General features: G+C 43.8%; 1 protein-coding gene across 1 annotated transcript; it reads left to right on the top strand.

Moving 5' to 3' along the window:
* Nucleotides 1–23441: 23441 nt before the first annotated feature.
* SLC1A4 (solute carrier family 1 member 4) lies at nt 23442–65651 on the top strand. The gene is made up of 8 exons (XM_084623072.1): nt 23442–24027; nt 36727–36769; nt 38761–38823; nt 45295–45461; nt 49154–49387; nt 50075–50269; nt 51929–52063; nt 53823–65651. Exons 1-8 carry the CDS (start codon nt 23492–23494, stop codon nt 54055–54057), a joined length of 1608 nt encoding a protein of 535 aa, XP_084479198.1. The 5' UTR covers nt 23442–23491; the 3' UTR covers nt 54058–65651.
* Nucleotides 65652–72089: the final 6438 nt, after the last annotated feature.

The following is a 72089-nucleotide window of genomic DNA, read 5'->3' as shown; positions in this document are numbered from 1 at the left end:
CCTCTCAGGACAGGAGGCTAAACTGTTTTGGCATGAGGCCATAGGAGTAACAGAGACTGTGGGAATTCTCTCACCAGCCTCCATTGCTGGCTTATGATGAAAAGGTCTCAGTAGACTGTATCCCTGGCCCTAGAGAGAGAGAAGGGCTATGTGGAGGGTTGCAGTGAGCCTCTGAAGCTAGCATAAACTGCCTGGGAGCGTGGGACCCACAGGGACAAGCTTGGAGCTCTGCCACAAGTGATAAAGGACTAAATTCCAATAGAGTGCATTTGGATGGGGTATAAGACTCTGGCCAAACTTTTCTAAAGTCACTTTTCTATAGCCTATTTAAAATCATGAGGTCAGTTTGATCTCTTGCTGCTCTTATTTCTCATGTTGACTTGGTTATTATCTGAATACCTTCATCAGCTTCCTCTTCCTTTACGTATTCAATGTAAGGTCTTTCCCTCTAGACTGCCTTGAGTTCTGCTCTCAATTTTGGGTAGTCTCTAGTACCTACACCCTTACCACCTGCCAAATCTGAACATGGGTGCAGCCTTTGACCCCTATGGTCCCACTGTGGTGGGATTCTCCACCTTGCAAGGTCTGTTTTATTGACTCATTTTACATCTAAACTTATTTTTGGTATGTCCCAACATTCTAAATTCACCTTATTTCTCTGGGTAACGTTTGTATATGGCACTTGGCAACTTGTGAAAAGCTCCTATCTACATTTGCATGAGTAATAATTTTCACGTCTAAAGCACCTTTCATGCAAGGCTCTCAGAGCGCTTTAAAAATGTTAAGGCTCCTGTGAAGAAGCTAAGTGACATCCTTGCTGCCAGTATACAGATTAGAAAACTGACTCTCGACAGTTGAAAGTTATTTGTCTAGAATCACACAGTGGAACACAGACTTGCTGACTCCAAGACCTTTGCCTTAACCACCCAGAGCAAGATTGCACAATTTCCCCCAACCCCTTTTTGGATGATTTGCTTCATGGAGGGAACAAGGGTTAAGCAGGCCCTGCTCACAGGACTGCTTGTTACCATCAGTCCTTGTGCAGGTCATGCAAGGAGATGGATGTTTCTCTCCCTCTCACCATTGCCACTGCCTGTAGAAGGTTGAGCACAATCCAGCGCCAATGAATAAATACAACTCCCCCCTCTATTTTCATTTTAAAAGCAAAGCAAAACAAAACCAAAGACAAGAGATGGAGAAAATCCATCCCATCGGAGATGCTGTCTCCTGGTCAGTCCCAGACAAGAATCACAGCTTTTTAAAAAAGCTGTCTCAGAAAGGGAAAAGTGATAAGAATGAGGCAGGCCAAATCACGTGACCTAAAGAAGAAAATCTGGAGTGAGAGGACATAAGCCCTGGTCTACCCTAGGAAATTAGGTTGGAGTAACTACATCGCTCAAGGGTGTGAAAAATCCACACCTCCAAACAACACAGTTACACCGACCTAGAATCATAGAATATTAGGGTTGGAAGAGACCTCGGGAGGTCATCTAGTCCAATCCCCTACTCAAAGCAGGACCAACACCAGCTAAATCATCCCAGGCAGGGCTTTGTCAAGCCGGGCCTTAAAAACCCCTAAGGATGGAGATTCCACCACTTTCCTAGCTAACCCATTCCAGTGCTTCACCACCCTCCTCGTGAAATAGTGTTTACAAATATCCAACCTAGACCTCCCCCACTGCAACTTGAGACCATTGCTTCTTAATCCCTGCTGTGTAGTAGTCTCCTGTGGACCGAGCTACCACCTCTTGTGTAGGTACTCCACCTCCCACAATGGACGAAGCCCTCTCGTCAGCACAGGTAGTGTCTTCCCAGAGTCACGACGGCAGTGCAGCTGCAGCATTTTAAGTGTAGACAAGCCCGTAGTGAGGCTACTGAACGAAAGGTTGGACTGCGACCATTAATTTGCCACAGAAGTACGTCCACACTGCATTTACTCCTCAGCCATTTTCCAGGGACGCACCTAGCTTTGGAATTCCAAACCTCTAGCTAGAATTCGTTGCCTGCCTTCATTCCCCTCTCCCCACTTGCCTCACTAGGACTCATTGGCAGGGTCCATGACTGCCTAGAGCAGAGGTGGCCAACCTGTGGCTCCAGAGCCACGTGGGCTCTTCAGAAGTTAATATGCGGCTCCTTGTATAGGCACCAACTCCGGGGCTGGAGCTACACGCGCCAACTTTCCAATGTGCCGGGGGGGGGTGCTCACTGCTCAACGCCTGGCTCTGCCACAGCCCCCACTCCACCCCTTCCTGCCCCCTCCCCTGAGCCTGCAGTGCCCTCGCTCCTCCCCCACAGAGCCTCCTGCACACCATGGAACAGCTGATCTGGAGGTGCAGGGAGAGAGGGAGGGGAGGTGCTGATCGGTGGGGCTGCTGGTGGGTGGGAAACGCTGGGAGTGAGTGGGGGAAGCGGATGGGGGGGCTGCTGATGTATGACTGGCTCTTTGGCAATGTAAATGGTAAATTCTGGCTCCTTCTCAGGCTCAGGTTGGTCACCCCTGGCCTAGAGCATGTGCAAACACATAGCTGTGTGATAAACTGTAAGAAATCCAGAGACTGTAAGTCCGTAACCGAGGTGCCAACCCTTCTTTCCCCAAGTGATAGCGTTAGATGGTACAGCTGCTGTGTTGATATTGATGTTTTATTGCAACTTACTATTGCTCTCTGCATAAGCCTTCATAACATGTGTAAACACCTACTGTTTGACAGACATGCAGAGGTGAAGGCCTGAAATTCTAACTTCTCTCCACCTCTTAAAATGTTCTGTTCACCATTTGGTTTTCTCCGTCTTCTTTATTGGCCAATAGAAACATGCACCCCTCTGTTATATTCAGCAAATGTTCTTCTCTGTTTTTACTGGAACTAAATATTTTTCTGTATTCTTTCTCTTTTATAGTATTGGGCCTTTCCCCAAATTCCAGGAGCAAGTACTTTGTTTTCTTTGGTTTTCTGCAGCTCAGCATGGCTATTTAATGTTCTTTCAGCTTGAGGAGTTGCTCAAGAAAGAGAGCCCAGGACCCTGGGCTCTTTTTCCAAGACGTTGTTTTTCCATGTCTCTCCTCTCCTCTGCTTTCAAAGACTCAGTTTTATTCTTTCTTCCTCTAGATTCTTCTAGTGGTTCTAATAACTTTTTACATCTGTGTCTATTTTAGTGGCCAGTTTTAGATTCTGGATTTGCACTACTGTTACCTGCTTCATTCGTTTTAATACTGTGTTGATTAGGCTCATTGTCAGTGCTGCTAGCTCTTGCAATTTTACTGGGTGTCTCGTGATATTTACTGTGTGTCTTGCAGCCTCAGCTCCAGGAGGCTTCCGAGTAGGTGAGAAATTCAGCTTCCATTTAAAATATAAGTACAAGTCGAGCCCTCGGGGTTGTAGAGGAAAAACTTGAAAATGTGAACTGACTGACCCTCAGAGGCTCAAAACTCAGAAAGCTGATAAGATACTGTCCTCCCCCCGCTTTTTGTAAATCTTATGATTTTAAAACTAATCTAATTGTTTCAGGGAGACCAGACTGATAATTTTTATACTCTTGGGGCAGGAAATACGGGTGTCGATCACTGTATAGCCATGGCCTCATGGCCCTATGGCCATGATGACCTTCTGTAGCCAACCTTAATGGGGGTTCTACTCCTGAGTCCTGCTCCCCTTGTGTGCCAGTTCAAGAGCAGCTCCACGGGCGAGAGGAAGTGTCCTATTCGATCTAGTGGCAGTTCTTCCTCACCATGCAGCTTATCAGAGCGGAGAGGGACGTGGCTGACAGAGGAGCTGCTAAGGCAGCAGAGGAGAGAAGGGAGATGGACAATGGGGGGGGAGGAAGGAAGGAAATAGGAATGGGGAAGGACAGGAGAGGAGGAAGGAACACGACATTTCCCAGGGATACCCAGGGTTGTGAGGCCCTTTGCTGTCACCTGCCCCTCACATGAGGGAGCCTTGTCTGTGCCCACTGCGGGTCAGCTTCCCTGACTCCACCAGCTTAACAATAGGCACATTCCAACCCCGAGCATCCCCCCTGGAGTGCCCAGCCCCAGTTCCACTGGAGACTCCCAGTGTTTACCCCTACGCTGTTCCCAAAGCAGCAGGGCTCCCCAGCTACGCCTCAGGACCGCCACTGTGCCTAACTCAGAGCACTTAGTGAACATAAGTGTGAATTTATTTAACAAAGAACAGAGATTTGACTAACAGGGGGAAAAAATAAAGGAGCCATTGTACATGAATAAAATGTTTCCTTAGGAAGGCCATTTTCATTTAAAAAAAAAACAAAAACAAAACCCTTATTCCACTAGGTGGAAGCCATAACATAATCGGAATCCATAACCATTCACTGTGCCATTTTGCTGCTCCAGCCCTGGTGAGCGTGCCCCTCCGGGTCATGGGTGACTTTTAATGAAGTTTATGGCAGGCTCATGTCAGAAGCACAGGTAAATAGTTAAACAATAGCCCTTCCCCATATCACCACAGGAAGCCGTTTAGGAACGGGGTGGGGGTGAGGGGAAGTTTTCACTCCCAAATTGCGGAATCTCTCACGTGGGGCCCTAGTCCCCTATCAGCCACTTAAACTACTTGCCGGCTCATGCTGAGCAGAGTAAAGGCACATTAATGGCCGCATGGTCTGGCAATCCGGAATGTGGGGCTTGGGGTGGGTCTACATGCCCTTTTTCTTTTTCGTGTAAGAGCACTTTTAATGAGAACTTCCCCCGTGCCCCCTAGGCAACCCTATGTGATATCAGTCTCCTAAGGGTAGCAGAGACGGAAAGGAAGGAGATGCTGCAAGCATTTGGGTATAGACCTGGTCCTTATGCTGTGTACGCAATGATGCCAGCAGAATTAATTCAGGAGTTGCATGGGAAAGTGTCCTACCATGGTGGAAGATATAAGACTGCCCTGCCCAGAAACCTTCTGTAAAGGATTGCAGAGTGTCTCCATGAAAGGTTCCTAGAGATATCCATGGAGGATTCCTGGGCTATCCCAGGCCACGTAAACAGTCTTTTCTGGGGGCCACCCTCTGCATAGCTAGAGCGGCCTCTTGTAAGCAGAGAACCACAGCACCTCACTTTTTCTTCACAGTAAACATGCAATACCACCGAATGTGTGGGCCCACTAAAGTTTAACTGGACTTTCATTGTAACTGCATACTCACCAGAGGTGCCTTCCCCGGTATCACGGTCGGCCACCATGATGCCCTGTGACCCACAGGGGAGAATGGTTCCACCACTCGCCTGTCTCCCATTCTCCTCCCCCTCCTCTTCCTCATCCACCATATCATCCACCTCTGAGGTGTCCACATTGCTTGTGGGGGTGCCGGTAGCATCACCCCCGAGAATCGCATACAGCTCGTTGTAGAACCAGCATGTGTGGGGTTCAGCACCAGAACGACTGTTTGCCTCCCTGGCCTTCTGGTACGCTTGGTGAAGTTTTTATTTTCACACAGCACTGTTGTGTGTCCCTCGTGAAGCCCTTCTCCCCCATTCCACGAGTGATCTGCATAGATGTCAGCATTTCTTCTGCTGGATCGGAGCTCTGCCTGCACAGACTCTCTTATCCCCACGCAGCAGTGAGATCCACCACCTCCTGTGCAGACCACGCTGAAGTAGGAAAACTGAAAACAAAAGCCAGCAGGGAAGGAGTCATATGCCCTTTGGCATTAAAGTGCTTCCCCATTGCATCTCATTTTCTACTGTCTTTCCCACCCCAACGTCCCTCCCCCAACACACACATTTCAGCTAGGGCTGTCAAGTGATTAAAAAAATAAATCTTGATTAATTGCGTGATTAAGTGCACTGTTAAACAATAATAGAATACCATTTATTTAAATATTTTTGGATGTTTTCTACATTTTCAAATATACTGATTTCAGTTACAACACAGAATACAAAGTGCACAGTGCTCACTTTATATTTATTTTTATAACAAATATTTGCACTGTAAAAAGAAAACAGTTTTTTTCAGTTCACCTCATATAAGTACTGTAGTGCAATCTCTTTATCATGAAAGTTGATCTTACAAATGTAGAATTATGTACAAAAAATAATTGCATTCAAAAATAAAACAATGTAAAGCTTTAGAGCCTACACGTCCATTCAGTCCTATTTCTTGTTCAGTCAATCGCTCAGACAAACAAGTTTGTTTACATTGGCAGGAGATAAGGCTGCCCGCTTCTTGTTTACAATGCCACCTGAAAGTGAGAATAGCGTTCACAGGGCACTGTTGTAGACGGTGTTGCAAGATATTTACATGCCAGATACGCTAAAGATTCATATGTTCCTTCATGCTTCAACCACCATTCCAGAGGACATGCTTCCATGCTGATGACAGGTTCTGCTCGATAACAATCCAAAGCAGTGCAGATCGATGCATGTTAATTTTCATCATTCTAGTCAGATGCCACCAGCAGAAGGTTGATTTTCTTTTTTGATGGTATGGGTTCTGTAGTTTCCGCATCAGAGTGTTGCTCTTTTGACTTCTGAAAGCATGCACCACACCTTGTCCCTTTCAGATTTTGACAGGCACTTTAGATTCTTAAACCTTGGGTTGAGTGCTGTAGCTATCTTTTAGAAATTTTACATTGGTACCTTCTTTGCGTTTTGTCAAATCTGCAGTGAAAGTGTTCTTAAAACAAGCAACATGTGCTGAGTCATCATCCGAGACTGCTATAATATGAAATATATGGCAGAATGCGGGTAAAACAGCAGGAGCCATACTATTCTCCCCAAGGAGTTCAGTCAAAATTTAATTAACAAATTATTTTTTAACGAGTATCATCAACATGGATGCGTATCCTCTGGAATGGTGTCCGAAGCATGAAGGGGTATATGAATGTTTAGCATATCTGGCACGTAAATACCTGGCAACGTTGGCTACAAAAGTGCTATGTGAATGCCTGTTCTCACTTTCAGGTGACATTGTAAATAAGACACCGGCAGCATTATCTCCTGTAAAGGAAAACAAACTTGTTTCTCTTACCAATTGGCTGAATAAGAAGTAGAACTGAGTGGAATTGTAGGCTCTAACGTTTTTATTCTTTAGTTTTAGAGTGCACTTATGTAACAAAAAAAATGTACATTTGTAAATTGCACTTTCACGATAAAGAGATGGCATTATGGTACTTGTATGAGGTGAATTGAAAAATACTATTTCTTTTGTTTGCCATTTTTACAGTGCAAATATTTGTAATAAAAATAATATAAAATGAGTACTATACACTTTATATTCTGTGTTGTAATTTAAATCAATATATTTGAAAATGTAGAAAAACAACCAAAAATAGGTAATAAATTTCAATGGATATTTTATTGTTTAACAGTGCGATTAAAATAAGATTAATTGCAATTAATTTTTTTGAGTTAATTGCGTGAGTTAACTGCGATTAACTGACTGTCCTAATTTCAGCACAGCCAGCTTTCCTTAGCACTCCCCGCTTCCCCCATTTCATACAGAACCAGTTGCAATGTCAGCGCTTATCTAGAGCTCCCAGGCATGGCTTTGTCAATGGGGCCCCGCACAGCAGTCCAAGTTCCCCCTCTCCATAGACTCCTTTTTAAAGTATTTCAATAGGTGGGCCTGGCACAAGTACCCATCCAAAATCACCGCTGCCAAGAGGTTGAGAGGGGGTCTTTGCAAAGGGCTTAATAACCCTCTGGTTGGCAGCTTCAGGCATCCATCTGACGTTCTTTAGTTCGGCTTTCCTTAGCAACGAAAGGGCTTTTAGTGCTCTCTAATAATGGGGTCTTTTCCTGTGGCTCTCAGAAAGCTTTCAGCCTGCTCCAGCTGCTGTCTCTGCTGCCTCTCTTTATCCATCAGAAACAAAGTACAGCAGCCATGCTCTGCATTTCTTGTGCCTCTAATACAGTGGCTATTTCACCCTAAAAAGGGGGGCTGGCTTTGCAAGTGCCTACTTTCCTAAAGCTCCTTTGCAAGAAACGTGTTGTTCAAGATGGGCTTTTCTGCCTTGCCTGTCAACTGGCTACATTTGCGAGCCTATAACCGCTGCATTGTAGACATCTAGGTGCCCAAGGGGAAGCACATTCCTTGAGACCCTGATTCAGGGAAGCATCTAAATATGTACTGAAGTCCTATTGATTTAAGCACATGCTTCACTCCTCTACTGAATAAAGAAGCTTGCCTAAATCAGGATCTAAGAATCCCACAAACCTTACTCTCTTTCCCTCCCTCCCCATCCCTTTCCATACATAGTGACATGAATAATGTTCCTGGACTCATTCAATAAGTGTTAGTAGCACATCCATGGCACTGTTGTTTCAGCATTTAAATTCTACCAACGGCACTCAGAAGGGATTGTTCTCCCTTATTGCTTTTAGGGTTGATTATGGGCACACACACAAGTCTCTGTTTGAAAATGTGGGGCCTGATTTCCAGCTTCCTTTCCCCTCCACCCTCTCTGTTCCTCAGGCATAAATCTAAGGTCCTTAGCATGCCTGAGTGAGCAGAGCAAGAACTCTGCAAATTGTGAAAGATGGAGACTCTAGAAATGGAGCTGAAACCTTGAAAAACCAAACACACACACAATTACACACACACACAAGTTGTGCAGCACTGAAGCCAAGAGTAACTTGCAGCAATAAAGGGAAAACTCCCCTTCCAGATATACACAGTGTGTCGAATTCTGCTCTTGTTAACACAGATGTAAATCCACTAGCTTCAGTAGAGTTACTCCAGATTGACCCTGGTTAACTCAGAGCAGAATTTGACCCTATATGGAGTATATATAGCTGGAGGTCAGCTTTTGTGTCATTTCACACTGCTCTCTAGCAGCGATAGACCAGTTTCCTTCAATGGGCAATGATAACTGAGCATTGCCGGTCATTTAGGAACAACTCATTTCTGATTACATGTTTTAAAAAGCAAATCAATGCAGTTACAATTACTGTCATTGCAACTTTCCAAAATGATTGAAAGGTCAGGCCCACTGATAGCCAGCCACCCTTGTTTTCAACAGGAAGTGAGAAAAGTGCTCTGGAGAGAACGACGTTTCTTTCCCACTCACCCTCAGGATTTAGGGAGGTCTCTTCTCCCCGAACACTGCTTTGAACTCAGTCATGTTGAATTCAAGCAGTTCCAGTCGTAATCTCTCAGGGCTCTGGCAGGAGTTGCTTGGTGTTGAAGTGAGGGAATGGGGTCATGACAGTCTGATAAGTAATCTGGAGAAAAGCAGGCTCAACAGAACTACCATTAAGTGGATACATAATCGGTTAAACAACCGCAAACAAAGAGTAATTGTTAATGGAATGATGTCGGATTAGAGGGCGGTCTCAAGTGGGGTTCCACAGGGATCCGTTTTGGGTCCAGTGTTGTTTAACATCTTTATTAATGACCAGGATGTAGGAATAGAGAGCACGCTGATCAAGCTTGCAGATGACGCAGAGCTAGGTGGGGCTGCCAATACTTTGGGGGATAGAGCTAAAATTCAGAGGGATCTTGATAAATTGGAGAACTGGGCTATAGATAACAAAATGAAATTCAACAAAGACAAATGTAAGGTGCTACACTTAAAGAAGAAAAATCAAATACAAAATGGGGGGAAACTGGCTTGGCAGCTGCACTGCTGAGAAGGATCTGGGAGTTGTGGTGGATTATACCCTCAACATGAGTCAGGAATGCAGTACTGTTGCAAAAAAAGACAAATGCAATGTCAGGTTGCGTTAAGAGAGGCATAGCATGCAAGTCATGGGAGATGATAGTACTGCTCTGCTAGGTGCTGGTTAGACCTCAGCTGGAGCACTGTATCCAATTTTGGTCACCAGTGTATAGAAAGGATGTAGAGAAACTGGAAAGGATCCAGAGACAAAGATGATCAAAGGGATGGAATGCAAGCCATATGAGCAAAGGCTGAAGGAACTGGGTATGTTTAGTTTGGAAAAAGAGGAGATTAAGGCGGGGGAGGGGGGGAATGATAGCAGTCTTCAGATACTTGAAAGGCTGCCATAAAAAAGATGGAGAAAAGTTGTTCTCTCTTGCCACAGAGGGCAGGACAAGAAGCCATGGGTTCAAACTACAGCACAGCAGATTTGGATTAAATCTCAGGACAAACTTTCTAACTCTAACAACAGTAGGACAATGGAACAGATGCCTCGGGAGGTTGTGGAAACTTCTTCACTGCAGGTTTTCAAAAGGAGGCTGGAGAGCCATCTGTCTTGGACAGTTTAGATACAACAAATCCTGCATCTTGGCAGGGGATTAGACTAGATGACCCCTGTGGTCCCCTTGAACCCTAACATTCTATGGCTTTGCCTCCACTTCAGAACTTCATGCCCACCTTGGGGTGGTTGGCATCCCAGGGCGCATGAGCAGAGGGCAGTATCTATGCTTACCAGAGCCTGCAACCATTCCTGGCTACAGTAGAGGGTGGGAGAGGTATGATAGTGGGGAATACTCCTTTTATCCTTGTATACCCATGTCGGTACCAATTTAAAATTTGGCCCCAATCTAGGCCATTCAGTGAAATCCTTAACCAAATAGCATTTACCTGAAATAACAATATGCAATAGTGTGTAATTTAGTCCAGTGGGTCTCAGCCAGGGGTATGCATATTCCTAGGGTACTCAGAGGTCTTCTAGGGGCTACATCAACTCATCTAGGTATTTGCCTAGTTTTATAACAGGCTATCTAAAAATGCACTAGCAAAGTCAGTACTAACCATAATTTAACAGACAATGACTTGTTTATACTGCTCGATATACTAGACACTGAAATGTAAGTACAATATTTATATTCCAATCGATTGATTTTATAATTATATGGAAAAATGAGAAATAAGCAATTTTTCAGTAATGGTGTGCTGTGACATGTCTGTATTTTTATGTCTGATTTTGTAAGCAAGTAGTTTTTAAGTAAGGTGAAACTTGGGGTACACAAGACAAATCAGACTCCTGAAAGGGGTTCTGTAGTCTGGAAAGGTTGCAAACCAGTGCTCTAGTCTGTGTTGTTTCCCTCCTCCCCCATCCAAATCTACATACTGGTCATGGGCAGTGGGTACCCTACACTGTGCCTCCCCAAATAGCCAGGCATGGCCCAGCCCACATTCCACCTTCAGTCCCCACTCCTGCTTCCCACTCTGCATGTGGCTCCAGTCCCACAGTGTTCACCCCACCTAGGGCTGGGGCCGGGGCCAGGGCCACGCCGCCTGCCCTCCCAGCGCTCCTGGGGGCTGGTGGCTGCACTGCAGGGGGGTTCTGGGTTCTAAGTTACTTAGGCCTATTTGAATATATTACCCATTGACTTCAACAGCAGCAGGACTGGGCCCATAATCCTGACTGCTATAGCTGTGTGAAGAACGAATAGTGTTTAGTTCATCTTCTTCCCCTTATCACATCAACTGGGGTCAGGTCTTTGTCCAAATGCATCTGCCACCTTCATTTGTCTAAGGCAGCACTAAGGTCCACCTGCTTACCACCTTCTTTGCAATTCGTCCCTCACTTCCTCAGTGTTCCTTAGGGTCTCTTCCCTACCACTCTCTCTTGCCATGCTGCCCTCACCAGGTACCCTTGGTTTATCCTCTGCGTGTGTCCAAACCTGCCAAGTCGCACTCCCGGGAGTTTGTCAGCAAGTTTACATGGTTTGAAAATGAAAGTGGCAGTTTGTTTACTATGACCTAAACATTGCAGTGGAAAGCAAGGCAGAGTGACATTAACGCCCAGGTGACATTTTGTTGTAATTATCTATTGCCTTCCAATGGTTCATCGGTTACTTTGACATTGTGCTGCATTCATGTTACACCTGACTTTCGTATCAGTGTTTTGACTTTCCCCCATATTTAGCTCTGTTCCTGTGCCAAGGGAAGGCAATGAACAATTGTTTGCCCTTCTTCATCCATGCACACAGATTTTTGTATCTCCCATTAAAGTGATTCATCCTGCATATAACTTTCATTCCTTAAAAGACAATAAACAGTAAAAACACACTGGCATTGGGGCAATGTTTGTCATGTTTGGACAGAGACTAAGGACAGCAGTTGAGTCTTTATAGTGCTGAGCCACTTTATAAGCCTATACCCGAATGGAGCCAAGTTACCTGTGTTTGCACAAAGAGAGTTACTCCTTATTACAGAGGGAACCCTGGGCAAGGAAATAAAGGAAGAATCACTTTCTGTACCTCTACCAAGTGCTGGTGTGTGCCTACCTCTCTAAGGCAGGGATCAAGGATCTATCTGAAGTGGAGGTATGTGGGATCTTGCGCATTGAGCCAATTATCCATCCCTCCTGCAGTAAAGGCTGCTTACCAATCCCTTCTTCACAAATTGATGATACTGGCAGTGAGTCTGCCAAAACAAGGTCAATCATCAGTGATATGCATAGCTTGACTAAGATAAGCAGAAAAAGCCCCCAAGGCAACCCTTACCCCTACACACATGACGTACAGGCTGCCAAAGCTCCATGTCATAGATATAGCAATGCATCATAGCACATAATTGCAGCTGGGAAGTGGAACAAAACACACACGGACATGATTGGATGCCTGCATAACCCCGGAGTCCAGCTGTCTCTGTGATCTTCTGTCCGGTGGTCACATTGCTGGACCAACGTCTGGCAAGGGAGAAAGAGGAGTACTTAAGGGAGTACTACACAGGCCATCATGTGATGTAGGATGGGCTTTGTTCTACAGAATAAGCCTGGAGGTACTACATGTGTGGGTTGCTCCTAGGGATGCACGGTACACACGCCTGCTTTACCGCGTACCAGAGTCAGGGATAAAATATGTAAGAATAAATATTGTGTTTGCTACTTACTTCTACTAAGTCAATGGTTTTCAACCTTTTTTCATTTGTGGACTCCTAAAAAAATTTCCAATAGAGGTGCAGACCCTTTGGAATCTTAGACGTAGTCAGTGGACCCCCAGGGTGTTCACAGATCACAGGTTAAAAAACACTATTCTATGGTAACAACAAACTTCCACGGACCCCTTAGACATAGTCCGCGGACCCTTGGGTTGACCACAAATTGAAAACCACTGTACTAAGTCAACACTAAATAGTTTTAAAACAGTTCATACTATTGTTCTCCATAAGGTGGCTTTTTACTGAATGTTCTATTCATTTTATGCAAATCAGGCTGATACTACACTTTTCCAGGTTATATTTAGCTTGGGTATTAATTTGGATGCTTAGAGCCAGCTCCTTAGCTAGTGTAATTCAACATAACTCTGACTGTAACAGAGCGTAGCTGACATATGCCAGCTCAGGGTCTGCTAGTTTTTCCTTTTATGATAATGGCCCTCTTCTGTATTTGCTAAAGTGAGTCTAACTAAAAAACAAGAATATCAGATAAAGTACAACCTCTAGGAAACTAAATGCAATCGTAACATCCCGCCACTGGGAGTGCACATTATCAAACACTCATACAACCGAAGAAGAAATTGGCACTCTCCACTTTTGACACACACGCGAGCTCTTCATTCAAACTATTAAAACTCAAATGGTTCCAGCATCATTTGAAGTTGTTCCTCTGTATCTTTCTCTCTCCTCCCCTCTCCATCCAGAGCTTGAGGATGTCCTGCCATGCAGCTTAAGAGAGCTAACTACATTGCCTTTAAGACCAGCTTGTTTTGAAAAGACTAAGCCCAGCACTCGATACCCACCACATGCTGGATACCGCATACCCAGCATTATTGAGAGACTCACATCTCCTATCTCTTACTATGGTATGTTTCCCTGTTCGGGGGGGACTATACCTCCTGCTTGTTCCTCTTCCTTCCTTCCTTCTTCCTACTGTCCCCTTTCCTTGCCCCCCAAAGAACACTCCTTGAAGACCCCACAGAGGAGGACTCTGTTCCCTGCACTGGCTTTTCTACACAGGGGAACAGTCTTGTCTACTTTGCTTTTCAGTACTCTCCTAAAGCCTGATTCTCATTTACCCTAAGGCCCCTTTGCACCATTCTGGCAGTGTAAAAGGAAATTTAAGCTGCTTTGTGACTGTAATCTACACCCACCTCAAGTCCCCTTTACTGTGCCAAAGCACTGGAAAGGGGCCTTCTTGTAAATGAGAATCACACCCTTAGAGTTTTTATTGTGTCATTTTCTTCCTGGTAAAACTGCCTGGCTTTTGGGAATAAAGTTAAATATTCACCCTAGATCAACCAGCCCTGTCTGTCAAGTTTATATTGAGTTGGAGTTTGGGCAATCAAGTGATATTTGCAAAGCTACTGTGTGCTTTTGCCATCTGACAATGTGCAGGTGCATGCGTGTGTTTAATCAGAATTTTTTCCACTGCGTGTGAGAACATAAAATGACTGAAAAGAAGGTGGATCGACATGGACAGGATTACACTGGAGGGTCTTTTTAATCGTTAGTAGTAATTCTTTATGTAGTAGGACATTAGCAATATTCTTGGGACCTCACATTAGCAGGGGTTACAGGTCCTTGTTTTCATATAACTTGGAACCACCCTTATTCAAAGAGCCCAGATCACTGTGTGGGGGAGGATATACTCTACATAGAGTTTACAATGGGACCGGCACTGCAAGGGCTCTGGAAAAATGATTGCAGAGAGGTCCCTTTTGCAACAGTCCCCATTCTATCTAGGGAGATCCCCTTGGTAGGAACAATTCATGGTAGGAAACCATCCAAGTAGTTTGGCACCCTAGGCATAATATTGTCTTTTTGCCCAGGTATAGTCTGCACCTCAAGGAAGTGCTCTGTGTCTTCCACAGATCTCGCTAGGTCACCATGCTATGGCTTGGCTGGAGAGTTCAATTTGGAGATTATCCACAGACCATGCAAAAAGGGGTTATCTCCTCAGAAGAGTGTCACCCTGTGGGACGGCTCTTTCAGGATACTGTTCTCAACCATTCAAACTGTCTTTCCCCCAAAAAAAAATTGGAAAGGGGTCAACCTTCCAATAACTTCAGATTCCTAAAGGAATACTTGCTGACAGCAAGCTCACGACACAGACAGGTTTGTTCATAATAGAGGATCAGATCTGTAGCTGTGCCTCGGCAGTGCAGAGGGGCCAGAAAGAAGCCAGATCCACACACAGCTGTCAGTGTAGGAAAACTCCCAAATGGCACAATGGCATGGCTGTAGCAGTCCTCTCCCCAAGTATGTACAGCTGGCATAAAGCACCTTAGGGAGTTAGACAACCAGCATAGATCAGAGCAGACCCAAGACTGCTCTAACCTCTACCAGGGCGGGACAGATCTACCCTGAGAATCAGGGAGTCTGAAACAGCTGCCCGACAGCGCCCCCGTCGCTGAAGTTCAGCATAGCAGAGAATCTCAGGCATCTTTCTTTCAATCTCTGAATTGATCACATCAGAAATAGGATGAGAATGGAAAGGATTTTATGGACTCCCCTGTCCAGCCATGCTCTAACAGAGCTTAGCAAAGTGCCAGTTTTTGTATCAACAAATTAAAATATGGGAAAATCTAAATGATTGTGGGGAAATCACTCATGTATCTGTTCACTTTACTGATCTACAGCCAACTCCTGAGAGTTGAGGATACACCCACTTAGTACCTTGCAGGTGTGGATCTATAAACAAGATCTTCCTTTGCCCTCACTGCATGCCTAGGGCTGCATTTGGGAATTGCTATAGGTTGAATCCCCCCCCCCCCCCAGTTTCTCTTATGCATATAGTCTTGTCTACATACAAAACTTGCATTGACTTCTGGAATTGATTTTCAGTATGTTTGGACTCCACATATATAGTGATACTATATATCAATATACTTACACAACTGAACACACACAAGAAAGGAGCATATACCTGATTTATCTATATGTATTCTAGTTCTGATGGGAACGCTTCATCAAAAAGAAGCATATTTACAGCCTGCTTTAAAAATGATCCGATGTTGGCTTAGTCTGGTTTCCTCTGGCAGTTTGTTCCACAGTCAAGCTCCCTCACCTAAGACCATTTTATCTGACGCAATATTTCATGTTGAGTTTTGTAAGCTGCATCATCATAGAGAAGACCAACTATCTGGGAGCAGGATCATGATAAAGCATTCCCACCATAACTGGGGTTATAAGAAGCCCCCAAGAAGAACTTTATAGAATCTAGGGACTTAGAGCAACTGAAAGCTCCTTGAAGTCCTCTGTGGCCTTGAAACGTGAATCTTATTTACTTGGTCACATCTTAGATACTACACTAACAGGCTCTATAGAAAACCTTAAAATAGATTACCTCTTTGGGCTATATACATGTGTTAGTTTTACATGTAAGACGGTGACTCCATCACGTCAATATGTCAACACTAATAACAATAGTACTCTCTTCCCTGATACCATTGCTCTGAGGCTCTCAAAGCACATTCCAGACATTAGTTTAACCTTACACCCACCATGTGAAGATGTGAAGAAGGGAAGCACAGTGTTACTACTTCCATTTTAAAGATGAAAGGTAGAGAGAGAGTGGGAGATTCTCCCAAGGTTACTCAGGACAGCCATAGATGAGTTGGAAATTAAACCCAGGTCTCTATACCCACATTCCTTTACCTTAACCACAGAACCCTCCTCCTCTAAAACATGGCAAGTCAGAATGACAATAGAAGCTTGTCTATGACTGTAGCACAAAGGCACTGCTACCAATTTCTCCTCACTTCAGGCCCGTTAACCTCACAGTCCATAAGTAATTACAACAGCCCCCTCAAGGGCCCAAGGCCAGTTCAATCACTCCCTCAGCCCCCAGCCCTTCTTCCCAGAGCTAAGTCCCAATGCAAGGTGTCTCACAGGTTTTACCCAGCTGAAGCGTGGCCCTATGGTTCTGGCTTTCAGGGCCAAACCCTCCTCTCAGTCAGGGTCTCTAACAATAGCCTCCTGCTTACTGCAGCTCCTCTCTGTCACAGCTCCCTTAATGACAGGGTCTTCCCTACCAAAGTCTTTCACACTCCCTGCAGTCTTTCAACCATTTCCTGAGTGACCCCAGCTTCTTGGCAGGCCTCCTGTCTCTAACAGCCTCAACTACTCTCTGCAGCTTCCTCCTGACTTCTATATTAGAATCACCCGAGTCCTCTCAGGTGTGTGTAGCTCAAGGCAAGCCACCCTGGGTATAGCTACACAGGAATAAAAGACCTGTGGCATGGCTGTGGCTGGCCTGGGTCAGCGGACTCAGGCTCATGGGGTCTGGGCTGTGAGACTCAAAATTGCTGTGTAGACATTCAGGCTCAGGCTGGAGCCCAAGCTCAGAGACCCTCCACCTTCACATGGCCCCAGAGCTTGGGCTCCAGCCCGAGAACTGAACATCTACGCGGCAATTTTTCAGCCTGGAGCCCAAGTCAGCTGACTCAGGCCAGCCACGGGATTTTTAATCACTGTGTAGATGTACCACCTGTTACATTCACCCTAAGAACTGACGTAATTTGTTTAGAACACATCTGTGGGATCCATTCCATTGGATTTCCATTTCAAATGAGACATCTGTCTAGCATAGAAAGGATATATAAAGCATGTAAGTCATAGAATGGATAACGGCCAGTATTTTCAAAAGTGACTAGTTATTTTAGCAAAAAGAAAAGGAGTACTTGTGGCACCTTAGAGACTAACAAATTTATTTGAGCATAAGCTTTCGTGAGCTACAGCTCACTTCATCAGATGCATTCAGTGGAAAATAGAGTGGGGAGATTTATATACATAGAGAACATGAAACAATGGGTGTTACCATGCACACTGTAACCAGAGTGATCACTTAAGGTGAGCTATTACCGGTGGGGGTGGGGGACACCTTTTTGCGAATACAGACTAACATGGCTGCTACTCTGAAACTAGTTATTTTAGGTGCTTCAGTCCTTGGGTGCCCAGCTTGAAACATCTTAAAGGGGCCTAATATTCATATAGCAAGTGTTCAGCACTTTATAAAAATCAGCTGTCTTGGGTCTAGTTGTTTTTGCAAATTTTAGCCAATGTATACAACTTTTGCCTTGTCATATATCTTGCCCACAGACCTCCAAGTATATTTTAACTGGTAATATTTAATAACGCAACAATTGCTTTCTTTCTAAAAATTAGGTGTCTATTTTTTGCTAAACCACAGTGATTTGCCCAGGGTCACACAGGAAGTCTGTGGCACTGCAGGGAATTGCAGCTGGGTCTCCTAACACCTAAGGACAGGTTTCAGAGTAACAGCCGTCTTAGTCTGTCTTTGCAAAAAGAAAAGGAGTACTTGTGGCACTTTAGAGACTAACCAATTTATTTGAGCATAAGCTTTCGTGAGCTACAGCTCACTTCATCGGATACATACTGTGGAAACTGCAGTAGACATTATATACACACAGAGACCATGAAACAATACCCCCTCCCACCCCACTGTCCTGCTGGTAATAGCTTATCTAAAGTGATCATCAAGTTGGGCCATTTCCAGCACAAATCCAGGTTTTCTCACCCTCCGCCCCCCCCCCCACACACACACAAACTCACTCTCCTGCTGGTAATAGCCCATCCAAAGTGACCACTCTCTTCACAATAAGAAAATGAGTACTTGTGGCACCTTAGAGACTAACCAATTTATTTCAGCATGAGCTTTTGTGAGCTACAGCTCACTTCATCGGATGCATACCGTGGAAACTGCAGCAGACTTTATATACACACAGAGAATATGAAACAATACCTCCTCCCACCCCACTGTCCTGCTGGTAATAGCTTATCTAAAGTGATTGTCACTTTGGATGGGCTATCACCAGCAGGAGAGTGAATTTGTGTGGGGGGGTGGAGGGTGAGAAAACCTGGATTTGTGCTGGAAATGGCCCAACCTGATGATCACTTTAGATAAGCTATTACCAGCAGGACAGTGGGGTGGGAGGAGGTATTGTTTCATATTCTCTGTGTGTATATAAAGTCTGCTGCAGTTTCCACGGTATGCATCCGATGAAGTGAGCTGTAGCTCACGAAAGCTCATGCTCAAATAAATTGGTTAGTCTCTAAGGTGCCACAAGTACTCCTTTTCTTTTTGCGAATACAGACTAACATGGCTGTTACTCTGAAACCTCTCTTCACAATGTGTATGATAATCAAGGTGGGTCATTTCCAGCACCAATCCAGGTTCTCTCACTCCCTCACCCCCCTCCAAAAACCACACACACAAACTCACTCTCCTGCTGGTAATAGCTTATCAAAAGTGACCACTTTCCCTACAATGTGCATGATAATCAAGGTGGGCCATTTCCAGCACAAATCCAGGTTTTCTCACCCCCCCACCCCTATACACACACAAACTCACTCTCCTGCTGGTAATAGCTTATCAAAAGTGACCACTTTCCCTACAATGTGCATGATAATCAAGGTGGGCCATTTCCAGCACAAATCCAGGTTTTCTCACCCCCCCCACCCCTATACACACACAAACTCACTCTCCTGCTGGTAATAGCTTATCTAAAGTGACCACTCTCTTCACAATGTGTATGATAATCAAGGTGGGCCATTTCCAGCACAAATCCAGGTTTTCTCACCCCCCCACCCCTATACACACACAAACTCACTCTCCTGCTGGTAATAGCTTATCTAAAGTGACCACTCTCTTCACAATGTGTATGATAATCAAGGTGGGTCATTTCCAGCACAGATCCAGGCTTTCTCATTCCCCCCCCCCCCCCCGGGGGACACACACACACATAAACTCACTCTCCTGCTTCCGCTGATGTACACGGGCTGAAATTGTGGAATAGCAGCATCACTTGCCCCATAACCTCAGCTGTGCGGAACACAATGCCATCCACAGCCTCAAAAACAACTCTGACATCATAATCAAAAAGGCTGACAAAGGAGGTGCTGTTGTCATCATGAATAGGTCGGAATATGAACAAGAGGCTGCTCGGCAGCTCTCCAACACCACTTTCTACAAGCCATTACCCTATGATCCCACTGAGAGTTACCAAAAGCAACTACAGCATTTGCTCAAGAAACTTCCTGAAAAAGCACAAGATCAAATCCGCACAGACACACCCCTGGAACCCCGACCTGGGATATTCTATCTACTACCCAAGATCCATAAACCTGGAAATCCTGGGCACCCCATCATCTCAGGCATTGGCACCCTGACAGCAGGATTGTCTGGCTATGTAGACTCCCTCCTCAGGCCCTATGCTACCAGCACTCCCAGCTACCTTCGAGACACCACTGAATTCCTGAGGAAACTTCAATCCATCGGTGATCTTCCTGATAACACCATCCTGGCCACTATGGATGTAGAAGCCCTCTACACCAACATTCCACACAAAGATGGACTACAAGCCGTCAAGAACACTATCCCCGATAATGTCACGGCTAACCTGGTGGCTGAACTTTGTGACTTTGTCCTTACCCATAACTATTTTACATTTGGGGACAATGTATACCTTCAGATCAGCGGCACTGCTATGGGTACCCGCATGGCCCCACAGTATGTCAACATTTTTATGGCTGATTTAGAACAACGCTTCCTCAGCTCTCGTCCCCTAAAGCCCCTACTCTACTTGCGCTATATTGATGACATCTTCATCATCTGGACCCATGGAAAAGAAGCCCTTGAGGAATTCCATCATGATTTCAACAATTTCCATCCCACCATCAACCTCAGCCTGGTCCAGTCCACACAAGAGATCCAGTTCCTGGACACTACAGTGCTAATAAACAATGGTCACATAAACACCACCCTATACCGGAAACCTACTGACCACTATTCCTACCTACATGCCTCCAACTTTCACCCTGACCACACCACACGATCCATCGTCTACAGCCAAGCTCTGCGATACAACCGCATTTGCTCCAACCCCTCAGACAGAGACAAACACCTACAAGATCTCTATCAAGCTTTCTTACAACTACAATACCCACCTGCGGAAGTGAAGAAACAGATTGATAGAGCCAGAAGAGTTCCCAGAAGTCACCTACTACAGGACAGGCCTAACAAAGAAAATAACAGAACGCCACTAGCCGTCACCTTCAGCCCCCAACTAAAACCCCTCCAATGCATTATTAAGGATCTACAACCTATCCTGAAGGATGACCCAACACTCTCACAAATCTTGGGAGACAGGCCAGTCCTTGCCTACAGACAGTCCCGCAACCTGAAGCAAATACTCACCAACAACCACATACCACACAACAGAACCACTAGCCCAGGAACCTATCCTTGCAACAAAGCCCGTTGCCAACTGTGCCCACATATCTATTCAGGGGACACCATCACAGGGCCTAATAACATCAGCCACATTATCAGAGGCTCGTTCACCTGCACATCCACCAATGTGATATATGCCATCATGTGCCAGCAATGCCCCTCTGCCATTTACATTGGTCAAACTGGACAGTCTCTACGTAAAAGAATAAATGGACACAAATCAGATGTCAAGAATTATAACCTTCATAAACCAGTCGGAGAACACTTCAATCTCTCTGGTCACGCAATCACCGACATGAAGGTCGCTATCTTACAACAAAAAAACTTCAAATCCAGACTCCAGCGAGAAACTGCTGAATTGGAATTCATTTGCAAATTGGATACTATTAATTTAGGCTTAAATAGAGACTGGGAGTGGCTAAGTCATTATGCAAGGTAGCCTATTTCCCCTTGCTTTTTCCTACCCCCACGTTCTGGTTAAACTTGGATTTAAACTTGGAGAGCGGTCAGTTTGGATGACCAGCAGGAGAGTGAGTTTGTGTGTGTATGGGGGTGGGGGGGTGAGAAAACCTGGATTTATGCTGGAAATGGCCCACCTTGATTATCATGCACATTGTAGGAAGAGTGGTCACTTTGGATAAGCTATTACTAGCAGGAGATTGAGTTTGTGTGTGTGGTTTTTGGAGGGGGGTGAGGGGGTGAGAGAACCTGGATTTGTGCAGGAAATGGCCCACCTTGATTATCATACACATTGTGAAGAGAGTGGTCACTTTGGATGGGCTATTACCAGCAGGAGAGTGAGTTTGTGTGTGGGGGGCGGAGGGTGAGAAAACCTGGATTTGTGCTGGAAATGGCCCAATTTAATGATCACTTTAGATAAGCTATTACCAGCAGGAGAGTGAGTTTGTGTGTGTATAGGGGTGGGGGGGGGGGTGAGAAAACCTGGATTTGTGCTGGAAATGGCCCACCTTGATTATCATGCACATTGTAGGGAAAGTGGTCACTTTTGATAAGCTATTACCAGCAGGAGAGTGAGTTTGTGTGTGTGGTTTTTGGAGGGGGGTGAGGGAGTGAGAGAACCTGGATTTGTGCTGGAAATGACCCACCTTGATTATCATACACATTGTGAAGAGAGTGGTCACTTTGGATGGGCTATTACCAGCAGGAGAGTGAGTTTGTGTGTGGGGGGGGCGGAGGGTGAGAAAACCTGGATTTGTGCTGGAAATGGCCCAACTTGATGATCACTTTAGATAAGCTATTACCAGCAGGACAGTGGGGTGGGAGGGGGTATTGTTTCATGGTCTCTGTGTGTATATAATGTCTACTGCAGTTTCCACGGTATGTATCCGATGAAGTGAGCTGTAGCTCAAATAAATTGGTTAGTCTCTAAGGTGCCACAAGTACTCCTTTTCTTCTAACACCTAAGGTAGCACCCAGTCCACTGAACCATCCTTCCTTTCTTTGTCTTTGTATGGTAAGACAACTCCTAGAACAATGGGGCCCTGATCCTGAGTAGGCTTCCTGGGTGATGTTGCAATAAAAATAAAAATACTGCAGCAGAACCATTGTTCTAGACACGTTCACCATCATTTTTGTAAAGTCCAGTATAGGAGAACAAACTAAAAGGTGGGAAGGATAAACAAATTGTCCTTGATTCAGAGGAAAAGATATGCATGCTCAACTTCATTTCCATGAGTTTTAATTTCCCTTGGCTGGAGCACTTCTTTCCATCTGTTTCAATGGTCCTTTGGAGCCGTTTTCAGTCCGCGCAGTGAGGTTAGTGTTGGTAGCCTGGATGGAGATTGTAAATCTGTCTGCTTTGTACTGTTCTACTCCAAGCAGGCTGCCAGCAGTAGGAAATGTCATCCCTATTCGCTGGTGCCTGGGCCCACAATGATGATGGTTATTGGTTTCTGTCACTGTGTATGTTAAGGTAGAATTTAGACTAGCATCCCCAGACAGGATTTCGCTGGACTAATGTGCTGTACAAACACAATCAAACCTGAGCCCGGGCGCTGTCTAGACACACAGGGCAAGAAGCCAGCCCGGTGCAAGGGGCTGTGAGCGGGAGGCTGGCTCTGTGGCCTGATGCGCTGCTGGGAGCATCTCTCCCGGCGGCTGCCTGACCCTTTATGGGAAGAACCGGGAGGCCAAGGGGCGGAGGAGGGCGCTGGCCCTAAATAAACCTCAGCCGGGATTGCGACCTCCCCCCCCCCCCTTTGGCTCAGTTCCCCCCGGACAACCCGCCGGCTCCGAGCCGCTGTGACAGCCCCAGCAGCCGGGGGGGCCGGGCCCGGGGGAGGGGGCCCTCGGTGCTGGGGGGGCGGCGGCGGCCGGCGCGAGGGGCAGGGCCAGCCTTGCATCATCCCCGCCGGGCTGCAGCGGCGGCGCGGGCGCCTTGCCTAGCCGGGGCTGCAGCAGCGGGCAGCGGGCGGCCGGGCCGGCGGCATGGAGAGGCCGAGCGAGAGCTGGAACGGCCACGTGCGGAGCGGCGCCCTGGCCGGGCGGGAGGCGACGGCGGGCCGGGCGCTGCCCGCGGAGCCGGCCCGGCGGCGGGGCGGGGGCTGCGGCCGCTGCCTGAGGAAGCACTGCCTGGTCATCCTGACCGTGGCCGGCGTGCTGCTCGGGGTGGCCCTGGGCGCGGCCGTCCGCGGCGCCCGCCTGAGCCGGGCGCAGGTGGCCGCCCTGGCCTTCCCCGGGGAGCTGCTGCTCCGCATGCTGCGGATGGTCATCCTGCCGCTGGTGGTCTGCAGCCTGGTCTCCGGCGCCGCCAGCCTGGACACCCGCGCCCTGGGCAAGCTGGGGGGCATCGCCGTCGCCTACTTCATGGGCACCACCCTGGTGGCCTCCGCGCTGGCCGTAGCCTTGGCCTTCATCGTCCGACCCGGGGCCGGGGCCCAGGCGCTGAACACCAACGCCCTGGGGCTGGCCGACGCCCTGCCCACCAGCAAAGAGACGGTGGACTCCTTCCTGGACCTCGCCAGGTACCTGCCTGCCCCCCGTACCCGTGCTAAGGCGGGAGCTGGCCCCCCACCTGGGGGGGGGGGTGTCTGCTGCTGGAGCCGAGGAACCACCTGTTAGGGGATCAGCCCCAGCTCGACCCTGGCGCTGACCGTGGCTAGCACTAGACGCTTCAGAGGAAGGATGTGCAGTAACCTGCCCCCAGTAATGTGCAGTAACCTCTCCTAAGCCCCTTAATTAGAGGTTGGTTTATGCCCTGAAGCGGGAGGGTTTCTAGACTTTTTTTTTTTTTACTATTATAATTCTACCCATAGAAGTGTCTGATCCCACTTTGAATCCTGCTCAGCTCTTGGCCTCAGTCATATCTTGTAGTAGTGAGTTCCATTGGTTAGTTACGTGTTGTGTGAGAAAGTTATTTCCTTTGTTCAATTCTGAATTTGGCTCCTTTTGGTTTCATTGAAAGCCCCCGGGGTTCTTGGGTGAATACAAGGTGTGTAGACCATTCATTATTCTGCATGCTTTTATCATATCCCCTCTCATTCATAGATCTAAGGTCAGAAGGGGCCATTGTGATCATCTCTTTGGTCTCCTGCATAGCACAGGCAACAATGGGACTTCCCCAAAATAATTCCTAGAGCATATCTTTTAGAAAAACATCCAGTGTTGATTTAAAAATTGTCAATGAGGGAGAATCTACCAGGTAAATTGTTCCAATGATTACTTACTTTCACCATTAAAAATGTACGCCTTATTTTCAGTCTGAGTTTGTCCTGCTTCAACTTCCAGCCACTGGATCATGCTATATCTTTCTCTGCTAGATTGAACATCCCATTATTAAATATTTGTTCCCCGTGTAGGTACTTATAGACTGTAATTAAGTGACCCTTTAACTTGTGTTAAATTAAGTAGATTAAGCTCTTGGAGTCTGTCACTATAAGGCATGTTTTTTAATTCTTTAATCATTCTTGTGGTTCTTCTTTGAACCATCTCCAATATACCAACATCCTTCTTGAATTGTGGGTGCCAGAACTGGACACAGTATTCCAGCAGCTGTTGCATCAGTGCCAAACACAGAATTAAAATAGTCTCTCTACTCCTACTCAAGATTTCCCTGTCAAAGGCATCCCCTGATGAAGGCAAACAATCCCAGTCTTTTCAATCTCTCTTCATATAAAAGTTTTTCCTGCTCCCAAGTCATTCTTGCTGCATATCTCTGAACTCCCTCTAATTCTGCAGTATCCTTTTTGAGAAGGGGTGATGAAAACTGGTTGCAGTATTCCAGTTAAGGCTATCCCATTGACTTATACAGTGGCATGATTGTATTTAATATGTTTTGTATTATCCTCCACCCCACTCCTTTTTCATCCTGACATTTTGAAGGTTCCTTCCACCTATTGCAGAGAAAGGGAGCCAGCTGAAAAAATTACAGCCCCATGAGAACTTCCTTCAAAGGGAAAGCTCCCATTTCTAATTACGTAGCAGTTATTCTTATTTTGTCTTATTGCGTAGTAGGTGTTGTTATTTAATTTTAAATAGGTGCTGGGGCGGGGGTCAGAGTCTGCAGTAACACTTCTACAGTTCACTATTTTTAGTGTGCAGATGCTGGGAAAATCTGAATAAGAGAGATTTGTTTTTTTTAAAAGACACATTTCAGTGAAACACACAGTGCCAACGTTTTCATCATCAAAGGGAGAGATTCTTAATAATTTCATAATTATTTCCAACTGCAGTCTCTTATTCAATGATTAATCTTTGTTCAACTCTTTCAAAGTGTAACACACAATATATTAGTAGTATTCAGGACCTGATAGTGTCATCTTACTCACGCTGAGTAATACTTTACTCTGTGAGTAGTCCCATTGCGGTGGTTAATCAAAGAGGAAATTACTACATAATCTGAAAAAAGTGGCAGAATGAATGACAACCTGCAAGTTGGAGTGCAGTGTCTTCAAATAAAAATATACTGAGGGAAATTGTTATAGTATAATGGGTATGAATGTATGGAGATAAATTCCCTTTTATAAGAACTGATAGTCTCCTGTTCATATTTTGTCTATTTTTGGTCTGGGGAGAAGAGTTACAATATAAAAGCAAAGTGACCGAGCTCTTATGTTTAACAAACATGTTAGTTCAAAGGTTTAGTTGGTTTTTTTTTTTTTTAAATATACATTGTGTTATTGTTGAGGGCTATAGAATGCCCATTGAGATGAATTGGAATCGATGGGGTGGGGGAAACCAATCTAAGAAAAAGAAAAACAATTTTTTTTTAAATGTAGAAAGAATATACCTGTCACTGCTAAACTCTGAGAGTCTAGAAGACCATGATAATGACCCAAGCTGTATGCTGCGCATTCATAGGATGCTGGGCATGTGTGTGGTATTTTCTTGATCCTGGAGTTCTGAGTGTTCTGAATGCATACAGGATGGACGGGGGCCGAGCACTTCCAAGTGTGCTTGGTAGGATTTCTGAAGTTCCACCTAAACTTGGGAGCAGTAGACAGATTCCCCCAGCATCATCTAAACGCAAATGCTGAGTTTAAATGAAGTAGATAGAGCTCAGAGTCAGGGGTTTGATAAGGTGTATTGTGATGGTTCTCGGGCTTCCCAGGACTGTGAGTCATCTTGTTCCCTACCATCTGCCTCTTGCGAGAGAGAGTCTTCCCTGTGATAGCGGGGTGTTAGATTCCTAACCCCACCAGCCTTTTAGCCACTCACCCACTCTCCTCCAGGTTGTGCCAGTATCCTGTCTTTGCTCTGCAGGTAAACAAGAGGTGCACCACAATCCCCTTGAAGTGATCCCCTGTGATATCCAGCCCCTGACATGGGATACTCACGGAAATTGCTGCTCCCAATGGAGCAGTGTACCCCACTTTACCAGTTTTACCTTAAACTACTGCTTGCTGTATCACACACAGCACTTATGAGCACTTACAATAAAACAAAATAATGTATTTTTAAGGAAGAATAGAGGTTCCACTAGAAACAAGAGAGTGATGGAAACAAATGGTTACAATACAAAACAAAATCTTAAAATGCAAACTAGGGCCCTCCCTTATTAATAGTTACATTTTTCTATCTCATAAAGTAGGTTTCCCCCCCAAAGGTTTAGAGCTCGCTGGCTTCACAGGAACCAGGATCCAGTCTTTCATGAAACAACCCAACTCCATCAGATGTCTCCTCAGTGAAAGGATGCAGAGTGTCTTTCTCCACCCTGTGATGTATCCATCTTTTATCTTTAGTCACAGACTGGGTGACCCCCCAGAATGTTCCTTTCTACCCCTAAGTGGTTTTGATTGTTTGCCGTTGTCTTTGATGGTTTTCCATTGACTATTTTGAGATGGGCTAAGGGTAGACAATTGAACCTTACATTACATCACTGGCTGACCAAGGAGGGATAACAACTCTCTACCGCTTGAATGGGCCATCATCAGGCCATATTATCCTCTGGTGACTAACTTTTACTCCAATCCCATAGGCATAGTTTTCAATATAGTTCTGTTATTCCTTAAATATTATGTGTACAAAGATCTCACAATGATTGAGTATTGATAAGTTACAAGCTTTCAGTAGAGATCTCACGTGCTACCTTTTATGGGTAAATTCCATGAAAGCAGTGTATTAGGTGTAGTGAGTTTGTCAGGTCTGAGACAGGAGCTGCTTGTAAAGAACAGTGATCCCTTTGCCCAGTGAGTTTCTGTGTCACAGTTACCAATGGAATGTAATCCTCCATGCTAAAAAACAAAACAAAACAAAAACAACACTTGCTGGCTCAGTAAACAACACTAATGTGCACATTGGTGCCATTTCTAGAGAAAAAGCATTGACTGATTTTTTCCCCCATTTTGGTTTATACAAAGATAACTAAGTGCCTATCTTATATTCAAGGTGCCCATACATAGTTTAATCTAATGAAATATCCTAAGATAATGGACTACTCTTCCCATCCATATGAAGAAATACACACCAACCATAAAAACCTTCCCCAGCAGACAGAAAAACCCCTTCGTACCTCAGCCAACCTGTCCTCAAATGTCCTGGAGAAAAGAAGATCCATGCAGCATGTCCTGATGATTGACAGATCCAGCCTTTGGTGAATGAGGGAAGGGAACAAATTCCAAAGTCAAGAATCCCTTGAGGAGCATGCTCTGGCAGCAGTGCCCCAACTCTGGCCCTCTGCATTGATTTCAGTTGTGGCAATGTCCCACAGAAAGAGGAGCAGTCGGTCTCTCAAGTAATCAATCCCTAGCAATAAGCACCCCTCTAAAACACACTAGGGGGCCACTACGATAATGGGACAAAATCCAATTTGAAAATATCAGATGAAATGGATTGTTCCAACACACCATCGCCGCCCTCCCCCATGTATCACCTCCAACACACTGGCCCGCTCAACACAGAATCCCACCCTGAAACCTGGAAACACCATCCCTAGACTGTTGCTCTGTCCCCTCCCCAAGCACCATGTTTTGTTTTTGTTTTTGAAGAGCTTTGCACTGTGTCCAGAAGGTTAACAAATCCAGGCTCTGGCTGACCAGGGGCAGAGCAAGTTATGTGAGGGACTTGCATGGAAAACACCCCACTGGTTATTTCCCTCTTGCCCTAGTATTGCTTTTTAAAATGTTTCTGCTGATCTCAGCTGTGGCAGAATGCTACAGGAGAGGAGGTCTTTAAGCTGGCAAAGCGTCAAACCATTTAGGGCTTCACAGGTTCAAATCAAGACTGAACTGTGCCTGGAATCAAACTGGCAGCCAGTGCAAATCACTTTCACACTGAAAGCACACAACACTGATGCACTATGATTTTTTTTTTAGTATGAAACACTTCAGTTAAACCCAAGGACACGTGGCTTTGATTTTTTTGGCTGTTATCTGTGGTGTCTGGAAACGTCCTTTGAGATTCTGCTACGCAGTTCAGTTCAAATTGGGGCAACAGCAAATGCCAAAATATGTAGACTGGTCAAAAATCAATTAAAATGTTTTCAGTGGTATCAAGACAGTTCATAATTAGCTTGGGAAAAACAGGTGGCAATGACACACCTGAACATTAAGACGGGATAGTCTCTCTGAAAGATACACTCCAGCTCAACCCGAGGTTATGGGCTTGAGGCAGGAGTTAGTGGAAGAGTGAAATGGTATAGCCTGTTTTATGCAGGAGTTCAGACTAGAGGATCATAATGGTTCCTTCTGGCCTGACAAGCCATATATCTGTGAATTGGACTGTGAGGTGATTATTAGTGACATCATAAGTGGCACTCACACTCTTAGTGTACTTTTTAGGCACAACAAGGCTTGAAACCTAGTGTAAACCTTCCCCTAGGTGGAAATAGTGAATGGGAACTGGGACCCAGCCTGGAGAGTCAATATTTAACATAGATTCTCTGGAGATTAGAAAAGCTGTCTTTTACCAGGACATGCAGTTCTGGTTTTTTAAAAGTCTATTGCTTGGTGGCCAGAAGTAGTGCTTTGCATTGTTCCATGGGAGGCTGGGGTTTGGCTCTGTTCCCAGGCTTGGCCACTGATCACTCATTCACTAGGCCAGACCTCTGAAGTGGCGACACATATGAAAATGAAATATTTATTGAAGGACAAAACAAAAGAGAATATTTTCCTCCCAGTTGAGGTGAAACCAGATTTCAAAATCTCGGCGTTTTCTGCAGGGTGGAAATTCCAATTTTTGGCTAGCTCTAGTTGTAACACTCTTGGGAGGGAGTGAAAAATTATCATCCCCATGTTATAGATGGAGAAACTGAAACAGACTGGATCGAGACCCCCAGGAATCAGTATCAGAGCCAGGCTCAGAATGCAGGAGTACTTTTGCACTTAGTCCCATTCTCAGTTGAGCTTGCAGAGAATACTCTGCCTTTGGGTTTCAAGAGGGGGAACCTGCAGCCGTAAGGATTGAGATCCCCAGTCACTGACTGGAGTCACCCTGAACATGGACACTGGACTATAACCTCTGGATTATTTCTAAAAGGTGGCCTTAAATCAACAATCTAGTGGCACTAAATCTCACAGTCATGGATTAGCCCTGTAAATTGAGGGATGGATAGGCATGGGTTTCACAGATCCCAGTGGCTAGCCCTAAGCAACTGTGGTGGAGTAATGGGCCTTAGAAACAATCAGCGGACTGTTCTGTGATTAAATGAATCTGTTAAATCAATCTGTTTTTGAAAGAGTTATAAAAATGAGACTATCAGTAAATAGCAACAGTCTACTCTGAGACCAAAAGGGATAAAAGTCTTGCATTGTAATGACTATGATGTGGGATAGGGAATGGTGGGTTAGTAGTTACAATTATACAGTTGCTTGGGCTGTGTATTTTCAAGAAATGCTAAACACAGAGTGTCATGTATTGGCAACAGGCTATGTCCATTTCTGAAACCTCATAATTATTGCATACACGATGAAAAAGGGAATGTTGTAACTTAAACAGGAGTTGTAGAGTCTGCACTTGCTTTTTGCCGCACTCTGATTCAGAAACTAACATCCCCTACGTTATTGGTGGAACTGATTCTTTGGAATTATTAGGGAATGGAACAGTAGCTGTTTTTACAAGGTTGTGCATTTGTGAACAGGATAAAAGCTTCCGAATGAGTGTATATCTTTAACAGAGAAGACCCCAGTCTAATCTCCTCTAACCGTAGTTATCTCCTTATCTAGGTTCCTTTTAAAATGATTAAATTAAGTGGGGTGACAGTGCGTCTTGCATCAGGTACAGGGCGGGTATTTTGCAAGCTTCCTCACTCTGCTCTGCCAGTGCCCCAGACCCTGAGGCAGTGCTGTCCATTCATGCTGAATGATGCCCCCTGTGAGTGCTGGCTGTTTTTCTTTTTGCAAAACGTACACTGTGTTGTGACAAGTGGAGAGTTCTCTGCCCAGCTCGCAGCCATCCTCGCTGGCCTGGGCACTGAGGAGAGGCACAGTGGGAAGCACTCCTCCCCTTCAGAGCACAGAGGTGGTCTGCATTTGCTACCACCCCCCTGAGGCTAAAGTTGCTCCTATGTGTGAGGCAGTCCCCTTTCCTGGGGAGGGGAGGATCTGTAGCAGATCCTCTGAGTTAAACAGGAAATACATCTCTAACTCAGGCATGTTGAATGTACCGTATAAGTTATGTAACTCTCTTCCTTCCCAGCACTGACAGCATTCAGTTTTACCACCTATGTAAGGGTAGCAAGGAACGTACTATCACTGAACCACATGCTGGCGAGATAACCAGCATACTCAGTATCAGACAACCCCAGTGTTTGCTCAAGGGTGGCTGGTATAGTGATAACAGTCATGTGCTTTTGTAAAATATAACAGGTACTTCAGGGTTTGGGGTCTTTTTAGAGCAAACTAAACTTTTAATGTTACACATTCAAATAACCCATTAATCTAACCCTACTCCCCAAGCTCATCACACCCCTTATCCACAACTACTGTGGACCTTCTGGACCATTCCCCTGTGGTTCCCTTCCTGAGTTTGGATCGGCCCTGTTTCACAGGTTTCTAAGGGCTTTTCTGCCTGCGGAAATTGCTATTCTAGAATAAACTTCCTATGTGGACACTCTTAATTCCAGAAAGGAGGGTTGTCAACATTTGAAAATTAATTCAGATTAAGGAAGGGTGAGAATTTAAAGTTCAGGAGTATCTCCCCGTGTGGACACTCATATTCCAGAATAAGAGTGCCATGTTCCTGTTTAACATAATCCACTTCTGAAGAACAACTTTCCTATCTAGACAAGCTCTAATTGGAGCAGCATACTGTGGGAAGCTGTCTATCCTTCATAGCAGAAAGTAGGCTAGGAAAAGAGCACTAGATACGGGGGACCAGTAAATGTGAGTGTGTGTGTGTGTGTGTTTTTGTGGTGATCCTGGCAGTTATTTTTTTGTCTCATCACCTGAATTACTTCTATCCTCTCTCTCTTCCCCCCTATCCCCCCCCCCCCAAAAAAAAGTTATAGGGAAGCAATGGATCCTAGTGGATAGAGCACTGGTCTGTGACTCAGGAGACCTGGGTTCTGTTGCCGCCACTGGCCTGGGCAGGTGATCTTTGGCAAGTCACTTTCCTTTCACTGTGCCTCACGTTACCCCTCTGTAAAGTGGGGATAATGATACTGATCTCCTTTGTAAAGTGTAAAAGATCTGTGGTGCTCTATATAATTATTTATTACTTTGTTTCATAGTAACCCATGTAAATTCCAGGTGTACAATGGTGTATTGAGAAAAAATATTGTCCAATGGCTGTATCTGATTTTCATGTGCAATTACACATTTGCCTAAATGCCATCCTTCCTTTATGGTGGCACACATGAACAGGAAGTATGTTTGTGCTTCTCTGTGTGAATTTTCCATTTTGAATTGGGGACATAATGAACACAGACTCGTACTGACAGAACTGGGGCTGGCTTTCCAAGGTCTCTTAGTTTTGCTTCACTGCGCATGATAAACACTGCCTGGGATGTGAGCACATGATCAGCCCAAACAGCCAGTCAGTTGTGGGGTGACATTTTCCTATGGAACACATTAGATTGAACTATGTATTGTGCTTTATATGGGGGTGTTTGCACAGATTCATCCTCTGATGAAGTTGAAAGCCTGTGCACTTTCACACTGGCCTGTCTGTCATCAAAGGCTGATTTAATTCACATGATGACTTATCTTAATGAATTATGACTCTACTGTGTGTAAAATCGCATCTTAGTGTATAGCTGATTAAACCATTTATTTGATAATAGGCTTTTATGACTTAAAATGTTTTTTCCTAAATAGTAGATTGCACAACAAATAAGAATAACACATTAAATTAGATACTTCCATGAATCTATAGTCTAAAGTGACTTTATTATTTGAGCAAAACATCCAGTGTAATGGGGTTCCTTTTGATCTTTCTGTGTTAATTAATTTGGCCCATAATTATACCCTTGTGTAACCTAAAATGTTCTTTGCTGTCTTCAAGGTCAAAATCAGGTCGGGTGATTGGGGAAGTACAGTCACATTTCTGTGCACTGCATTTGCCAATGTTCAGAATGGCCTTGAAGCATTATCTAGCGGTTGGAGCCAAAAATGCCACTTGCTTTGCTGAATTGGGGCTTTCAGCCACACTAAGCCATCTACTAAAACCCAATGGGATTTAAGCACATGCTTAAATTTAAGTATGTGCTTAAGTACTAGGCCTAATGCTCTGATCCTACAAACCGTTACATGTGCACTTAACTTGATGCATGTGAGTTGTTCCATGGAGGTCAATGGCACAACTCACGTGCATCAAGTTAATCATGTGCATAACTGTTTGCAGTACTGGAGCCTGCTTGAATTTCTTTTTCTTTTTCTTCTTTTTCTTTTCTAATAGCTCAGCAAAACATTTATATTGTGAATTTCTATTAAATAAAATCATATTTCTCAGCTACAATGCGATCTGACTCAATAAGCCCCAAATTAGTCCTATCATGCTTTCAATGCTGCTGACAAAAGCAACAGGAAAAAAGGCTGTGAGTGTTAACAACCAATTGTGTTGTGAAAGTCTGTGTACTTCGTAGTATCATCAAGGCTGTGGGAAAGTCCATACAGTGTGACTGGATAAAGGAGCTATGAATAGGAGAACACCAAACAGTGTATCAGCTGAGTTGATAGCATATGTTAGGTTATGTCTACAGATACAGCTGTGCCGCTGTAAGTTCTCCCCTGTAGCTGCTCTGTGCTGACGGCCTGGGCGAGAGCTTGCCCATCGGCATAATTAAACCACCCCCAATGAATGGTGGTAACTATGTTCGTGGAAGAGCATCTCCCAGTGACATAGCACTGTCCATGCCCCTGCTTCTATTGGTGAAACTTACATTGGTCAAGGGTGTGGGTTTTTTTCACACCCAGACCGACAAAAGTGCTAGTGTAGACATACCCTTACCTTCAACTAGCTTCTCTTTCCTTTCAAAGACGTAACTTCTCCGCTTACTTTCCCTTTGCCGCTCCCTGGATTTACTACCTTCCATTTCTTCCCTACCCTAAGGCCTCAACTACACTTAAAAGTTTTGCTGTAAAGCTATATCTTTATAGTGTAGACTGATCAGGTCTACTGATGTTCTAGCCATATCCTCCTAGCATAGATACAGTTATACTGACAAGACTATGTTTTTGCTGGTATAGCTTATAGTGATTTGGTGAGTGAAATAAACTGTGCTGGCAAATATTTTGGGCAATATAACTGGTGACATAGCTATGTTAAAAAAAACAAAAAGGTCACACCCCTAACTGACATATTATGCCAGCAAAACTTTTAAGTGTAGACTTGGCCTAAGACATACCTTTTGGCAGTATTTTCACCACAAACTTTATCCTCCGATTCCTGTCATGTCCTAAGTGTTAAGCCTGACCATTCCCCATCTCACCTCAAGACCCAAGGTAAATAAACAGTATATCATGCATACTGTGTGGTAGCTGCCTCAGGAACCTCCCTTCAGAATCATGCCAGCTGGCAGGATGTCTTTAACATATCCAAATAGAGTAGACACTTCTCTTTAAAGCTTTTTCTCTTTCTCAGAAAGGTCATTTACAGATAGGTGAAAGATCAAGCCTACAATTAGAAATGTGGGTAACTCGCTACATATGCTTTTACATACGTAGCGTACAGAAGAATATTACACACAGGCAGCGGGTACAGGCTTGTTAAGCATCAGTTAATACAAAGGTAGGAGATGTAATAGAAACCTTAACATCCTATGTTACAGTTTTAAAAGTACAGGATTGTTAAGGATTAGCTGGGATGGTAACTGGTTAAAAGAGAGGAAACATAGGGTAGGAATAAATGGTCACAGTGGAGAGAGGTAAATAGCAGGGTCCCTGAAGGAGCTGTAATTAGTCCAGTGCTGTTCAACATATTCATAAATGATCTGGAAAAAGCAGTAAACAGTGAGGTGGCAAAGTTTGCAGATGATACAAAATTATTTGAGATAGTTAAGTCTAAATCTGACTGCAAAGAGTTTACAAAGGGATCTCACAATACTGGGTGACTGGGCAACAAAATGGCAGACGCAATTCAATGTTGATCAGTGCAAACTAAGTACATTGGAATACATAATCCCAACTATACATACAAAATGATGGGGTCTAAATTAGCTGTTGCCACTCAAGAAAGATATTTGAGTCATGTGGATAGTTCTCTGAAAGCATCTGCTCAATGTACAGCGGCAATCAAAAAAGCTAGCAATGTTAGGAACCATTAGGAAAGGGATAGATAATAAAACAGAAAATATCATAATGCCACTATATAAATCCATGGTACGCCCACACTTTGAATGCTGTGTGCAGTTCTGTTCACCTCATTTCAAAAAAGATGTATTCGAATTGGAAAAGGTGCAGAGAAGGGCAACAAAAATGATGAGGGGGGTGGAACGGCTGCCATATGACTTGAGGTTAAAAGAACTGGGACTGTTCATCTTAGAAAAGAGATGACTAAGGGGGGATATGCTAGAGGTCTATAAATCCATGAATGGCCTGAAGAAAGTGAATAGGGAAGTGTTGGCCAAGATGGTCAAGGAGGCAACCCCATGTTCCGGCTATCGCTAAATCTCCAATTGCCAGAAGCTGGGACTGGACGTCAGGGGATGGATTGCTTGATAAATTTTGCCCTCTTCTGTTCATTCCTTCTGAAGCATCTGGCATTGGCCACTGTTAGACACAAGATGCTGGAGTAGATGCCATTGGTCTGACCCAGTATGGGCCTTTTTACTTCTTATGAAAAAATTTCACATGAAGAGAGATTGAAAAGGTTGGGATTGTTTACCTGAGAAAAAGGAAACAAATCAGAAGAGACAAGATAAAAGTATATAAAGTAATGAATGGTCTCAAGAAGGTAGATTACGAGCTTCCATAACACAAGAACAAAGTGGCATTCAGTGAAATTAAAAGGCAGCGCATTCCAAAAAAAGAGAGCTATCGAACAAATGATTGTAAAATGGGTTCATGTTGTGAAACTTGCATAGATCTGACAGTCTATTGGTGTGCAAAACACGTGTAATTTACCTACTGAGAGAACAGAAATGAAGTATAGCAATAAAAATAACTGATGGGGAGCAAAATAAAATAGGGGGTACGGCTTTATCTTATAACCACCAACTATTTGTTTTTCCTGTTAGGCTTGTTTTACACTTTTACACACACACACACAGAATGCTAAATTTAAATGAGTTATTACTTTGCACTTCATACCCATTTTCAGGACTCTTACACCTGATGTGCAGTTTACACTGCTATTTTAAACCAACGTTGAATTTAGACTAGATTTCCATGGGATTGCATTGTCTTAAACCTAGGATTTTTAATCACTTCAGTGCTGCAGGCAGCAGCTGACTGTGGTATTGTCAGGTTTTATACTGGGTATTTAGGGAAGCAGATTTCCTGGATCTACTCAATGGCCCTTGCAATATTAAAGGGTTAAATGGTCCCCTGAAATTGATTTCGCTGATTATAATGATGCTCTTGCTATGAGAAAAAAATCACATGAGAATTAGGAGAAAGAATGGGTATTAATTTAACTGTAATTCAATTACATGCTATTCAGTAATGAGGAAAGTAATAGCTTCACTTAAGCATAAAACTGATGGAAGTTAATTAAATATAGAGCATTTTAATGCCAAAATATTTGCCCTTGCTATAGGTTTGGTGTTTCTCCAAAGTAAAAAGCCATGATACACCTTTTTTATTCTTTAGACAGGAAATATTTTATTTTATTTTGTTTTGTTGTTACAGAAATCTGTTTCCTTCCAACCTGGTTGTTGCTGCTTTTCGAACGGTAAGGCCTACGTAAGCTTTCAGAAATGAGCTGCACTAAGCAGGCAGGCCAAAGGAATGCTGGCTTTTCATAAATGACTGCACATGTGGTAAATTGTAAAACAAACAAACAAAAAAAACCCACCACAATAATTCACCGTTTGGGGGCATTTTCAAAAGCACCTGCGGTAACTTGGCACCTAGCTCCCTTTGAAAGCCAGTATGAGTTAAGTGCCTGGCTACATTAGGCTCTCTTGAAAATCCCACACAGTGGTGGTGTATTGATGGGTCTGCAATATGGCTAACATACATCCACTGACCAGCTATTCATATGGCCTATAGACAATGGTGTGGAATTAAGTCTGGAATGAACAAAGCTAAAACACCAAAGGTCCACTGGAATATAGCAAAGAGCTTTACCTTTTGCTGCCTAATATTATTCATTACATCACTTGTCCCCAGTTCAGTCTCATTTCTCATCTGACATACAGTGCTATGAGCGAAGCATGGTAGTACACTAGCTGGCACCAGAATGTATGAACTCGTTTACACTAGATGAGCCTGAGCTGTGAAGTTTGAAGAAGATGTTGGTTTGGGCCCATTTCTAATTTTAGATGTATGTAAAAGATACTTATTGCTGAAGATACTCTATTGCTATAAGACAGGGTAATTCTTTCAGATAGCCAAGCTGAAAAATAACAATTGTTAGCTCCATTGTGCTCTTTTCTTCAAAGCAAGACAGAACTCCAAAATCAGGTTTCATATAAAACCATAAAATAGTACAGGTCAAAGTCCCACATAAAATAAAAGTGGGAAATATAGCCACAGTATTCCTTGGTGTAGTGGTATTCTGTAATAAGATTTAAGTGGGGAGATTCTGCATTTCTTTACACTGTCATTGACACAATTCACAATTATTCAAATTCTTTGTTTCCCTATTTTGAAAAATATAAATCAAGAGCCTTGCTCCTGGGATGTGTTTAATTTAGGCATCAAAGTAAATTTATGGCCTTGTTTTTTGTGTGTGTTAATTAATATTCTTGATATCCCAATCTAATTTACAGGTAAGTTTTAAGGGTGACACTTACATTTGTATAGGTGGCCAAAATACGCACCATATACATTCCACTTAAGCCATCAAAATAAGATGTAGGTGTTGCATAGGCCTTGTGCTTGTCCTCTGCATAAGGGTGAATTTTAGCTGGCTAGAGCTTTTCAGATAGTGACTTCATTTACCTTAATTCTCTGGGCCATTTGCTGTTTGTTTTTCAAAGAATACTAATTGAAGTCAGTATATTTGTCTGAAAAGCTGCCAAAAATATATTTGAGAGACAAGGCTCAAAAGCTCGTCCCTCTCACCAACAGAAGTTGGTCCAATAAAAGCTATGACCTCACCCACCTCGTCTCTCTACTATCCTGGGACCAACACAGCTACAGCAACACTATATACCAAAAATACATGCCAATCCCAAAATACTCTTCGGTTTTGAAAATGTAAATCATGACTTTTAGTTTAAAACTGTTTGTCTACAAATATCTATTTCTGAAATACCAATGTACGGCAGTGGGGAGGTAACAGCTATTGGGCAACTTAAAGGAACACTGTCACTTTAAACCTGTGCAGTGGACGATTGTGCTCTGGTATCCCCACACAGGGAGGGAACTGTATACCTAATTGCTCCCTCCTCTTATGCAAGAAGGGTCAAAGTCAAGTTGGCTTAATGGGCCTGATTCTGATTTCTACTGCACTGGTATAAATTAGGAATAACACCATTTATCCATTACCAGTAGAATTATTTCTGATTCTCACTAGTGTCCCCTCTCTCTCTATGCAAGTTTAGCTTAGTTTGTAGAGATACTTTTTTATCCTGATCTATAGCCTGGGCCCAGATCAAAACAGTCTGGTGAAATCATACTGGTAACCTTACAGTGATGAAATGTCGTACTAACACAGATAGGGTCACAGTGATAATCTGATGCCCACAGAAAATGTGTTGTTTTTTGTATCCACAGTATGCAACGGATTATAAGATAATAGTAAGAAACATCTCCATTGGAAATGTTACATTTGAGAAGGTAAGGCAGTTTCTCTCTCTCTCTCTCTCATACTTATATGGCCCGTGTTACTGTAGTATCTGAATGTTTCATAGTCTTTAATGTCTTTACCTCACAACATCCCTGAGAAGTAGGGAAGTGTTATTACTCCCATTTTATAGATGGGGAGCTGAGGCACAGAGAAGCCAAGTGACTTGCCCAGGGTCACACAGGAAGTCTGTGGAGAAGGGAATTGAAATCACAGCTCCAGAGTCGGAGGTTAGTGCCCTACTCGCTGGAGGACTAATCCGTAGCCCTTAGTTTCTTAGTCCTTATTCTTGATAAACAAGTATAAGAGAAGCGCAGACGTGACTCCTTTCCTCTTTGCATTCTTTAAACCAGTCGGTTGGTTGAGATTGTTTCTAGTTACAGCTTCATTGCATCTTTATTTTATTTAATCACTGATTCAAGGCAGCAACAGTTGGTTCAAGGGGATGAACATGACAAATTAAGCAGAACAGAGGCATATCTGCAAGTAGCCGGAAAATGACATCTGATTTGCAGGTGCTGCAGATGGCTGCCGTCTTTATTTTCAAAAGTATGGCCTGTGGAGACTTTCGGTGTCATTTCCAGAAGTGGTCAGCATTGGCCTACCTCTGCTCCCACTCAGGGGAATCTTGCCCATAGGGTGAGATTTTCAAACACGCCTATTGTTAGTCTTGTAAACTTACTATATTTGACCTGGAAGTTATTTAGAGACCAACACAGGATTCCAGGATACTATTTTTCATGGTCACTTTCCCAAGCATAACAGGACTTTCAGCCCATTCTGGTGGTGGTGGTGGGGGGTTGTTTATCACACTGAATTTTTTACTCAGTTAATGTTTAGCTTGAATTTGGAGTTTAACGGGCCCCTGCATGCATTTCCAGTTCAGGTCTAGACTCTCACAGCCTCCACCTCCAGCCTACTTCATAGCCACGGGTACAGGGGGTTGCCCACACTTTCTTTTGCTCCCTGCTAGCAATAGGGCCTGGGGAAGGCAGTGGAGGAAAGGAGATAGGAGCTGGATCCTGTCAGTGCTGCAGATACAGAGCCTCGGCCTGCCTCCTCCTCAGGTTTTCAGCACTTTCCTTCTCCCCTGACTGGTAGCTGTGGCAGCAGCATTCTCTCACAACCTATACTGGCTTGAAGGTGCACTGGCCAGCCTGTTTCTCAACCCACCAGGATAATGAGACTGGGAATTCCCACCGCATTTCTTCTGTGGCTGGATCCATGATTCTAACATGCTCCAGCAGAGCAGCAGCTGTCGCTTGCCCTCTTCTGCTGGTTCTCATCCTGGCTGGCCCCTTGGGTCTGCAGCCTGCTGGAATTCGGGATTCTCAGTCTCTCACTGGGTTCCTGGAGGCAAGGAGAAGAGTGCTTCGTCCACAGTGGGATCTGTGCATGGCAGCTACAAGCTTGTCAACTGCTTCCCTCATCCCCATTTTCTTGTCGGGCCCCTCCCAGATCCTGCTGCCTCCAGAAGTCACTTTTGTCCCATTGGGTCAAATCCTGAGCAATGCTGACCCCTGAGAGATCAAACCCTTCCCCCCTGTAGTGGAAGTTGCAGGTACTCATTGTGACAGTTCTCAGGGTACCCAGGACTGAGAGTCTTCACCAGCCTGGTGGTCACCCAAGCACTCTCCTCCAAGCTATGCCAGCCCTGACTTTGCCCTGCAGGTTATCAGGAGGTGTACTCCAGTCCGTGTCCCTTTGAAGTGTCCCCTTGTAGTGTTCAGCCTCTTATCCGTGGAACACTCACAGAAATACCCAGTCTGGTGTCCCCAAATGGACAGTGAACACACCAGCTTTTATGATTCAACTCAGGATCAGCACGTTGCTTAAGATCACAGCACTGAAGTATATTTATAGAGAAAATAACAGTAAGTTTATTATAAAAGAGTCAAGTGATAGTGAGTAAGGAAACTGGAAACAAAAGGTTATATGGAAAACAAAATTATAACACACTTCCTAGAGACTAGACTAGACTTAACAAGTTGTTATCTTGCCTAAAGAAGCTTATCTCACCCAAAGTCCTCTGCAGCATTTCACCCAAGGTTTCATCCCATTTCCATGACTGTAAAGACGCTGCCCATTTATTTCCTAGGCCCAGGATTCGGAGGTGCCTTCTTTGCCTTCTGCTTATATCCCCAAAGTTCATGTATGTTTCAGAGACAGCATAACCCCCATGGATTGTTTTCCTATGTGCTGCTGCCCTGTTGGCTTTACCTCTCTTTGATAACTTCTATGTAAATGGACAACCATTGTGTTCGCTTACAATGCTTAATTAACATCTCGACAGAGACAGGTGAATAGACATCTTTTGTTTGACAGAAAGCCTGTTTCTCCATCTCTGTTGTGATACAGAATATAAGAACACATTTCAATATATAAACATGACTCCTTACCTGATATCTGTACATACATTTCACAATGATATCAATGACAGTGTAACCCTGGCTTTCATTTGAGACCTCACATGACATTCTTTGGTAAACCAGAATGCACATACCAGGATCAGGATTATCCTTGTAATCCCCTTGCCAGTTGTCATTAAGAAGTCCTAGCAATTTACTCCAGGAGTTTGCTCCCACTGAGTAATCTGCAGTATTTAGAGTCTTTCACTACACCTTGAAAAGATGGGGAAATGAAAAACACCCACTGATAAACTCTTTGAGGAAGATCCTTTTAATTCCAGTCTCTAAAACTGCCTGACACTGAAAAGCCTTTTCTGTTCTAACATTAGAGTGTATCACCCCTAAAAAACTGCCAAGCAAAGCAGCATTATGGACACAAAACAAAAATAGCTTTCATAAGAGCTTTGTTCGCTGGTGTCAGACAGGACACACATCTTGTTGCCTTAATTTAGGTATTTAGCAGAAACATTATTGATCGCTGTTCTGTTCCTCAAAACTCACTGAAGAGCTTACAGTTTGTTTATTTTTTAGCACACTGAATGAAATCTATATCCCAGAAAGGGTCTGCTAAGATATAGACCATCCAATTTCAATCTGTAGTGAACATAAAAAAAGGAATATAACAATTAAAAGATTATTAGTATTATCTATATCACAGAAGCATCTGTGAAGCTCAGTCCAGGGCCCCTTTGTGGTAGGCAATATGTAGACAAGTAATAAAGGTGACAGTCCCTGCCCCAGAAAGTGACAGAGGGGATGCAACAGCAGTACAAAACAGATAGATGGGGTGGAGTTGAGTGGGACCATGAGATAATAAAATGAACATAGCTGAGCAAAAATATAACTCCCCTCTAGCATAATCCACCGATACTACGGGGCCTGATCCAGTAGCCATTCAAATCAATGAGAGGCTTTACAGTGACTTCAGTGGGCTTTGGATCAGGCCTGTAATGTAATTAACATCGGACACACGAAAAGGAGAAGAAGGAAAAAGATTGCCCCATGTTAAATTGAATACTTTGTATCTTGATGAAGAATACTGCTGTAAGGCACCTAGCACATTCAGATCTAGTCTGGAGCCCATCTTAATACTAAATGCTATGTGTTGTTAAAAGATAAAAAGTCCCTGTCCAAATGTAACTATCATCCATCCATAAGTAACATGACAGCAGAGTTGAAATGCAGCTGCTGAATGATGCTTTTAGTTTCGTTTTGTCTGACCACCCTTCCCTAGAGGCACTAGGACTACTCCCGGTGGAATTAAAGAGGCTCCACCCTGGCATAATTCCGGTGTTTGAAAAAAACTTTTTATACGTGATCGGGAAAAAATCTTTGCACAACATCACTGGCTATAACAGCCAGATATTAATGTCAGACTACGAATACTTGATGGTGTTCCAGGAAACACAGCACTCCATCAAAAAAGAGCCCTGCAAGGTGTAAAAATTAAAAGAGAAGAGAACAGAAAAGAATGCCACCTTTTAAGCTGCCAAAAGTCACATTCAAATCTTCTAAGAAAAAGAAACAGAAACATGGTTTTCAAAGTGCATCCCAAAGCGTGCTTGGCAGCTAAATTCCAGTCAGATAAGTACAGTGGGCCTGAGTCCATGCAGCTCACTGGGGTGTCAACTCCTGGCAAAATTTGGCCTGGTGCACTGGTAATGAAAATTCTTCTCTCAGTTGAACCAGGGTAATTTAGGAGTAACTCCACTGTTTGTGTAAATAAGCATACATAAGTAAATATACTTAAATAAATCCTTTCATGTAGAGGAGAGAAAACATTTATTGCAAAATGAAAATTTCAAAAATGAAACATTTTGTTCTGATTTTAATGTTTGAAATTTTTATACTATAAGATTTCAAAACAAAAAATCTTTTCAAAGTGAGTAATCAAAACGTTCTGATAAGGTCATTTTGACCTTATTAAAATTATTTTTTTTTCAATTTTTTTCCGAAATGAAAATTCATCAATATGAACACATTCCCATGAAAAGTTTCGAGTTCAACAAAAGGGAATTTTCTGATGGAAAAAATGTTCATTTAGAAAAAATTTTAGCAGCTCTACTGACACTCCTTTTCCTTACTGCCTGCAAGCAAACGCAGCTTGGAATCTGATTCAGATTGGGTTCTTTCTGACCTGTGCATCACCTATTCCTGAGGGAATTCCACACCGAAACGTTAAAAATTCTGTGCACAATATTTTAAAATTCTGCATATTTTATTTGTCAAAATAACACAATATAATCACACCATTTTCAACTATTTGCTGACAATTATTTGGAAATAAATTACCAAAAGAATTGAAAATGGTGTGATTACATTGTTATTGTGTTTCTGTGTTATTTTGACAATTAAAATATGCAGAACTTTGCAGAATTTAAATTTTTTAAACTTTTTGGTGCAGTATCCTCTCAAGAGTATCAGTATTCTGTGTGGTTCAATCTGGGTGCGGGCAGCTTGGTGCGGGGTCTGGGTGCACGGGGGAATCTGGATGCACAAGGGCTTGGTGCAGGGGGAATGGGACTCTGCAGGGGAGTCCAGGTGAAGGTGGTTAGGGCTCAGTGGGGGGCTTGGTGCGGGGGGTCAGTGTGCAGCTAGTTTGGGCTCAGTGGGGTGGGGGTCTGAGTGTGGGGGGCGCCTGATACACAGGCTGAGACTCGGCGGAATGAGGGTTTAGGGAGTTGTTGGTGGGGTTCTAGGTGTGGAGGGCTCCTGATGTGGAGGGGGCTCAGTGGGGAGTGGGTTTTGAGTGCGTGGGTTGGGGAAGGGGTCACTGTACAGGGAGCTGCTCCCCCTGTCTGCCCCAACCCCTGTGCACCCAGACACCCCTGCACCCAACCCCCGCCACTCTTCAAACAAGGATTCTCTCTCTTAAAGTTGCTGGTTTTATTTGAAGTGCATCAGTGTTCTGAATTTTTGTCAACATTTATTCTACATTTTAAACTTTTATCTGGGAATATATTTATCTTTCTGGTGTTGAGCAGATGTCTACTTCAACTAGCCAGAAGTCTAGTTATTTATTACCTCTAATCTTTTATTGTGCTTAGATGAGTTAATAAAACAACCTGGGCTATTAAGAAGTATGTGTTGTCAATGGGAAAAAATGGTTTGTCAAAACGATTATATTTTTATTAAGCCATGAGAGCACTCGGCCAGATCCTATTTTGTTGTTATGCCAAACAAGTCCACAGTACTTCTAGGGAAGTGAGTTCAAAAGGACTGGCAGAGAGCGCTTGTCAGCACATCGTGAGCTCATTTATGTGAAAAGCTAGATCAGTTTTATTATCCCCTTACTTGCACCAATTAGCCAAACTATTTCTGAGAACGTGAAGCATGTTTTCATTTGCACCGCCTAAGCCTGATGGTGCTGACAGAGAAAGATGGATTAAGAACTTTTCACTATTTCCCACCTTTTTTCTAAATACCACCTGTAGAATGTATCTGTAGCTAACCAATCGCAAACCATGAGTCTAGAATGCAGGAGGCTGTTTGCATAAACGAGTTATTCTAGGAGGTGGAATAAGCCTGAATAGGGTTTGGTTCCTCCCACTAAATAATGCTATGTATTATCAGTAGCGATGGGTAATTAGCTATGATACCTGCTTTACAAAAATATAGGAGTAGCTTTGATACCTGAAATATCTTACAGAACATGCTCCCCCCCAGGGCCATGGAGAAGAGACTTTCTAACCTTTAACTAGTGCCCCAGTTCTGTCCTGATCATGAGTGATTTGTCACCATTTTGACCTGTACCAGTCCTTCTGCCCTGATGCTTGGATAACTACTGCTGGAGTCAATGGGGAAGTTTGCATGCACAAGGACTGCAGGATCTGACCTTAACTAGTTCCCATGAATACTGAAACAGAAGCACATTCCCTTTTATTTCCTCTGCAGTGTTGTTGGGTTGCTTTGCATAATGTCCCTTTCCTTTCCTTGGGAGGTTCTGCCATGCTGATTTCAGACTTATCAGACAGCAAAGTAACAAGAGGTTCATTTTTATTCAATTTCATATCAGTATGATGCCTAACAAACATGCTGTTTATTTTCATACCACAGATCCCTATTGCCACAGAGATCGAAGGGATGAATATTCTGGGACTGGTTTTGTTTGCTCTGGTTTTGGGAGTAGCTTTGAAAAAGCTTGGCCCAGAAGGAGAAGATCTGATTCGTTTCTTTAACTCATTCAATGAGGCAACTATGGTCTTGGTGTCTTGGATTATGTGGTAAGTGTGGTTGTAAATACATTACCAAGACAGCAGTGCTTCCTGGTTTAGGAATGTCTGTCTTTACCTACCTAGCTGGGTTTTTGATGCCACATCCATCACCAGAGTAAAGAGTGAGTGGCATAGCATCAGTGGAATGAGTCTGGTACTTTATGGCTGTTTTGCCCACTATATTTTCTCCCGTGTTTATCTGTGATGCCTCTTGAAAATAAAGAATGTAGCCTCTTTCTTTGCACATGAGCAATATCCAGAAGGTCGCTTGCACTGTAGGCTGTCTCTTGAGAATGACAGGCAGTCCTCCAGGAATCAGCTGCAGGACTCAATTTTGATTACTTTGAAAATCAAGCCCTATTTTTTCTAAGCACCAGAAGCCTGGGTGAGTACACAATTACATGCCCAATTTTTATGCAACTTTACTGTGACTGCACAAGCAAGTTGGGAATTTGTACATGCAAAACCCCAATTTGCATGCACAGTTGTAATAATTGCATGTGCAAACTAGGTGCACAGTTGTGATCCCATATTTTAGTTCATTCCTTTATCTTATGATTATTTGAAATTCAGGCTCTGAATACAAACTCAGATATAGCAAAACACTCGGAAAACAGAATATGTTTAACTATAACACAACATTACTCGGGTTCCAAGGAAAGTCTACTTTTGAAGAAGTGCTTGGGTACAGAACACAGAACTGACAAAACACAACTGAAAACCTCGGTCCCTTCATATAAGAAGACTAGTTAGGAGTTCCCATTAGAGTGACAAAATAGGTGAAAATCTTGACCCTATTGAAGTCAACAGGAGTTTTGTCATTGACTTCAGTGGAGCCAGGATTTCCCCTTAGATCTTATGTCTCAATTCATATAGGAAAGACCTCTTTCATGTTCCTGGGTGGGAAGGGAATATGGGAGCCAATACTTTCAACATACAGATAGGATTGCCAATTTTAGTTGGACATATTCCTGGAGGTTTCAACTCATGACATAATCTTTAACTAAAGATTAATCTTTAATTCCTGGAGACTCCCAGACAATTCTGGAGGGTTGGCAACCCTACCTACAAACCAACATCTCATTAACATTCCTAATCTCCCAGAGATAGCCCTCCTCCCACATCTGCTGGATGTCTATGTATTTTCTAAGGAGGCTGAACCTCTGATGATAGTTTATTTTATCTCCTTCTGCAGAATTGTAATAGTGGGACCTCCCCTTCACCCCCTTCTCTGGAGTCCAGCCATTTCCAGTCAATGAACACTCAGAGACCAGTCATGCATACATTTCTGTGTGACATTTGCCATGAGAGTTTTAGATCCCTGCTAAAGTATGAGGAGAACTAACTATCCTACTATCCAAAGTATAGAAATGAAAAACCATAAGTACAATTACAGTAAAAGATAGCTGAAACTCATTTGTCCCAACATTTTACAAAAGCTAAGGTCAATCATAAATGTTTCCAATATTATATATATATATTTTAATCCAGTGGTTTTTTTTAATTTCAGTTTTTAAAAAGTAAATATTCCTGTGTGGTAGTTGCAACTTGACCCGTGCAACATTAAGACTATAAAGGAAAGTAAAAGTGAATCCACTGATTTGTTTTTCATTGTCTAAGCTGAGAGCAAAACAAGAAGTAAAGAAACAGTGGAAAGAGGAAAGTGGAATTTTAAACACTCATCCAGGTTTTCTAATCTAAGGTGTAATTATTGATGGGGTAAGAGAAGGTGTTAATTTTAGATCAGATTTGCCAGCTGAAACACTCAATGTCCATATGGATAGGTTGGTTATGACTCTTCACAGTGAGCAACGTCATACTCAGCAAAGACCTCTGAAAAGTTTCAAAGCATGTTTCTAAAATCACTCTGCTAGAAGAGTAGCTCGTTTTACACAAGTTTAAGTGAAATCGCAATCAGAGCCCCAGATGTCATGCCTGTCATTCATTACATACTGTATACTGAATGGCTGGAGGTTACATCTTATGTAAGAGACCCAAACTGCTAAATTGTCTATGGGAATATCATTCTGCCAATCAAACAATGCTTAGCCAATAGCATTTTACCCTAGGTGCTGAAACTGCACCCAGAAGAACCACAACCATTCAGGAAGTCTCTCAAATTATGCTCTGTCCTTTTCTAACTCCATGTATATACATCCTGACAGGTGCGGTTTTTTTTCACTTGAACTGCTGTTTTTTCCCCAAGAAGTGGAATGGATTCAACAAAATATCTGACCTTATAAATACAGACCTTTCTGTTCATTTCTGTCATTAGGGATATAAATTTAAAAGTCTCAAAGCAGCTTAAGGCTTTCACTCTGGAGTGTAATTCCTAGGCTATCAAAAACTGATAGAGGGTGGTTCTTGTACTCAGCTCATTAATGAAGCTAACTCTCCACATTAATCAGCCATATGTAATCCTTTTCTTTGTGGATTATTGGAATGCTTCTGAGCCTGACATGGCAACGTACAGTAATTCTCACTTCTCTTTCCTTCTCTAAGGCTATCGGTGTCCTCCTGATATTTATCCAAAATCTCTCACACTTTTCAAGTAACAGTTAGGGATGGGCAAAACTGTTCTTACGAGATAAGTGTCTGGAATCTCCTCCCCTTCTGTGAACCAAACCCAACCATCAAACCTTTAAGGGCTGTTGTCAGCCTGTGGTTAAAGTAAATTGAAATAAGATGAGAAGCCTTCATCATACCAGCCAAGGAGGGGGAGCTGCTGCTCACACAGGCCAGGGCAAGGACTGGGGTACTGTACAAGAGGTGACATTGGCTCTCTCTTGAGGGCAGGGGCAGATTGTGGGATGGAAGAGGAAAGGACATGTCAGTGGATCTACTCATATTCTGATCCACCAGCTATTGCTTTGGGGGCCCAGGGACTAGAGTAAGCCTGGAAACTGGAGTAGCAGCTGCTGTGCTGTGGTGAGAATTTCTTCTCTTTTCATCTCCAGGGAATTCCCCAGCACACAGCCGGGCTCCTTGGGCTGGAGATGTGTTTGGGGCCTAAATGCAGCTCCCAAGGAGCTCCCTTTGAGAATTGTAAACTGTTGCTGACAAAGGAAACCACAAACAAATTATTGATGCCTGAAGATTTGGTGTGTCCGTAGATGGGTGTGTGTATAGAGCTGTAGGCCTGAGTGAGACTCCAGACGTGCAGTTGTTGTAGACAAATACTAGAGTTAAATGCCTTCCGTGGGCTGGCCCTGTGCCTTCTGAGCTTCAGAAACTAACCTGGCATCCTCGCTGATGGAATAAAACTCCACAATACACATCTTCTCCTGCACTCTCTCCTGTGGGCATGCAATCTCCCTGATAGCTTCTGCCAACATTCCTGTACCATTTCCGCTCCTGGCAGTGCCACTTTACAGCCTTCTTGGATGTTACTTTCAGGCCAAGGGCCAATGACAGCTTATCTAGCCTGACAACGTCCCCTTTAGCAACCAAGAGAGAGCACAGTTCATGGTAAATTTGTTTAGTGTAAGTGTATAGAGCGTATGGCCCCATGTAGTCTGTGGTTCTGGAGGCATGGAATTCACTGCAGATTTCACCCCTTCAGTAGGGGAAGAGTGCTGTACACAAGTTGCCTGGTGGGAAGAATTTGGTCCCTAAAAACGAAAGTGGCAGGTGTCTTTTTAAGGCTTGTTCCTCTTGCTTTATATTAATCAAAGACAACCCTTTTTTTCCCCTTTATATAGGTATGTGCCTATTGGCATTACGTTCCTTGTTGGAAGCAAGATTGTGGAAATGGAAGATATTGTCCTTCTGGTAACCAGCCTGGGAAAATACATCTTTGCCTCAATTCTGGGTCACGTCATCCATGGAGGAATCATTTTGCCGCTTGTGTATTTTGCATTCACACGCAAAAATCCTTTCAGCTTTCTCTTAGGACTTATAACGCCATTGGCAACGGCCTTTGCCACTTGTTCAAGGTGTGCTATTGTGCTTGTTTCTGAAATGGAATAATGGTATGCTAAATCCACGTTTTAATTTGAACAAGTTTCAGATGCAAATATTGGCCCTGATTCTGCAAAGGACTGTGGTTAGGCATATGGTATCCCCCTTACGGATTCCCACTGATGTCAGAGAGACACCAGAAGGGTTAACTCTACATCCGGGCATAACCTTTTGCAATATTGATGCCATTATTAGCAATGATGTGCAGCCCATATTTCAACAACTTCAGCGACACGGTGTGTGGGACGGGGGAATCTGTTTGCTTTCCCATTTAAAGAAAATCTCTTTCCTAACCATAACCAAGGAAGAAGGCAATACCACTTTGCAAAGGAGCTGTTGCTTTTGCTGAGAATAGTTATACATTGCTCTTGGCCAAGCTTTTCAAAAGGGACTAGTGATCCGGGGTGCCCAATTTGAGGCATTATAAAGGTCCAGATTTTCAAAAAGTTCTGACCCCACACCTGCCCTTTGAAAATCAGGCCCTTTTAAGACCTCTCATATCAGGCACCCAAAGTCACTAGTCAGTGTTGAAAATCTTGGCCTAGAATTCTATGTAGCAGTACTAGGGAAATACTAAGAATGATAATAAACTGACAGCTTATGCACTGGGTTGGACAGGACTGCACTGCTCCATGGTTGTCTTATTTCCTGTCTGTTTCTAGCTCAGCTACTCTCCCATCAATGATCAAGTGTATTGAAGAAAACAATGGAGTAGACAAGAGGATCAGTAGGTTCATCCTTCCTATTGGGGCCACTGTGAACATGGATGGAGCCGCTATATTCCAGTGCGTGGCAGCTGTGTTTATTGCTCAGCTGAACAATGTTGACCTCAATGCTGGACAGATCTTTACTATTCTGTAAGTTGCTTGTAATTCAAACCACATCTCCCTGGCCCCCAAACACCATGCTAAGCCTGGGGTCTTTCTGTTTTTAAACACAAATCATTTTTTAATACCTAGCAGTTCAAATTCCAGACCTACAGTTGCCAGTTTTGGTTGGATGTATTCCTGAAGATTTCATCACATGACATAATCTTTGATTCCTGGAGACTCCAGGACAACCCAAACCAGACCTCTGAACTGCAGTTGTACATTGCTGTGGAACGTATTATCCAACAATACAACAGGAGTCTTTAAAGCTTTATAAATCTCATTTTGACGTGTACTGGAATTTAGGGAGGTTTGATAAATTTGGAGATTAAGGGCTAGATCTGAATCTTAAATGGATACTGAGCATCTCAAAAATGCCATTTGTGCAGAACTCTTCTCTCCATCTCAAGCTCCCCTTTCCCCATCCCCTGGCCATCAAGCTAGGTAATTCCATGGCCTTTCCTATGCCCTTGCCTGCCATATCCTCCTTAACCCCTTATTCTCCTTTACCTCTCATGTTTGGATGCCAGTAAGTCACTTCTTTCTTTACAACCAATCCAAACCCTGTCCTTTCCTTCCTCTCCTCACTGCTAATAGCTGTGTTCCTTCCTGCCTTGATAATTTCCCACCTTGTCTACGGTAACTTCCCTTTCTCTGGCCTTTCCTGTGCCCATGCTGCTGGCCTTTCCTGTGCCCTGTCTATCCAGAATGCTGCCCTCGCGTTCGTCATCCACACGCAGCCCTTTGACCACATTGCTCCCCTCGCGCTTGCTTTGGCAGCTCCACATCACCTTCTGTGTCAGTTTCATACGCCTTACCCTCACGTGCCGTATGCCTCTGCCCTGGCCTGTGTCCCATCCCTAGCTTTCCATGACTGCCCTGTTCAGAGCCGTTACTCCGCGTATCCTTTTGCATGCCCCTTATTTGCCCTCCTATTTGTCTATCAATACTGCACCCATCCCTGTGTTAATCAAACACCTTCTCCCTCAAGCACCCTCATGCTGGGCTGTCCCTTCCACACCTGAAATAGCCTATATACCATGAGCCGTCCTTTTCATCCTTCAGATCCCTCCCCAAGACCCTCCAAAATTCCTCAGTGATCCCACAAGTAATTTTTAGCACCCCGAAGACACCAACATTCTGCATCCCGCAGACATCCCTGGGACATATTCTGGGTACTCCCCTTCCTCCCAGCCATCCGCTTCCTTTCCTTGCTCTTTTGCTTGCATGTTGTCCATTTGGATCACTTACACACCTCTGGGCAGGAACAGGTCTAATTCTGACTGCAAAGCATCCAGCACACTTTGATTGCTTTTATCATTTTTCATGTACATGGCAGAGATAAACTGTGATGCACGTTGCTCATCTGAAAATACACTGGTAGTATTAGCAGCAGAGTCATTCCTTGGATAGCTAGTTTTGATTCTTGCAGAATAACAGCACTCAGTACCCAACAGTATTCATTTCCATTACTGTACATCAGCAGAACACATGGCCCAATACGGAAGAATCTGTAGACAAAGAAGTTACATTTGCCCCCCTCCTTTTGCTTTGGTTAAAATTGCCCCTGTAGGAAAATATGCTCTGTAACCATTGAATGAGTGTGTTACTGAATTTGCACTAACTCGTGTTTGAAAACGTTCTCAGTGTGACTGCCACTGCAGCCAGCGTTGGAGCGGCTGGAGTCCCAGCTGGAGGTGTTCTGACCATTGCTATTATCCTGGAGGCCATTGGACTTCCCACCAACGATCTATCCTTGATATTAGCAGTGGACTGGATTGTGTAAGTACTGTATAATATATATTATCTGCTGCAGCATATATAATTGGAAGCACAGCACTGAGGGAACAAAAGCAATAGTCTTGAAAATAAAAACTCAACTCACACAGTTGTATATCGAGTTTGCGCACACACTCTTTTTCTCTATCTTCACCAGAAAAGGCCGAGAATAACATAATTCTGTTTCAATTAAATAAGAACTGTAGGGCAGATCCTAAAGTACTTATTCAAATTTTACTTAATCTTTGTTGAGATGAAATTCCCATTGACTATAGTTCCCTGAAGAGGAATTATTTAGAGCTGTACAAGAGGGTATTGCTATAAATTAGATAGAAGAAAAAGAGAACTGAGGCTGAATAATGGGGAAAAGCTTCCTGAGCATTGGCTTCATTAGGCAGTGTGATGGTCTCCTGGGGAAAGCAGTACACATCCTGTTGCTTCAGACATTTAAAACTAGGTTAGACAAAGGACTGGGGAATATACTGTAGGGAACAATCCTACATTGGCAGAAGTGTGGAGTCAAGGGACAGCCAGTGATCATAAAACAGAGCTAATGCTGCTGCATGAACATGTTATGGGGCAGGTGCAATGTTCATCAGGATTTAGTTAGCTATTTTTGCACCTCTCCTTTCTTTGCTGTTGGAAAGAGCCAGATAAGGCCCAAATTCTGACATTCTTATTCAGTTCTGCTCAGCTCTTACCAAGACAAATCTCCCTTCTGAAATCAGCCTAACAGATCCCAGTGTGAAGAGTCTTATCCCGCTATTCAGACTAACTTTCTTCTCATGACTCCTAGATTTACCTTCTTGTACTGCCCTAAATAACTCCTCTCCCAGGGAGAAAGGTTAAAAGACTCCTTGTGTGTAGCTCTGCTTAGTGACATGGGGACCATCTGCGAATACCTGAGAGGCGTAGATAGCTCTCCTGTCACTTTAACTGAGCTATCCAAAATGGGGCTCTTAGACTTTTCGCTCAACCAGTCCCTTATGCACTTTAATCATTGCTGTCTGCCTGTGAGCTCCCACCAATTGGTATGTCTAGCTACAGCAGTGCTTCACCCGCTGACTCTTAACCCCTCCCTGCCCCAATGGCCAGAAAATTTATCAATCTTAATAACCCAGAGAGCCTAACATTAAAGTACTTTACCACCGACACTGCAGTGCTAGTGAAATAACCGGTTTACAGTGCACTGACCTAGGCTGCAGTCAAGACCATTGGCCAGAGAAGGCTATTGAGGCAAATCCTTGGGCCAGGTTATTGTTGGATGCACAAGGCAAGGGAAAAGGGCAACAGTCATTCTTCCTTCCCACCTCACCCCCACCCATTTCATTCTCATTGTGCAGGGGACTCAAGTTCAGGAATGGATTCAGGGCTCTCTCTTCCTTGTGCTGGTGGAGACAGCTGTGGAGGGAGGGAAGTGGAAGCAGTGGGATAGTGGAGAAAGCACATCTGTCTCAAGGGAGATCACTTGTGTGTGCTCCCCTGTCTAGAGGGGAAGTGTTACACTGGCAGCTGAAGAGGAAGCATAGAGATTGAGAACAACCAACACTAATAGTTGGAGCCACCCATAAAACACTGTACACTTCTATATTAAAACTGTGATGGTCCCTATAGAGAACATCTAATGCCACTGTCTATCCACAAGAATTCCTTCTGTCTCCATTGACTTCAGTGGTGTTACACCAGGGATGAATTTGGCCCCATATATGGAATTGTATTGCTTACGTTAAAAGGGTGCCTTTGTGCTTTTGCCATTGACCAGGGATCGAACCACCACTGTTGTGAACGTTGAAGGAGATGCCCTGGGAGCAGGTATCCTTCATTATCTGAATCAAAAAGAAATGAAGGCAAAAGAGCAGGAGCTAAATGAAGTCAATGTAGAAGCAATTCCCAACTGCAAATCTGAAGGGGAAACATCACCTCTGGTAACACACAGGAACCAAGTCCCAACCCCAGCCAGTACTGCGGAGCCAGAGTCAAAAGAATCAGTACTGTGAACTTGGGGAAAGCCTGCAAACAGGTGGACTGCTGACTTGTTAACATGCTAGACCATTTGCACTGCTGTTAGGGACTGGCTGTGTGTTCACCTTTTGAGTTTCAGTGGCAATGATTTAAAGCTACAGACGTGTTAGGCATGTGTGTGTGTGTGTGTGTCTGTCTCTCCCTGGAGCGAGCAATCAACTCATAATGATGTTATGATGTTTCCTACAACACAAGTATGTGTGTGGTGTGCGTACATGCATACATGTATATGACAATGGTACCAATAAGGATTCTTTTTTGGGGTTAAAAAGATATTTATTAATAAAAGTCTGGGGGGCCAGGCTAAACAGAGAGCGCATACTGGTTGTAGATGGAATTTGCACCACAAACAGGTCTGAGAGCTGGGGGATCCCGGATGGCAGGGTAATGTTATGTAGGTGCCAATACTTTCTCAGAAACACCTATTATTTAATAGTATCTAGTGGGAAAAAGGAAGTGCATTTCTAACACACCACTCCCCTTGTCCTTTGTGCACACGTTACCGCAAATAAATGCTGAAGACCAGAAATTTTAAAATCCAAATGAATAGCTCAAGGGAGTCTGATCCTCAGTCCATTGCCCTGCAACTTTATCCAAACATCCCCAGGAAGCAGACACTGTGGCAGCATTCGCTATCTATTCTCCTAGCTTTCAGTGATAGAAATCAACCCCGCAACTTTAAACTCTAAAATAACAAAGATTGGATGCAGACAAAAGATCTGCCTTGCTCTGTATTTAAAACTGACAAACCAGTTTTAACCCAGTTTTGGCAAAGTAATTACACTTGGGCTGAGAACTTCTAGAGCAAGTTACAGTATAACTGTGTCTACAAGAGAATTGTCTATAACAACACTGAGTGACAAATAATTAAGCTCTACGCACCTAAACACACACATGCATCTACTGCCACTAGAAACTCTTCATGTTTCTTTAATGGCTCAAGTCAGACATATTGGAACATATCCTTTTCCAAGCAACATTTCTCAGACAAGAAAAGAATATAAAAACTCAAAATGTTTAAACTGATGAAAAATCCAAAGCATTATTCCCTGGATGTCCAGAGTAGGGACTACTGATGGCATGAGAGGGGGAAGGAGTGTGGAGTCCAGTGATTCCTAATAATCCTCCTGGCTCTTGGGACGGCTGTGCCTGCCCCTCTTTGTATGCTGCCCTGGTGTCCCTGTCCCTTCAAGAAGATAGCCAGCTTGGTGGATGTGCTGCTGTTAGGCCCCTTGTCTGCAGCAGTTCACTCTTATCATGTCTGTTCTTACCACAAGAGGTGGAAGAAACCATAGGCCAGGACTTAATGGTGTAAATTTTAATTCCTACAGGGTATTCTGCCTGAAACTGAGTCAGCTGCTCCCTGACTTCTACACTGCCCCCACAGGGTCAGAGCCACATCTCATTGAAATCAGTGGCCAAATCATGCTCAAATAAATTGGTTAGTCTCTAAGGTGCCACAAGTACTCCTTTTCTTTTTGCGAATACAGACTAACACGGCTGTTACTCTGAAAAGTGGCCAGACTGCCACGGAGACAGGGCCTCAAAATGAACACTGTTCAAATGGTGGGGCTTCCCTTTCCCCATAAATCAATGCAATGCATAACCCCGGCTCCTCTCTGTGTGAGCCTCCCACGTGTGTTTAGCCTGATTATTGCTTGTGGAACAGCGGGGAGCCGTTGGGCTATTGTTGGCTTGTCTCAGCAATGAACGTTTACCCTAGGAAAAAGCAGCATTTCTCTCCCTTAGTCTTCCTTTACAAACTGATACACAAGATGTACACAGGGATCACAGCCTGCACCAATGAAACGCAGCCACCTATGAGGTGATATGCAGTGCATGCTTAATTGTGCACAGAAATGCTACACACATGCTTAAGATAGAAAGCGGCAAATGAATCAGTCAGCTCTGAAACTGCACGTAAAATTTATTCTTTTGATTTAAACCCATGTTCATAAAAAAGAGCACATGACACTCCTTGACTCATTTTTAAAATACAGTGGTATAAAGAGGCTCCTCGCAGGACTCCCCTTTGCCCAGTAATTAACATGTGCTCACCACCCAGCACCTGACAGTAATGTCACAATCTTACAATCCCCCATAAGATTCCTCCCAGTTCCTCTCAGCTCAGGAACACAAAAGGGGCCTTACCACCTGCCCTGAAGGTCAATACACTAGTGATATTTTGGACCAAGGTGGGGTATGACCCTTAGATTGGAGGGCCCCTGACAGAATACCCTGCCCCCTCCCTCTGGGGTTCCAACCCAGATGTCCCTATCCTACAGTCCCAACTGTGGCAGCATAGCGTGCTCATTAGGTCCCAGGCCATTGAGGGCCTTGTAGGGCAAAGCTCATAGTTCAGATTCTACATGGTACCCGATAGGTTGCCAGTGCTGATCCAAAAGCACGGGTATCATGTGTTCCCCAAAGGGTGTACCCTGTAACAAACGAGCTGCGGAATGGTGCACCAGCTTCAGTTTCTGGATAGATTTTAGATGGAGCCTCATATAAAGTGCATTGCATTAGTTAAAGTTAGGGAGCTAGGCTAATTACTGGAGTTGGAATTTAACCAAGGCTAACGCTCCTGCTTGTGCAAAAATGTGCCAGAGGATTTGTATGGACCACAAGATTGTTCAGGACCATTCTTCTTAATGGTCAAGAAATCTGGAATCTTGCAGGTAGCAAAACTGTATTTTAATCTTGTCAACTGAGCCAGTCCTTTCATTATTCTAATGTAGCAAGAGACAACCCAGAGATTCCCTGGAAAATCACTTTCTCAGTGCCAGTCAAACTACATATTTCTTTTGATAATCCTTGTCATAAGTAATATTTCTCATTGTCTGCTCTTACACATGATGTTACCTGCCTTAAACACTGTGCAGTCCTAGATGATGACTTTGTCATTTCTATTTGGGTGTTCCTTTTGTTTGTACTCTTTGAGTTGCATGTACTATGCAAAATTGTAATGGATCCAAGGTTATAGTATCTTTTATGCAAATAACACTAAACATTTTAGCATCTGTCCCTGTTGTAACATGGGGCCTGATCCAAAACCCAATGAAGTTGATGAGAAACTTTCTGTTTACTTCACTTGGCATTAAATCGGGTCCTTAAAATAACATCATTACAAAAAATATTATATAAAAGGTCCTGGTATTCAGCTATAGTTCTTATGATGCACCAGACCGTATTACACAAAGAACACCATATTTCAGAGCACTTTACAGAATCTGTGGCAAAGGGACTGCATGCCAGCAGACAAAGCAGCTGTTGTATGCTCAGCAGCCCGCCCAGTAAAGCCAATCACATCTGTACTGCTGCCAGCACAGATCACCAGGATTTCATTGTAATATTGATACAATCTGTAAACAATTCAAATTACTTTGCATTAACGTGCATAACTGAGTCGTACAATTTCACTGGTCCCTGCCATGATTTGTCTCCAGGCTGGAAACACGTTGAGTCAATTGATTTTCCTTCCATTAATATACCAGTTCCCTTGTATGAAATAAGTATTTTTTGGCCTTTGAATCAGAAGGGGGTCATTCCTGTGCCTTCTCCCTGCAGCCAGTGTACTCCACAGGGGTTGAAAGATAGCCCTCCCCAACAGACTCCAGGATGCCATGGCATCTTCTGAGGTGGTGCCCTCCCTTTCCTGTGGTTGCACTGTCTAAGGGGCGGGAGCCAGGGGCCAGGATCATAACAGCATAGTTTAGGTGCTAAGGCCCTCACTTAACCCTATTTAGCACTGGTGCAGCTGTGTGGATTTCATTAAGGTTACTACTGATTTATACCAGTGAGGGAGAGGCAGAGAGGGACCGTAGGTGGGATTAGAAGATCTACCAGGTTATCCACAGATATCTCAGACTCTGGTTTAGTGGTGGGTTTCTCTGGCACAAGACCATTGTTTTCTTGACATCACTCCTGGAAACGTTATTCCACAAAGCGATATTTCAACAGGATCACCTCATTATGCCAGTCAACCAGCCTATTCCAGACAGCAACGCTCATGCAAATACTGATTGCAGAGGTGGCTGGCACTTCTGAGTGTGACATCAGAGAAGAGAGTGCCACATTGTTGTTCAGCGAGTAGAGGGTCTTTGGAGACTTCAAGGAACCTGCCTTTGCTTTGGGTAGGAGGCTAATGGGAGGTATCTAAAGTTTCCTAGTTCGAACAGTCCAAGAAGTTATACAAACAGGAGTATTCTCGTCCTTAGGGTAGCAGGGGTCAGCATATCGGGACCTGTTGGTTTCACTCTGGTACTTTGAACATCGCTCAGGCTGTCAGTATGAGGAGCAATCTTTATATTGCAGTTCCAAAGTGCTGTTGTTTTTGTTATGACGTGATGTGGCCCTTTTCCCAATTTGTCAGTTTGCTGTGATTCAACGGTGGAGTGTACTATGGAAGGGAATGCTTCCGGTTTGGGGACACGGCCTATGAGAGGCAGTGTGGGCTAGAGATAAGTAGGGGATTGGTGGCCAGGAACCCCTAAGGTCCAGTCCCAGTTCTGCCACTGACTCAAGTCACTTAAGTTTTCTGACCCAGATTCTCATTTACACATAGGGCAGGTCGACACTAGAAGCGCTACATTGGCGCAACTTCACTGACGCAGCTGCTCCACTTTAGTGTGTCTGGTGAAGACGCTCTGTGCCAGTGGGAGAGCGCTCTCCCATTGGCACAATTACTCCACTTCTGTGAGAGGCGGAAACTATGTTGGAGAGAGAACGTCAGCACTTAGGTCGCTCTAATTTGCATCGCTCAGTGTGTGTGTGGGGGGGTCTTTTTCACACCCCTGAGTGACATAAGTTACATCGACTCAAGCGGTAATGCAGACCTGCCCTAAGACTCCTTTACAACAGTTTGACACTGGGGCTTCAATGTCTGTTTAAACTGCCAGCACGGCGTAAAGAGGCCTTAGGGTAAAAAAGAGAATCTGTCCCTCTCTCCTCATTTCCCTCTGCAGATGGAGACAGCGCAGTACTAAGCCACACCTGTGTGTGTTAGTCGTTATTGATGCGTTGTGCCTCGGCAGCATTGCAAAGAGTGAGCCTGAAACGCAATCTCAACGCAGGAAGTGCTCCCGGAGCCGTCTGATGCGCAGTCTGACAAGGCTCAGCGCTGTTAGCGTACGGCTCAGTCATCTTCAGTGGCCATTTTTTAGAATGGGGTGTGCCACATAGCCTTCCTGGTTCTGTGAAAAGTAGTTCCTAGAAGAAGACTAGAGGAAAGAGAAGCAAAGTGGTTAAGTGGTTATAAACACCACACACACACACGCACAATTTGTGTATATGCTCTTTTTAAAAATGTTTCCTGGAGCAAGAGTTTGGCTCCAAGGCTGCTGTGGTATAAATGCTAAAGGTAGAAGGTTGTTGAGTTTCCAATGTAGAGTTTACAGTAGAAAGGGGGTTCCAAGTCTTTCTGTCTGGGTTGTACAGTACCAAACACACTGTGGTCCTGGTTTCTAGTCCCTAGAATGTAATAATAATGTAACAGAAGGGGTGGAGTCCCCAAACTGCTACCAAAATGGCAGCTTGACACCTTCACTTCCCTTGGCAGCTGTGCCTCTTCATGCTCACATTCCCCCTACACCCCCAAATGCCTCCCACCCATGTATTTATCAGTGATCAATGCCCAGCTGTGCACAGGTGGATGTTGGTGCGTGAGTGCGTATAGACAAAGAAAGCCCCACCAGCCAGTCAGCATGGGATTTTGGACAGTCTGTTCCCAGCCATATGCTAATAATACCTACCTCCCTCACAGGGGCATTGTGAGGGTTCGTTAGTTACTGTCTGACCAGCGATTTGAGCAAGTGCTGTGCTTTGGAAATGCTCAGTCGTACCCGTGTTATCCTGAGAAAGGGGACTCTTCCCCCTGCTGGTGTGATGGAGGGGTTGCCTAACAAGCTGCTTCTATTTTAAGCAGAGGAAGTGTCAATATACTTCTCACGGGGTGAAACATTTGAATAAAGTCGTTTATTGTTAGTAGTTGAGTTGTAGTGGTGCCGTCAGGCTGCATGAAACGCAGTAATTGTGAGTACTTAAGATCCTCCTGGGATGTCCCTCACGGTTGGTGAGAATGGCTACGCCTGCCTGCTAGACACAAGCTTAGATGGAGGATGAACGGTGCTCAATAGTTTTGGACGGAAAGCTCCAGGAAGCAGGGGCTGTGTTTACAGTTGTGCATTGTACAACGCTGTGCACGTTGTTGGCCCTCAAGAAAGAATAAAAACAAGGGCTGTTAGCCATGACCAAATCAACTGATAAAACCAAACCCCTGCCACCTTCTTGCCGGATAATTTGGCTCCTGTGGCATGGTTGCTTATCTGGTGAATCCCTTTTTCTTATGAAAACGTATGTCGTATGCCGCAGTAAAAAAATAAAGGCTGAAGCATTAGGCAGCTATTGAAGAAAGAGCTTCATCTGTCAGGCAGGCCACACACCAAATCCAAAATTACAGAGCACTGGGCTGTCTCCTTTCCTTGTGTTACATACCAAACTTCTGAGGTACAGATACATGAGGTACCTTTTGCAGAGAGAGTCAAGTTTGAGAACGCTCTGGGGCTGAATCTCTATTCACAGCATTCCACAAGCACAGCCCCGTTCTGTATGGCACAGCCCACTGACAACGTTCTTGATGTTGAGATCCATCCTTTGCCTCTCAGTCTCGACAGGTGCCACCCTTATAAATAACTCCCCTTGAAGGAGTGAGGAACAAGCACAGGACGGGGAGTTGGGAAACTTAGGGACAGATCCTCAGCTGGTGTAAATTGCCTGAGATCCATTTACTTCAGCAGGGCCCTGCCACTTTACACCTGCTGAAGGTCGGCCCCCTAAATTCTAATCCTGCCACTGATTCACTGTGTGGAGATGGGCAAATCACTGAAATCCTCCATCACTCAGTTTCTTTATCTTTAAAATAGGAATAACAATACTTACCTGATAGGGGTAGCGTGAGGAGCAAGGAGTTAAAATGTCTGTGAAGTGCTCTAAGCCCTAAATATTAATAATAATTAATAAAACATAATAATTAACCAAAGACTAAACATTATCAATCTGTTGTGCAACAATTCAAGTCACTGGTGCAGTGTACAAGGTGCAGCGTGTTCTTTATTGGACAGATAAAGGAATTGACCTCTTACAGGTTAGATTCACTGTGCTAGTTCAGTGGATGCTTGTGGAGCAATTTCAGATCTGCTTGCATGCCAAAAGCGGTGTGCTTTGATCAAACAAGGGAGTGCAATGCCCTGTGAAATCACAGCCTTCCATCCTGATGCTGGATTACTTGAAGGCCAAATCAAGTGGAATAACTAGTGCTCATTTAGAACCACAAGGCAGAGTAAGTATTGGGAAAATGTATTTCCCCACATGTATCTTGGGTCCTGCTTTGAGCAGGGGGTTGGACTAGATGACCTCCTGAGGTCCCTTCCAACCCTGATAGTCTATGAGTCTATTCTATATCTGCTAATATAAGGGTCCCCATGCACACCTTAACACTGGTGAAGGAGAATAGGGATTTAGGGCAGTGGCTGGATGGTTTAAGTTATATAAACACTTTGTGGAAGCTAGGGAAAAATCTAATCCTGCTCTCATTTGTCTCTTCATCATTTTAATTACATATGGATGAGCAGTGACATCATTGGACGGAAACATTAGATGAAACATTGAGGGAACTTTCTGTGTACTAGGCAATAGCCACCGTATCCTAAACAAACTCCTAAGGCCAAAGAGGTGATAAGATGTTCGAGGAAGGCTAGAGTAGAAGCTTTACAACTGTGAAGGTAATAAAGGAATCCATTCATCTGAGATATGCGGGAGGGGACACACTTTGCTTGTGAGGAAGGAGGAGGAGCTGGGGGTGGGAAGAGATTGAGAGGAATGTGGGGGGTTGATAGAGAAGGGAATGGGCTGAGAAGCAAAGGTGGCCATGTTTGCTATGGGCAAATGGACAGGGACTTGTATGGGCTAAAGTGTAAAAGATTGCAGGAATTTGCATATTCCACTCTGGCAAAAATTTGTGGGAGGCCAGGCAGAGTGCAGAGATTTGTCTGGTGTTCAATTATTGAGAAATAAGCATACAGCGTATGCTAATTCAAGGCCTCTGATAAACCGCTACTGGCTATTAGCCATGAACATGGAGAAATAACAGTACAATTCTGGATCACTGACTGTCCCACTTTTCTATATGCTGAATGGCTGAGGCAAAAGCTTCTCAGTATGACACACATCAGCTTTTATATAAACAGAAAATGGAGTTTGTTGAGTGTATTGATGAGAACCATGTTCCGTTGCCACTTCATTCTCATGGAGGAAAGAAGGCAACAAGGGAAATGATTCCAAGACCTTTCCAAACGTTGGACAGCACACTGAAGGAGCTTCCATTCTATCTATTCCACGTGATGAAAACGGCTCAGAATTTGTCTAGCTACAATAACTCCATCTTCACACCTGAAGAAGTTATACAGCTCATACTGATATTAATTCTTCACGCATCCATTGTGCTGCCCACATACACATATCTACAGACATTTGTGATGGGCAAGTACTATTGTCCCATTTTACAGGTGCAGAAATGAATGTACAGCAATGTGAACTGACTTGCCAAAGGTCTCCCAGAAAGTCTGAGACAGAGCTAGGAATAGAACTCAGCTCTCCTGACTTCCAAGTCCGGTGCATTAGCTAGAAGACTATCCTTCCCCTCAAAAATAATGAATATGTAGTGGATGCAGAACATCATTCTGGGGTTAATAAATTGGGCAGGGAATATTGCTGTTTGAGGTTGAGGAAAGATGTCACAGACTCTGGTTTATACTGGGTGGAAAACTAAAAGTGAAGAGTTAACATGTAAAGGTTCATCTTTCCTTTGAGATGAAGTTCTCACAAGCTAAGAAACATTAAATGAGGGTCTCATTTATTTGACACCTCCTGACAAGCCTGATTCTGAGGTTCTGAGAATCCTCAAACAACAGCGGGTGTAATTCATATTTTACCGCTGACTTCAGTGAGAACTGATGATCCTCAGCACTTCAGAGGATGAGACTCCATGTGCCTCACTCAACAAAAACATACAGTAGGCTTTTCCAGGTAGGCAAGTTCCCAAAAGGCCACAGAAGTTGGCTGCAAGGCAGGCTGGCCTACTCATACAAAAGGTCAACCTGCTACAGAAACCTGACAGAGTAAACAACTGCAAAGACAACCCTGTATTAAAGCAACATGAATGTTATGGTTTTAAATCTACAGAGGCCAGGAAATACAGCATGAAGAGTCTCAGGGTAATGTTAGCTCTGTCCTTTTGTGCAACTGCATTATGACAAGGTCTTTCATCACATGGGCCCATAAGGCTGATCAGTGCAACATACTATTTAGCTAATATTTACTTTATGAACAAAGACAACCTATGTGTACATAAAACCTATGCTAACTGAAGTACAAATTGCAGAATTAAATATGAGATCTTTCCAGAATGCTTTGCTCCAAGGAAATTGTATACACATTGCCAAAAACCCCTGGGTATTAAACACATTCCCACAAAGAGAACAGTATTCATATTGTATAACGATGAAAATAGCCCCAAATATTAACTAGTACACACTGGAGTTTACATCAGTACTAACAGAAACAGATCCTCATCTGGCATAAGTCACCATAGCTCCATTAATTTTGATGGACTTGACTTCAGTGGTGCTACCTCAATTTACACCAGCTGAGGATCTGTCCCAATATTGTTTTCATTTTAAGAAGCTACTGTTCATGAGAATGCCCATCGTGTAATAAAGAGGAAAGAGGTGCATATTTTCAAAGATTGTGGGACATTCCGAGAGGCATCTTCGTCATGGGGCACTCATCATTAGCCAAGTAACCATGTAAACTGGATCCACTCAAAGACAACTAGTTCTGGAGATGAATCAGCCCTGATCCCCAAGCAGGTGGCCCTAATTCCTTGGATTCATTTTCCCACTCTGTATTCTGGCTGCAGAGGCGACTCCTGCCATAGTAGTTGCTGCCACAGGGAACAGATCGGAGCGAGGACCAGGGCCCTTTAGTGCATTGTTAGTAAAGTTAACACTGTCTCCCCTGACTTGGCTCGCCAGTGCTGGAGCATCTTATGGCCTGCTGCAGGGAGCTGGAGCCATAGATTCCAACTCTGGGGGAGGGGCTGGGCTGAACAGCTGCCTAGAGATGACGCGACGAGACCTGAATAGTCTTTCACCCTTGGGAGCTAAGCAGGGTTCCATGGTTAATGGTCCCAATCAAGCCAGCTAAGTTCTGGCCAGCTCCTCACTGTGATTCCGGTAGGCCCTATGTTACCAATAGCACCTTACAGACCAGCGCAACTGCTCATGAGTGGAAGAAATGGGCTCACAAGCTGGCCCTATCTCATTACCTATTTCACGTTACTTTCCATCCAACACTTTATTTACACTGTTTAACATCTATCTTGATGATCTTTGTAACACCTTTGTATGGCTTGAATCATGAATCATGTCTTAGGGAGAGCCTGACTAGTCGCTGGCACGAGGAACCCAATACTCATCTGTGGTATGTTAATGGAAGGTATTTCTGGTTCTCTGGAGCCCCTCTTGTTTAGGGGAAACTGATCATGACCCACTCATACTTTGGGGGGTTGACCAACAGGCTAGACTCAGAGGCACCAGACACATTTATGTAGTATGAAGAGTCTAATTCTAAACAAGAGCTATGAAACCTGCCTCATTGTGTTTAAGGTGCTTTGGCCTGATTCCCTGTTCACTGTCTGGGTGTTGACTATAACTATGCACCCCCAGGTAAGTGACTCAGTTGACAATGGAGATAAAGAGGAGTATGTGACAAGCTGGCATCAAAGTGGAACCTGATTCAAGGAGATGGGAAAAGCGAGTGTCTTTCCTTTACCCTCTCAACTCCTCACCGTTAATGTTTCTGCCTTTGCGTATGTGGGTTTTGTTTTTTTCATAGGCACAAACTGTCCCTCCTTAGGAGGGACAGGTCTTATATTTTTATATGTTAATTTAATTCCTTTAATAAAATAAAACACAAAAAACTCCAACATCCGTACTAGAGCTTTTCAATGGTGACTGAACTAATATCCCTCAGATACAAGTATCTGCCTTGAGACCAAAACTAATGTTGCTTGTACTTATAACTACTCCATTATATATATATATATATATAGCTATCCATCTATCTATCTAGTGCTGTTGTGTGCACTTCGTGAATGTCTGTAAATAATAGTATTTTAAAGATATTCTCTGGTTTGACCCTTGTGACTCCATAAAAGTCTAGTTATTATCCATCTAGCTCAGATTTGTATGAGTGCGCGCACATGCATAAAGGATCTTATTGATGTATAGGTAACTCAGTGAATTTTGGGTAGCTATGATTCTGTTTTCTGTGTACTGCACCTTTAAATGTACAAAAGTCCCCCTCTCTGTCTAGTGGGGAATGTAGCGCTGCAGCTCACAGCAAAATGGTTGTGACAGAGGCAGTGACTCTGTGCTCACTCTCTCGTTGAACATTATTATTTGTTCTTTCTTTGGTGGTTTCCTTAATCTGAAATAAAAGTAATCTCGACACAGTTTGCTCTTTGTATGTAGAAAACATAACACATTACCGGGCCTACGTTCCTAATCTGAGATCTTGATCAGACAAAACTCCCAGAGGGCCTGAGCAGGGGACTGCGGGTTTGAACCCCCAAAGTCCCAGTCCTAAAATCTCTACTCTAGCAAATTGCTATTGACTTCATTGAGAGTATTCCTAAGGACAGAGTGAAAACTAAGCAGGGATCTTGGGATTTAGCTGCTCTCAGGTCCCAAATCTTTGCTCCTACATTGCTCAGACATACATCAGTGATGATAGCTGTACATAATTCCACCCACCGTTGGCCACACGTATCTCTGGGCAGCCCAAAGCTGCATTACATTTCTGCACATCCCACTGTAGCAAGAACCCTTCTTTAAGGGGGCTTCTTGGGACAGCCCCTGTTTGATGATGTGGGGAGGAGGACAGGCTTCCAGAGACTCTCACCAGCGTGGAATCAAAGAGGTGCTTTTGTAAAAATTTTAAAACAAAAAATATCGAAAAGATTTTAATGAAATTTTTGTGATTTTTTTTCTAAATGTGAGTACAAAGGAAAAAAGTTTGGAGAAAATATTTGTAACTTTTTTTTCTATTCTTCCTAACCAGCTCAAGTTGTTGCTCTAAAAAGGCCATATCTGGGTTCGGTAGGATGATAGACCAGTCTTTTTTCAGCTCAGATCTCTATGAAGCTCCTTGTGTTGGTGGGTTAAATGGTGGGTTATATGGCAATAGAGACATGCCATATTTTTTCTTCTATATTTTGCTACCAAGTGAATGGCTGGGTTCTAAAATGGGTTTTGGTATAATTCTGCTGTTAGTTATGGAATCATGAAAGTTACAGACAACAGAAGTTGTTGCTTTTCTACTAAAAATAAAATTCTGCCCCTGCTTTGTATTTTTCTTTTGCTAGCATCTGTGTTTATTTTTCAAGTCTTTTTATTAGGAACGAGCTGTAGTAGTGGATTTATAATGCTGTCTGGCTTATGTGACAACAGTTTATCCTCCTGAAAGGACAGATGCCCTTTGAGAGTTTCCCTTCCCCCCCCCCCTTTTTTTTTAAGCATTAGTTCTCCAATACAGAATACAAATGGATGCACTTTATCTTAATGTCCAAGACAGTGTGTGTGTGGCACAGAGATGGAGAGAATTGGAGCAGGAGGAGGATGGGTGTGACAAGATAAGAAGGATCTCTACCACTACTTAACATTCCTTTCCTTGGGCAGCAGGTGGGAGTCACATAACCCATTCTTAGGGCCAGATTCTACACAGGTGTAAATCAGTGTAACTCCATAGACTTCAACAGAGCTGCTCTGATTTGCACCAACCTATTAAACAACATGGGCTTTGGGTATTTTTTCACCAGAAGTCAGATTTTTTTTTTAAAAAAGTGCTAATACAGTACTCCCAGAGTCTGCAGATGGGATGCGACTCATAGTAAATCATACAGCTCTTCATAATATAATTGTCCCCCTTGTTTTGCGTGCTTTGATCTTTAGGAAAATAGTTAACAATGGTTATCATTAAATCACCACTGTTTGACCTAACTCTGAGATACATTGGAACACCCATAGTTTCAGTCTGGCAGCTGCAGGCACAGGCAGCCATCACTGCCTTGGTTTACATTTGATTCACTCTTTGAATGTTATTGTCATAATTATGCAGTCTAAGCTGCTGCAATTTATGCCAGGGACCAGGCTGATTTTACAAGCTGGCTCCAGAATCCAGGGTCATCTATGTTGCATTAAGCCCCACAGCCATAATAGGATTAATGCTTCTCTGGAAAAGGGTGATCAGAAGTGTTGGGTTACTATCATCAGAAGGTCACACAAATACAGTATATACAATCATGAAGCATTATATCCATTGCTCTGCTATAGCGTAATGCACTATAATTAGATGAAGGAGACTGGAGGAACCAGATTCAGAGAGAGGCCTATAAAATTTGTACATTACATATCACACACTAGTTGATCTAGGTCATGTGCGGTGAATCAGCATTGTTTTCCTGCTAGTGCATCTTTAATCAAAATAATTCAGCTGAGTATGCTTCCCGCAGACTCTGGTTTTGTTCTCTTTAGCCTTGTATTTTGTTAGTGAAGCTTTGTTTTTTAGAATACAATTCTTCTTGTTCAGGGCCTCTTCCTTTTCTTCAGCTCTAGCCAAAAAAGCATGTAAGGTCCAAAATCTAATGCAAATGACCTTCCCGACTAATACACATTGTCAAGGTGGCGTCGCTAAAAAAAAACAACAAAAAACCTTGTGGCTTTGCCCATTCAAAAAAATTAAAATGTCACTTATTATCCAAGCCTTTAATTGTAAATACCAATCCCATGTCTATTAACATTCACATAGATTAAAGCTGCCACTTGCCCCTGATGTGATCCCCTTCATTTCACAAGAGTGTGTCAATCTCAACCATACTGTATGTACTGTATCACCTATTCCTGCTCTGTAACTACCAGAGGTCCTCATATGTCAATTCTGGCCCTGTCTAGATCTGTTTATCTGGGCATTTTAAAACAATTCAAAAGGGAAGCAGTTAGCAATAACAAAAGGAAAACTCTAAACCAGACATCCAAACTCTGTGTTTAATCTCCTAGGCAACCAAGCAGCCTTTAGAGCAAGGGGTACACCATGTGGCCAGACAGGGGAAGTGAAATCTCTTTATTTATTCCCCTTTTCTTTAGCTCATTCTTGTCCTCTCCCTCTACCTGAGGAGTTGAATGGGGAAAAAGTGGAATTTTCTTGTCACTAATTGTTGGTTCTTTTTATTGGTCTTCTAGTTTCTGTGCTTTTAGGGTGCACTTTGGATGGAAAGCTTGAAAACACGATCACCAGGAAGGCTAGAAACTTTTTTTTTTAAAGGCAAAAAAGCAAAGAGAGCTGAGATTCCCACCAATCACTTGACTGTAGGAGCTGGGGGTTTAAGAAAGACACCAAATTTTCTTGAGACTCATGATAATCACAAGAACTGGCAACCCTGTCACTGGGCCAATGCCCTCCTGCTTGATGTTTACATCCAGCCCATGCAACATATTGGGATTATGCAGAATTTAAGATTTCATTTGTAAAAGTTTCATTTCTAGATCCTGTGGTTGCAAAGATAGACTTATGAATGTGAACTGATGTAGGGCTGTCTTTTTGAATCTGCTGACTAAAACAATGGCTCTGAGGGATGTGTGAACTGCTCCCTTTTGTCTACACAGGGCTGTTAACTCTGAGGCCTATCAATGATAATTCCAATGGTAAATTAATTCCTGATCACTTCAGCAGAAGTATGAGGCTGCTAGCTTTGGTGATATGGTGATGGAGAAGCACTCTCTCACAGTTATTTCTAGGGCTCCCATTACTGATGGATGGTGGTAGATTTTGGGGTCATGATGACCACCCATCACAGAGCCCTGCCCGATCAAGGCAGCCAGAGTCAGCAAGCAGCACAGGGGCTGGCAAACAGCTGTAAATAGGAGTTTGGGGAAGCGAGGGTGTGGGGTTCGGGGTTTGTTTTGCTGTTTTTTTGGGGTTAGTTTGTGTTTTTCTTAGACAGGACTTTAGGTGGGAAGGCTCTGACAGATACAGAGGCAGCATCGGAAGTGATCCAAGCAGTGGAAGAGACAATGAAGATGTGGAAGCTGCGGGGATTTACATTATCCTGGAGTAGGTACCTGAGAAGAGCTTTGTTTGTATGAAGTGCTGCCTGACAGGGCTGATGGAAGAGAAGATCTGAGGCTTGGAGATGCAGGTGTAAACTATGGTTGAGTTTCGAAGGGGGTCAGGCTTTGCCCCAGGCCCCCTGAATCCTCTGGGAGGCCCTGAAGGGGGTTCCAGCAGATGATGGAGGGAGGGCAAGAGGAGGCTGGAGGGAAAAGTCAAGACTTGCTGATGCAAGCTGGACAGAAGAACTCTGAGGGGAGACTGCTGGGTGAGGAAAGTATGTGACTACAAGAACCACGTAGAGGAAAAGACTGCCTAGTGTAGGAGAAATAGAGCTCAGGAACAAGTTTGCTGAGGTGGAAAATGAAGGAGGGTCACAGCTGGCAGTAACTGAATTTGGGAGGGCAAGGAAGACGAGAAGAGCAGCTTGTCCTATATGAAGAGGAGAGCCAATGGAGATATCCTGGGGTTCTGAACTCTTGGTAATACAGGATGACTCTCAGAAGTTTGCAAAAGAGAAAGACAGACAGGAGGACTTGCAGTCAGAAAGAACAGGAGGAAGGCCAGGGAATCACACCATCATCAGGAAAAGGCAGGTTTACGTGATTGTGGACTCCTTACTAAGGATAACAGACAGGCCTGTCACCAGAGCTGATCTATAAAACAGAAGGGTGTGCTGTCTGCCGGGAGCTAAAATACAGGATGTAGACCTGAGGCTGGAGAGGATCCTGATAGAATCCACTGATTGTCCTTCATGTGGGAACAAATGACACAGCTAGATTCTTTCTGGAATGTATCACAGGAGACTATGACAGGCTGGGGAAGATGCTTAAGGAAATGGAGGCTCAGGTGATCTTCAGTGGGATTCTGCCTGTTCCTAGAGGAGGAGAATGAAGGCGAGACAAGGTTATGACGACCAACAGATGGCTCAGGCAGTGGTGTTATAAGAAGGGCTTTGGGATGTTTGACCACTGGGAGGCGTTCATGGACAGTGGACTGTTCTCATGGGATGGACTTGAGTAGGGAGGGAAATAAACTTCTGGGAAGGAGGTTGGCACAACTGATTAAAAGAGCTTTAAAACTAGGAACTCGGGGGAGATGCTCATGTAATCTCCACACCTGATTCAACATTGAGAGGGAGGGAAATCAAGTAAGAAAGGATACAGCAATGGGGAAAGGAACAGTAATGGATAGGAGAATGGACTTTAAGAGGAAAGACAGTGCTGATACCAGTCAGATAGGCGATACTGGCAGTAGAATGATTTTACCCAATTAGGCGAGAAGAGTGGGTGAAGCCAAGAAGCAACAACTAAGATGTTTGTACACCAATGCAAGGAGCCTGGGTAACAAAATGGAGGAACTAGAACTACTGGTGTAGGAAGTGAAGCCATATATTATAGGGATAACTGACATATGGTGGAATAGTTGTCCTGACTGGAGTACAGGTATTGAAGGGTATGTGCTGTTCAGCGAAGACAGAAATAAAGGCAAAAGGTGATGGAGTATCATTGTATATTAGTCTCTCTCATCATTAAAGAAATTAAAAGTGATGGAATGGATAAGGCAAAGTCTGTCTGAGCCAAAATCACTTTGGGGAAGAAAGCTATTAGAGGTTCCTCTGGGATAGTACAGACTACTAGGATCCAATATGGATTTGGATAGAGACCTCTAACGTTTTTACGGAAATAAATACTACTGGCAATTGTGTGATTACGGGAGACTAACTTCCCAGATATATATTGGAGGATGAGTGCTAATAGTAGCAGCACTCAGATTTTCCTGCATGTAGTAGCTGACAGTTTTCTTCACCAGATATTTGCTGAACCAACAAAAGGTGACGCCATTTTAGATTTAGTGTTGGTGAATAGTAAGGACCTCATAGAAGAGCTGGCTGTAGAGGACAACCTTGGTTCAAGTAAACATGAGCTAATTCAGTTTAAATGAAATAGAAGGATAAACAAAAATAGATCTGCAACTAGGGTCCTTGATTTCAAAAGGGTGAACTTACAAAAAAATAAGGGAATTAGTTAGGGAAGTGGACTGGACCGCAAGGATCTGAATGTGGAAGAGGCTTGGAATTACTTAAGTCAAAGTTGCAGAAAGTATTGGAAGCCTGCACCCCAAGAAGGGGAAAACATTCGTAGGGAAGGGTTGCAGACCATGCTGGATGAGCAAGCATCTCAAAAACAGGTGATGAAGAGAAAGCAGAAAGCCTACAAGGCATGGAAGATGAGGGATCAGCAAGGAAAGCTACTTCTCGGAGGTCAGAAATTGGAGGGGGAAAATGAGAACAGCCAAAAGCCAAGCAGCGTTGGACCTTGCAAAGGGAATGAAACCCAACAGTAAAAGTTTTTTTCTCATTTATATGGCTACAGAACCAAGGAAAAAAGAAGTGGGACCGCTAAACATTGAGGGGGTGGAGATTAAAGATAATCTAGGTGTGGCCCAGCACCTAAACAAATACTTTGCTTCAGTTTTTAATAAGGCTAATGAAGATTTTTGGGGTAGTGGCAGGGTGGCTAATGGGAACAAGGATATGGAGGTAGAAATTACCACATTGGAGGTGGAAGTCAAACTCAAACAGCTTAATGGGACTAAATCGGGGGCCCCAGATAATCTCCAGCCAAGACTATTAAAGGAACTGGCACATGAAATTGCAAGATCAATAGGAAGGATTTTTAATGAATCTGTAAACTTGTGGGTCATACCCTATGACTTTCTATTTTTAAGAAAGGGGCGGGGGGGGGAGAAGTGATCCAGCAATCTACAGGCCAGTTAGTTTGAG

The sequence above is a fragment of the Lepidochelys olivacea genome (assembly GCF_965140295.1).
Source record: "Lepidochelys olivacea isolate rLepOli2 genome assembly, chromosome: 3".
Lineage (NCBI taxonomy): Eukaryota > Metazoa > Chordata > Testudines > Cheloniidae > Lepidochelys > Lepidochelys olivacea.
Note: the sequence above shows the minus strand (reverse complement) of the source record. Positions and strands in the feature narration are given on the sequence as shown.

Coding starts and splice junctions, on each gene's coding strand:
- SLC1A4 (XM_084623072.1), top strand. CDS start 23,492: ATGGAGAGGCCGAGCGAGAGCTGGAACGGCCACGTGCGGAGCGGCGCC. Junction 50,270..51,928: donor GGACAGATCTTTACTATTCT/GTAAGTTGCTTG, acceptor AAACGTTCTCAG/TGTGACTGCCACTGCAGCCA. Junction 52,064..53,822: donor TTAGCAGTGGACTGGATTGT/GTAAGTACTGTA, acceptor GCCATTGACCAG/GGATCGAACCACCACTGTTG.